At 48.3% G+C, this 72,089-nt stretch overlaps 1 protein-coding gene across 1 annotated transcript; it reads right to left on the reverse strand.

Moving 5' to 3' along the window:
- Positions 1-16,078: 16,078 nt before the first annotated feature.
- LOC119444783 (transcriptional repressor scratch 1) lies at positions 16,079-56,988 on the reverse strand. Its single transcript, XM_037709159.2, has 2 exons — positions 56,737-56,988; positions 16,079-23,736 (listed from the first exon to the last, which is right to left on the reverse strand). Exons 1-2 carry the CDS (start codon positions 56,903-56,905, stop codon positions 22,970-22,972), a joined length of 936 nt encoding a protein of 311 aa, XP_037565087.1. The 5' UTR covers positions 56,906-56,988; the 3' UTR covers positions 16,079-22,969.
- Between the last annotated feature and the right edge of the window lie 15,101 nt (positions 56,989-72,089).

The following is a 72,089-nucleotide window of genomic DNA, read 5'->3' on the forward strand; positions in this document are numbered from 1 at the left end:
TTTTCAATGCCATTCAATACGATTTACATTCTATTGCAAAATTAACAATTTTAAAGGGGTGAACATTGTTTTCTGTTTGAATGTAAGTGATAGCAACACTCACTGAAGTCTACAGGGAGAAAGACAGATTCACATGAATGTTCAGAATGATGCTGCTGCAGAAGATCGGCGGTTATGGCGTACAGGCACCAGTTGCTGTGAAGGCACATAGAGTAGCTTGTTTGTGCTCAATAATTGAAGGTCAGTCAATGAGCATGCCGCTTTATGCAGCTTACAATTTCTCGGCTTGGGCAGAACAATTTATTATTGAATAATCTCACCATATTTGCATCCCTTTAAAACGAAATGTGCGGTACTGTAGTATAACCCTTTGCTCCTTCAACGAACTGTACGTCAAAAAAACCCTTCAGTAAGGCAACAAGATGATATGAGTAATATAAAACATGGTTAACCTTATTCAGGCGTGCCCAATACAACATTACCTCTTCTCCCCAACCTACCTGTGGGCGTGTAACACTTAATAAGAAGCAATCATCAGCGCAGAATTACTTTAAATAACAATATAATAGACAACAGTAGGATTTCTATGCACGACGTTCAAGGTACGCACCGGAGGAGTAGAAGGCACACGCCTTTTGGTTGACAGTGTGTAGTACAACCAAACCGTTTGCAGTGACTTTAGTGTCAAATATTGCACGCTTGTAAGACCTGTATTTGTAGCAAAGGAATGAATTGATCAGGGAATGCAAGTTTCACGTTCCGTGTTTGTCGTTAGACACACGTTAGCTAACGACATACATTAGCGTACGTCGTTGGTGTGCCTCCATGACCTGTTTATTCGAGCTGTAAATATTGGGCTTTCCTTCACACTCTCTCGAATCCTCTGGGTCTCTGGCGTCTCACGCGGACGCGTTTCAACGACCGGTCACGTGCACATGACAACAAGTATAAAGATGAAAACTTGTAGGGATCGAGTAAGAGCTTGTGTAGACACTATGGGGCTCACTGCCCTTGGTGTTGTTTGCGCATGTGCTCTAGAACCAAGCTGGGCATACTCACGCGCAGGGCGCGCACACAGGGTGCGTGCGATGGGAAACGCGTACGGCTGCACCTGAGAGCTGGATTGCGCACGCCTTGCATGCTCCTCGCACGAAGCGCCCTGAGCATGCGTGTGAGTGTGACGTTATAACTGATAAGTTCCTAACAAGCGCGTTCTGGGAGAGGTCGGAGATACTGGCGATCCTGGCCCCGACTGTGTGGGCGTCCTGGCATCCTCATGCATGCGGCTATATTGTGCACTCGGCGGCCCGTATTGGACATCTACGATGGACGCACTGGGACGTGTCCAGAAGAGGCGTCCAACTCCGGCATCGCAGCGAGATTACCTCGGTCGCGCACATTAGGCCATTGTTTCTTTCTAAGAGCGTCGGTATAAGATAGAACTCCATTCTTCGGGCCGACAGCGCCATCAAGAAGATTTGCGAGTGGTAGCTGTTCATGGCGTGCCGGGGACGAAGCTTGCTGGTTGAGTCCACCGCGCGACAGTTATGCCGCTGAGACCTGTGGCGTGACCGCTTCTTTGGCTGGCTATTTTTTCTTTCTTTTTGCGCGAACGGTTACCCGTTCGTGAAGTCTCGTCATTTTAGTGTTCTTGGAACTACATGCGTGGCGCGCATTTGACAGCCGCACTTGGTGCGCGTCTTGACTGTTATGTCCCGCGAATGTGTTCGCACACTGTTACCGTGGTTGAGACGGCCGAGGCATTTCTCCGTGGTGTTGCTGGGTAGAGCACCGCAGTTGCTACGCGAGGGCCGCTTGACTCCCGCACGCCCATTTGATGTGTGCTTTCTTCGTCAAATAACTCACTTTCGTGTGTTCACGACTCGGCCCGTTTCTCGTCGGGTTGTATCGGGCTCACGGACTCCCCTGAGAAGAAGCTGTGGCCCGCTTAGTACTGTTGAGAGCCATGAAGAATGCTTGGTAAAATCCTAAAACCCCGTGATTAATTACTAAATGAGCAATAAACGGCGGTAGCAGGAGCCTCCGAGCAATCGCCACATGCGGACGAGAAGACGCACCGAGCTGAAACTGCGCTGAGTAGACCGGGCATATTATTATGGTGAAAGCCATAAAGATGATGTGGTGGAATCCTAAAGTTTGTTATTAATTACTAAAGCTGCATTGAACTTTGATAGAGCAGAAAGGCGGGGTGGCAGCCTGCGGAGAGCCTTCTCAATTTTTCCAACGGCATTTACGTAAACTTCTGCAGATTTGAGCGAGCTCTGTGAAGAGTGCAGCATCTGCGAAAGGTTGAGCTTAGAAATTCCGATTTAGGGGTTTGCTCTCATATGACGCTGTTTTTTATGTATAAGAGTTTGCGTAGCCCTGATACAGTTACTTTTGTCTGCATTTCTGGCCAGTGTGCCTGTCGGCGCGCCCAATCTTCACAGCTGCATCGACAAACTTGCGAACGGCGGTTGTCATTTTCGATGACGCGTCTCTCTGCGCCCTGACACATATATGTACCGAAGAAACTATGCGTTGCACTGACACGCAAGAAAGGGTGAACAGGAGTGCTACATTACCTCTCTAATGGGGGGCCAGACCTTCAGCACACGGGGGTTTTTGCATTTCGCCTTCATCCGAACTTCGAATCAGGACCAACAACCTTATCCGCGATGTCCTGCACAGCGGAACGCCATATAGTCACAAACATGGCGTCCTGGGGATGACGACAGGAAGTTTAGATGAGACAGTCTGCTGTTCCTGTCTTCGTTTTTTTTTTTCGTCAAGACAACCTCTGTTGCACCTTAATAAACACTGCGGTCGACCCTCTTGCGTTATCCGACGTTATGGATCTGTTCCACTATTACGGAATGAATGTTGGTTTTATTTCCGAGAAGTCCAACTTGGATGAATGGAAGCACATTTCTTTAGGTGACTAGTGCTTATTCACTTTTGCATTTCACGTTTAAACTTATTAAACAGGAGCATCGGTGCGTTGCGTACAGATTCTTTATTCGTCGATGCTGCAGTTGTGTTAAGCAAGAGATCATGTTCGGAATAAGGACGAGCACGATGTTTATACACCACATCTCCCCAAAACAGCAGCCTTTGTACGGAAGAATGCCGCTAATGAGGGACCGCCCATTGCCCATTTCAATTTATTTCACCACTTGCGAGTGATTGTCGCGTCCTTTCCGACTGGCTCGGTTAAAGTGCTTTCAATTGACGACCAGCGGGCCGACGCTCTGGAATAACTCATTAACTTAAGATCTGCAATGAACCTGCGAGACTATGTACAGCTTCACGCGACGCCAAGTCGTACCGCTGTGAACAGTGTATCTGGCTTCGCACAGTTACGTAGCCTATATACTCGAGTGAATGCACTAAGCAATGCAATAATATTCCAAAGCCAACACCGATGACATATCGTGTTACCATTGCATCCACAAGGAGATATAGTAAAAATACTTTAAGCATGTAGCGGAGCGAGTGACAAATGGAGAGTACGCCTTCGCACTAAGCAACCTTTCGGCATCATTACTTTTCTCTCGGCCAAATACTTCCCAGCCATTCTTCCGTAGAATTTCAACCACCATTTTCTGCTTGACCAGTGTATACAGGGTGTTCTACATATAACAGCCGTAATCAACATGAACACAAAGAAAGCGCTACTTGTGCAATAAGCCCAGTTTTAGCTGATGACTTATTTTCAATATCACGGGCTGACCACGGGGATTTCTGCAAGTGTCCTTTCTGTAAGTTTCCTGTAAGTGGATTTCTGTAGGCTGTCCATTTTGGCCGCCGCTGATTGGCTGGATATGTGCCAGTGAGAAGGAGACTGGCTGCGGGCCCCTGCCTCCTTCTCACTGGTACCCCAGCACAGACAATCAGCACTTCAGCAGCAACGGAGACGGACAGTCCATTAGGTAGAGACTTACCGAATACCCCCCAGCACTTCCACAAGTGCTATAGACTTCGAGTGAAAGACTTCACCCATCACGTTCGGTGGAGGAACTTCACAGATCTTATATCTTCGCTTCACTATTGAACCATAATGTGGGTATGGCTTTTGCCACTCAGTTGTTACACTGAAACTTCTTTACATTGTAATCTAAAAATCACCTTCCGCAAATGCTGTTGACGAGCTTGCTTAATGCTTCTTCTTTTGCACTCATGTCAGATGACACAACCATTGGAATGGATCACCCCAGTGGCATAAATAATAATCTTTAAATTTCGCGTACCACAAGAAGAAAATGGAGCGCAGTAAAAATTATTTTGGTAGACTAACTCGCGCACATGGCGTTGGCTCTCTTGTAAAACGTTTATTCGTACCAGATATAAACGCGGGATATCTACTGCTGAATTATTCGTAGTAAATTTCTCCCTCCCATTACACTGAAACGCGCCAAGACTCTGGAAACTTCAAGCGTTTTATGGTAAATGACTTATTCTGTAGCTACAAATATTCAAGCTTGAAGAAAACTTGAAGGAAAACTTTATTTTCTAATGAAAGTATGAATTCGCATTATACGACTGGTGGTGATTAATAAGATATCAGTCGTGCAATGTTACAGCGAAGATAATGCAGGAACGCGGTCGGCTGCTCGGCAAGTAGTGCGGCTCCCCAATGCCTCCCTCCAAGTAGCGATCACCAAAACAATTTGGGCCAGCTCTGCCTTCTATAGGATGGGTGGCCTGAGAACAGATATCTTGCGTTTATTGCTCGCATAACTCCTGTGGACATGAAGCTTGAAAGCATGTGCTGATTAAGTTAAGAATGGGGTTTTACGTGCCAGAACCACGATCTGATTATGAGGCACGCCGTAATGTAGGACTCCGAAAATTGGGACCACCTGGGGTTCTTTAACGTGCACCTAAATCTAAGTACACGGGTGTTTTCGCATTTCTCCCCCATCGAAATGCGGCCGCCGTGGCCTGGATTCGATCCCGCGACCTCGTGCTCAGCAGCCCAATTCACCATAGCCACTGAGCAACCACGGCGGGTGCATGTGCTGATGATGGCGACGACAGTGATTATGTGGATGCTCCTAACTACGCTTCATGCACGCAAGCACAAAACTTGCTCGTGTTCTGGATGCTTTGCTGTAATTTGCTCTGTCGAGGCGACGCGCTTTGTGTGGCGTCGACAATATTGAAGGCCATAATCACGGCTGTTTTTCGAGACAGCGATGTACATAAGGTGCTTGATGAAGCTGCTTGTCACTTAGTCGTCGAAACAAGATGAAAAAGAAAGTTGTCGCAGTTTCACCTGAAAGGCGAAGCATCAATTGCGATAGCAAATTTGTAGAGAGCTATACGGAGTAATGATAGTAGCTGTATCAGCTGTAGAAACTTCGACATGCAGCAGCACCGGCAACACGCAGAACTGTTGTCGACGCCGTCGGCGTTTTGCCCGCGTTCGCACAAAATGCGTGCGGCGTTGGTGACTGTTGCCGGAGCCTCTGGTATAAATAGGCACTTGGCGCCGCAGCCAAACGTCGCCTTCCTCCCCCCCCCCCCCCCCCCCCCGCCCTAGGGCCTTTCGTGCGTCAGAAGAAGGCGCGTTTGCTCTTCATATATGGTGATTGTAAAGAAGGAAAGAGACGCCTACTTCTGCAGCTGTTCAGGGAGCACGGCGCAGAACGCGCGTTTGTTCGCCGTGCGTTCACTCCCCGTGAAAGCGCGCGTCCCTTGCGCCCTTTCACTCGCACATACAGCGTTCGGCGCGCGGCGAAGTTTTCATCTCTATTGACGTCATACGGAACCTCACGGCGACGGCGACGCCGACGGCAGAAATCTGCTTTTGAGTGTCCATATAATTGCTATCGCAATAAAACGAAAATAGCGGCATTCCTCAGAAACAAAGGTAGGTGACGTGATGAAGATGTAGCACTGATTAGTATGTATGTATGTATGTATGTATGTATGTATGTATGTATGTATGTATGTATGTATGTATGTATGTATGTATGTATGTATGTATGTATGTATGTATGTATGTATGTATGTATGTATGTATGTATGTATGTATGTATGTATGTATGTATGTATGTATGTATGTATGTATGTATGTATGTATGTATTGAAAGGGGGATTTATTGAAACTCGTCCGAGGGATCGCAAGTGGCTTTTTAGGCACAGTCCTAGCTGTTGGCATCCGCAGCTCGAGCTCGGGTCTCGCGCCTAAGCGATGGCAGTGCCCACGGCGCCTACATGCATATTCACCACTACAATTGCCCCCGCTGCAAAGGTGAGCCATCCTGGCAACCTAAGGTGATGACACGACCAGGGGGTCGTGGTACGGCTTCAGGCGGCTGATGTCAACCGTCTCGCGGCCACGGCGGCAGCTTGTCCGAAAATGGTGTCACCGGTTCGACCACATAGTTGACAGGCGATGTACATTCGACGATCCGGTACGGACCCTGATATTTTGGAGCAAGCTTTGGGCTAAGGCCTGGAGATTGGAATGGCAGCCGAAGCCAGACGTGAGAATCCACGGCGAAGGACTGTGTTGGCTGATCGTGGCCGCGGCGATCTTTTTGGATGCCTTGGTTATACGACGTGAATGAGCGAGCCAGTTGACGGCACTCTTCAGCATGTCGAGCAACTTCGGAAAGCGGGGTGAATTCAAAGGCGTCCGGGTGATACGGAAGTACGGTGTCAAGGGTAGATGATGGTTCACGTCCGTAAAGAAGAAAAAATGGTGAGAAGCCTGTGGTAGCCTGAGTGGCGGTATTGTACGCGTAAGTCACAAAAGGGAAGACGTCGTCCCAATTGGAAGTGATCGGACGCAACGTACATTGTGAGCATGTCACCAAGGGTGCGGTTGAACCGTTCCTTTAGACCATTAGTCTGTGGGTGATACGCCGTAGTGGTGCGGTGAATAGTGCGGCACGCTGCTAGTAGCTCATTAATAACGTCCGACAAGAAGACGCGGCCTCGGTCGCTGAGCAGCTCTCGCGGTGTGCCGTGCCGTAAGATGAAATGCCGCAAGAGGAACGCTGCCACATCGCGAGCAGCAGCCGAAACAAGTTCAGCAGTTTCGGCATATCTTGTTAGATGGTCTACTGCGACAATTATCCAATGATTTCCGTTAGCAGTGCATGGAAGGGGCCCATAAAGGTCGATCCCGACTCGGTCAAAAGGACGTGCAGGACACTGGTAAAGGTTGCAGTGGGCCTGTCGTATGAGGAGCTGTCTTGCGTCGCTGACAGGCTGCACATGACCGAATGAATTTGCGCATATAAGAATACATGCCTCGCCAGTAGTACCGCTGGCGGAGCCGCTCGTACGTTTTCAGGACGCCAGCCTGTGCTTGTTGTGGGTCGGCGTGGAAATACGTGCATATGTCGGAACGCAACTGGCGAGGGATGACGATCAGCCATTTGCGACCGTCCGGCTGATAGTTCCGGCGGTACAAGATGGTGTTCCGCAGCACAAAACGGGTGGCTTGGCGACGAAGGGCTCGAGGGCATGTATCCGTTGAAGAAGTAGTTAGAATGTCAATGAGAGACGCAATCCACGGATCCTTTCTCTGTTCAGAAGGCATGTCAGAAACAGTAAGCGCAGCAACCGGGCAGTCCCTGGATGTGGGTGGCGTGTCGTCGGATCGCGTGGGTGACCGGGAGAGGGCATCCGCGTCAGAATGTTGACGCCTGGAGTGATAGATGACGCGAATGTCAAATTCCTGGAGTCGAAGAGCCCAACGTCCAAGACGCCCCGACGGGTCTTTCAGTGACGCAAGCCAGCACAGTGCGTGGTGGTCTGTCACAACGTCAAAGGGATGGCCATACAAGTAAGGGCGAAATTTGCTTAAACCCCAAACTATAGCCAAACACTCTTTTTCTGTTACAGAAGAATTGGTTTCTGCCTTTGTGAGGGCACGACTAGCGTAGGCAACCACATATTCCAGGAAGCCAGGCTTGCGTTGCGCAAGGACGGCTCCAAGACCAACGCCGCTGGCGTCCGTGTGAACTTCGGTCGGAGCACTCGGGTCGTAGTGACAGAGAATGGGCGGTGAGGTAAGTAGACGACGCAGATTGATGAAGGCTTGTTCACATGCCGGAGTCCAATCACGAAGGTCACCAGGCCCAGCCAGGAGCTTCGTCAGAGGTGCGACGATGCAGGCAAAATTGTGCACAAAGCGACGAAAATAAGAGCAGAGACCGACAAAACTTCTGAGCTCTTTCACTGTAGTCGGCCGCGGAAATTCCGCGACAGCACGAAGCTTGTCAGGGTCGGGACAGACGCCGTCTTTGGAAACGACCTGACCAAGTATGGTCAACTGGCGGGCTGCGGAGCGACACTTTTTCAAGTTAAGTTGAAGGCCGGCGGTGGCAAGGCAAGTAAGAACTTTCCGTAGACGAGTGAGGTGAGTGGTGAAATCAGGGGAGAAAACTACTACGTCGTCTAAGTAACACAAACACGTCTTCCATTTGAGGTCTCGCAAAAGATTGTCCATCATTCTTTCGAATGTCGCGGGTGCATTGCATAGACCGAATGACATCACCGTAAATTCATACAGGCCGTCAGGCGTAATGAAAGCTGTCTTTGAGCGGTCGGACTCATCCATCGGGACTTGCCAATAACCCGATCGCAAGTCCAAAGAAGAAAAGAATTCGGCACCATTTAGACAATCCAGGGCGTCATCTGTATGCGGTAGAGGGTAGACATCTTTTCGTGTAATCTTGTTAAGGCGACGATAGTCCACACAGAAACGATTCGAGCCATTTTTTTCTTAACTAGTACCACGGGAGACGACCAAGGACTAGAGCACTGCACGGGCCGATTTTTGCGGCCCGGGCCCGGCCCGGGCCCGTTTTTACATTGGGCGGCCCGCCCGAGCCCGATCAAAACTTTTATGGCGAGGCCCGGGCCCGGCCCGGGCCCGGAAATAATCTGCGTTACCCGCCCGGCCCGGCCCGCCACCCCTTTACCTTAAGCCCGAGCCCGGCCCGAGCCCGGCTCGAAACCGGCCCGAACCCGGCCCGAGACCGAAAAATACATGTTTTTCAGAGTTGAGAAGCCCGAGAATAACTCGCAGAAAGCCCGAGCCCGGCCCGGGCCCGCGTCAAAAAACCCGAGCCCGGCCCGGGCGCGGGTCAAAAAGCACACGCCGTGCCCGAGCCCGGCCCGAGCCCGTGAAAAAACTGCTCTACCCGGCACGGCCCGGCCCGTGGGCCGGGCCGGGCCGGGCCCGGGCTTTTGGGTAAGCCCGAGCCCGTGCAGTGCTCTACCAAGGACTACATGAAGGTCTGATAACACCACGTTCAAGCATGTCCACAACTTGCTCAGTAATGACACGACGCTCGGTGGATGACACGCGGTACGGTCGCTGGCGTAATGGTGCGTGTCGCACCGTATCAATGCCGTGAGAAACGGTACTTGTGCGGCCTAATGACGCTTGGTTCAAGTCAAAAGAGGCGTGAATGTCAGTTAAAAGGGTAAGTAGGCGCTCACGTTGTGTCGGCTCGAGGTCATCGGCAACAGAGCGACAAAAAACATCTGGTGAGATCCGGTCAGATGGCACATGGGGCGTCAGTGCTGTTACCTTAGTTGTAGCCTGGTCGTCGGCAGCAGGGAAAGGCACAATAACGTCAGCGTCCACAGTCTGAATTGTTCCAATAGTCTCGCCACAGCGCAAAGCCAAAGTGTGCGAATTTGGGTTAGAAACCAGTATTTCCGCAGCACCATGGTGAACCGTGAGGAGGGCGAAAGGCAACGATATAGGGTGGCGGCGACTGAAGACGGCAGCGGGTGTGAACAAGACCGTCGCGTCGGCAAGCGATGAGCATGAAAGAGGGACAAATACAGCACTGTGTGGAGGAAGGTCAGTATCTGAAGCTACACAGATCCTGCTAACATCAGGAACTTGCAAGTCGTGAGATGGCAAATTGAACCGAACGGAAAACTGAACCTCAGCACGTGCACAGTCAATGACGGCACGATGGCGCGACAGAAAATCCCAGCCGAGAATCACTTCGTGGGAGCAACAGGTTAGCACAAAGAATTCAATAGAGTACAAAATGTCTCGAATCAGCACCCTGGCAGTGCACATAGCGACGGGCTGAACTTGTTGAGCGGTGGCTATTCGAAGCGATAGTACCGAAGGCGTCATGGTCCCTTTCCGTAATAAACGACAAAGCTTTTCACTAATCACGGATATGGCGGCACCTGTATCGACGAGCGCAAAAGATTTGATGCCATCCACTGACACTTTAATAACGTTAGCGGGAGAGAAGCGAGGACTTCGATTTGCCGACGACGACGCAGTTCGTGCCTCATGAACTGCGGAAATCAGTTTTCCGCCTCAGTACTGGCACTGGGCCGACGACGCATAGGTGAGAGGGAGCGGCGGCGAGGGGAATGCGAGCGACGAGCACCAAGGTACTGGTACTCCGGAGCTGGTACGTCATCAGCAACGTAGACTTCAGGTGGCGGCTGTTGTGGCATACGAAATTGTTGGAATCCGTAGTTGGGGGCTCGCGTGGTGCCCATGAAGGCCGGGAAACGCCGGCGGCAGAAGCGCGCTACATGTCCCGGGGTGCCGCAGGCGTAGCATATTGGGCGGTTATCAGCAGTGCGCCAAGGATTTGTATCTGCTGTTGTGCACCGAAGAAGTGAGCCGCCGCTGCCGAGGCAAGGCTCAGGAGAGAACAGCGGCGGGCGAGGCGCTGAGGGCGAGGAGAGAACACCGGTAGGCGAGGAGCCCGTGCAGCCGCCTCAGCATACGTCAGAGGTGCGGCCACGGGAGCCGGCTGACACGGAGATGGAAGAGCTTCGGTCACTTGCTCTTGTATCATCTGCCGGATCGCTGGAGCCAAAGAGTGAGAAGGCTTCTCCGTGGTCGGCAAAATGGAGAGCTGTCGCGCAACCTCCTCCCGCACAAATTCTTTTATCTGAGTCAGCAAAGTTGTCTGGTTGTCGCCAATAACCAATGCTGCTAGCGAATCTTCCGTGGGTAGTGGACGTCGAGCTAGGACTGCGTTGTTTCCGTAGCTCGTCAAAACTTTGGCAAAAGTTGATGACGTCAGCCACGGTACGCGGATCCTTCGCTAACAACATTTGAAAGGCGTCCTCATCAATGCCTTTCATAATGTGTTTTATCTTGTCCTGTTCTGCCATTGATGAATTCACCCGCCTACACAGGTCAATGACATCTTCGATATAGCTGGTGAACGTTTCACCGTGATGTTGTGCGCGTCCACGTAGGCGTTGTTCAGCGCGAAGCTTGCGCACAGCGGGGCGCCCGTACACTTCTGCAAAACTGGTCTTGAATGCAGTTCATGTGGTGAAATCGTGTTCGTGGTTTCGGAACCAGAGGTTCGCGACGCCGGTAAGGGAAAACAACACGTTGTGCAACTTGGTGGCGTCGTCCCACTTATTGTGCCGGCTTACCAGCTCGTACGATGACAACCAATCCTCCACGTCATGATCATCGGTGCCGCTAAAGACGGCAGATCTCCATTTTGCCGACCACGGAGAAGCCTTCTCACTCTTTGGCTCCAGCGATCCGGCAGATGATTCAAGAGCAAGTGACCGAAGCTCTTCCATCTCCATGTCAGCGGGCTCCCGTGGCCGCACCTCTGACGTATGCTGAGGCGGCTGCACGGGCTCCTCGCCTACCGGTGTTCTCTCCTCCGCCCTCAGCGCCTCGCCCGCCGCTGTTCTCTGCTGAGCATTTGCCTCGGCAGCCGGCGGCTCACTTTTTCGGTGCACAACAGCAGGATACAAATCCTTGGCGCACTGCTGATAACCGCCCCATATGCTACGCCTGCGGCACCCCGGGACATGTAGCGCGCTTCTGCCGCCGGCGTTTCCCGGCCTTCGTGGGCACCACGCGAGCCCCCAACTACGGATTCCGACAATTTCGTATGCCACAACAGCCGCCACCGGAAGTCTACGTTGCTGATGACGTACCAGCTCCGGAGTACCAGTACCTTGGTGCTCGTCGCTTGCCTTCCCCTCGCCGCCGCTCCCTCTCACCTATGCGTCGTCGGCCCAGTGCCAATACTGAGGCGGAAAACTGATTTCCGCAGTTCCTGAGGCACGAACTGCGTCGTCGTCGGAAAATCGAAGTCCTCGCTTCTCTCCCGCTAACGTTATTGAAGTGTCAGTGGATGGCATCAAATCTTTTGCGCTCGTCGATACAGGTGCCGCCATATCCGTGATTAGTGAAAAGCTTTGTCGTTTATTACGGAAAAGGCACCATGACGCCTTCGGTGCTATCTCTTCGAACCGCCACCGCTCAACAAGTTCAGCCCGTCGCTATGTGCACTGCCAGGGTGCTGATTCGAGACATTTTGTACTCTGTTGAATTCTTTGTGCTAACCTGTTGCTCCCACGAAGTGATTCTCGGCTGGGATTTTCTGTCGCGCCATCGTGCCGTCATTGACTGTGCACGTGCTGAGGTTCAGTTCTCCGTTCTGTGCGATTTGCCATCTCACGACTTGCAAGTTCCTGATGTTAGCAGGATCTGTGTAGCTTCAGATACTGACCTTCCTCCACACAGTGCTGTATTTGTCCCTCTTTCATGCTCATCGCTTGCCGACGCGACGGTCTTGTTCACACCCGCTGCCGTCTTCATTCGCCGCCACCCAATATCGTTGCCTTTCGCCGTCCTCACGGTTCACCATGGTGCTGCGGAAATACTGGTTTCTAACCCACATTCGCATACTTTGGCTTTGCACTGTGGCGAGACTATTGGAACAATTCATACTGTGGACGCTGACATTATTGTGCCTTTCCCTGCTGCCGACGACCAGAGCAGCATGTATGTATGTATGTATGTATGTATGTATGTATGTATGTATGTATGTATGTATGTATGTATGTATGTATGTATGTATGTATGTATGTATGTATGTATGTATGTATGTATGTATGTATGTATGTATGTATGTATGTATGTATGTATGTATGTATGTATGTATGTATGCATGCATGTATGTATGCATGTATGTATGTATGCATGCATGCATGCATGTATGCATGTATGTATGCATGTATGTATGTATGTATGTATGTATGTATGTATGTATGTATGTATGTATGTATGTATGTATGTATGTATGTATGTATGTATGTATGTATGTATGTATGTATGTATGTATGTATGTATGTATGTATGTATATGTATGTATTCGTTAAGTGTACCCTTCAGTTTCAAGCCCCTCGTTTTAATTATTGAATGCAGAGTGTAACAAAAAACTGCATGAGCTCACGCGTCTCACTCTGTCAGTTACTCCATCTGTCGCTCGTTATACGAGACGAAAACGAACAAGCAAGAAAGCAAATCTAACCCGGCATGTTATCAATTTCAAGAGGACACGACTGGTACAGAAAGCATTGGCCCTGCACGAAGCGTTTGTAACGTTCCCCGTTACGGCGACAGCGGGCAGACAGCGTTGCTAGTGAACCGATCCGAGACCAGTTGCAGGGTGCGTCAGGCGAGCGCTGCGAGTGACTCCTCCTGGGCGTCTCGCGTTCCGTTCCCCTACTCCGGTGGCAGCGTGTTGCGAAGCGCGCAGCGCGCTTAATAAGCGCAGCGGCGGCGGCAGCGGCGGCGGCGGCGACAACCAGGGATGCAAGGCGTCCCTCGCCGGCAGACAGCGGCGCTGGAGGGCAGCAGGGCCGGTCATTACAAAGCGGCCCGACCATCCATCATTCCCACCGCTGTGAGTGGCACAGCGACCGAAAAGGAGCAAGAGATTTGAGCCGGCCGCGATTTCCCTACAGCCCGAGCTCCATCTCTGGTCGCTCGAGGTCCCCGCGACACCGCGCGCGCCCGCGCTGGCTAATAAATAGATAACATCGGGAGACTCCTCTCTGGGCCGGCTTCTTGGGGCGCCCCAAAGAAGTATAAATGGTCAATCATTAAACACACCGGCAGCCGGGCGCCCTCCCGCGTTGACCGCTTTCTCTTTGCTGGCGTCGCATCCATCAAGCGACATATGCTTTCGCGGCGCACGCGCGTGCCTCTGAGCAGCGGCACAGCGCGGGCCAACCATTTGTTGTGGCGGCCCTCCAAGCCCAGGCGCTCCCCGGCGTCTTATTTATGCCCCGCGCAGTGAGCCGCGCTTCTTGGCTTTCTTTCGCTGCCTCTTGCGTCATCGCAGCGACGGAGTGGATCAAGGGGAAAATGCGAAATGCTCCTAAATTTCACAATTCCGTGGACTCGACCAGCCCTGATGATGTTGCCAGTTGCAGAGTGGCAAGAAACAATAGCAAGCAGGCGGAGTCGCCTTAGAGCGCGTTTTCTGTTTTTGTTTTTTCTTCACTCTTAGAGAAGGCGCTTGTTGCACAACCGGTCCTGACGTTTGTACACAAGCGAGCGTTCACGATAAATGAAAAATGACAAACGCGTTCTTAAACGAGTTCAGCTTCTTCAATATTTTTACTTGCTAGCTGAGCTGCTACAGGCTTTCTTAAACCAAGACGCAAAGCTGATGGAAACTTCACTTAGAATGTTTGTCATCGTTGTTCCAGAATTACGACCGCAGTCAACCTTCTTAGCCGAGTTGCATTTAATGTGGCCCGCACCGCCCATTTTTAGGTTGTACACGGCCCCAATGAATATTTACAGAGGGCGGAAGGGCATACTAGACTTTTTGTGAGCAGCGAACCTGTTAACTAGCTCGTTTAGCGAAAATTTGTTGATGCGTTATTCACACGTGGCCCAGGTTCAGAAATGATCTTGTTGCAATCCTAAATCGGACCTTACCCTTTCAAGAGTTTCCTATCACTTTACGTATTTCAGGATCACACGTCAATCATGCTGCCAGATGTTTGCCGCTAACAGTGTCTCTTATAATATGTAAATGCTGCGGAAGAGTCACCTGTAGCTTGCTTGAGCAACAGGCACGCCCTTTTACACCTTATGAGTAGCAGTTCAGCTCGTATAATGACAAGGCTAACAAAAGTTTGGAAACCACAGAAGACAACTGTGATGTTCTCTGCATGGAGTCATTATACCACTTTTTACGACCGACCTTAAGAGCTCATGATGTTTGTATTATGTCCTTTATGTTTACACCAAAACATTATCGCCATTTGACTGTTTCTGCGCTAGCATCTCCAAGTCGTCTAATGTATTTGCTCACCTGATATCAGTGAGTCACGCATTGTAATTTTGTAGCGTTCAACTCAAAATTTCATTGAGTACACATATTCAGTGATATACTTCAGTTTTGATAGGTTGTACTGCGTACTGGTTTGTGTTTGCATTTTCGTTGGAAGCACAGCAATAGAAGCGTTTTTGACCAAGCCTCCCAAAACACTTCCTGTCAAAATTTCCCAAAACATTTCCTCTCAGAATTCACGTCAAAGCTGGCAAGCATTTGTATCATTTTGCTCTTTTATGTTGGCACTCATTACCTCCAAGTCTCATGAAAGTTCATTTAACACACATATTCTTTGTTGACCCCCGTAAATAAATTTCGAAAACACAGCCACACTCTTTCTCTTTTCTGTGAGCGACAGGTTATCATTGTTAATGGTCACTTCGGACGCTTATCCCCGGCATAAGTGTTGCAGCCTTACGCGGGAGCTGCTTCTGAGTGTAATTACACGGGCTCATGAGTGACACAGCTGCTTTCATAAAGGGTTATCTTTAGTACAATATTTATCTAAACAGTATCCATACATATATTCTAGTATTTGCGCAATGGAATACCTTATATACCAAAGAAGCAACTTCATGTAAAGCTGACTCCTTAGATAGAAAGATAAAGAACTCAGTCATAGCCTCTATTGTTGTCAAAATAAGACCGCCAGTAAGCAGTTATGTGCTCGCCGTATATCTTTTCACATGTACATGGGACTGACTAACAGGCGGAGTACTCAATGACGAGCAATCGCTTGTGAGTAAAGCAACACGAAACGTTAAAGAGTGAATGATGTATGCTTCCTTCTTACGTTCAAGCAATGGAGTTGCTGAGTGGTCGATACCAAACGCTTGCAGTTTCATAACTTAAAATCGAAGTGATCAGTCGTGAAACTACAAGCAATTTTTCTTGTTGTGGGTCACTTTGTGTAAATATTTTCAAGAACACAGTACTCAAAATGCATGTTCGTAAAAAATAGGGACATTTATTGCTCAAGATGCAAACTCTAGCACAGGAGAAACTTCGAAACAGATGCATAGAAAGGGGAAAGTGACTATGTATAAGATCGAGTTGAACAGCATGTTTTGTTTCCCCCAATTTAGAACAGCATTGTTCAAATCTTTATTTTTTGTATTAATGAGAAATCTTACCGCAGAGAGCATCGAGGAAAAAAAAATAAACCAACATGCTAGTTGCAAAATCTATACAGGTGAGTCTACAGAGCTTTCCACTCTACAGACAGTACAGGCAACTTTCGCTACAAAGCTAGAGAAGCCAGCAGGCATACAATTGTAAATAGCAGAGACATTGGCGGTCGCTATCGAAAATGAACAAATAAAGTAGCCCGTAACAGACTGAAGTCACGCCAGAGTCCAAACTTTTTTAGGCTCAAGCAGGTTCCCTGCACAAGAGTTATGGAACGCTTTAATCGTAAGAAGCGTTTACAGAAACTGTTTAATTGATTAATGATGAGTTCATAAGGGGAAAAATAGAGCTGTATTTTTGTAACAACTTTCTGCAATCGAGGCGAATTTCGCCTCCACCATTTGACGCAGCTGTGTTGAAAACTGTATTGCCGCTACATTTTGACATATTTTACAAGGTAGAGCAGAACTGGCTCGTTTTCAGATTAAGCGCAGCACAGCGTTTTGAGCAATACACTTATAAAGCTTTTGCATGAGAAGCCGAAAACAGTGGCGCCCACAGCTCCGATTTTAAATGGTCTACACTACTGCAGACGCCGGTTAGGAAGAAAGTACCTCAGCTGCATTCTGCAATTCTGTGGATGTGTGACAGATTCAACTGGCAGTTAAAATTATTGCTCAGCCTGTTACTTTTACAACAGTTCCTTTCAAGCCGCGGAGACGCGCTAGGAGCTATTGACGACAGGGGAAGCCTGCTGCGCCTTAAAAGTGCGGCGTCGAATTCCGCACTTTCATAGAAGCACAATTTGCTTCTATCCAGCAATCACATGCCAACAGAAATGGTTGCAAGACCAACGGTATGTGTACATTTGGCTCGTGCATGGACTCCTTGAAATATACAAATAGTCAGCATTCACATATTTTTCAAACAAATGAGTACGTGCTCGACCTGCAATAAAATACACATAAATTATATCTGACGAGCAGCAGCGTTGTGATAGGTGCTTCTATACTGACGCACTTGGAAGCAGACTAGTACCATAAAAGACAAAGCACATTCTACGACTTCCACTGCGACGTATTTATTGCTATAAAACAGGGTTAAACTCCTGCAAACACGTCATGCATGACGTCGTTCATCAGGCAGCGTTCGGATGACGGACATCGGGTAAGGTGCAATGCATTTTTGAGTGTTTACACTGAGTGTTTACAGCGTCCAGAAGGGACGCTTTCATTGAAAGAAAGGGCTTGGCAAGATGAAAAAGAGGACGTTGCTCGTAACGTGCTTCGGTGTAGAATTTTTTAAAGGCCATGATGGCCCTGCTGCCCAAATATGTCACCAAGGAAGTCACAGCATACTTTGTTCGCATTTCAGTAAATTTTCACAAAAGCGAATGGTGTAGTCATCTAAATATGAAAGGTGCCGAAAGTGGCACAGTTGGCTGTACCTAAAGCTGCGTCATTGCTTGAATAGGCTAGAAAGTACATTTGTATATTCGGTCATGAATATAGCAAGGATGGCACTCCACAGCTTTGGATAATGGCTTACATGTTTTTTTATTTAGTAGTAGCCGACTCATGCTGAGAAGTAGCACAACAGTAGCACAGTTGCATTTAGTACAACAGAACCAGTTCACCAAAAGACATGTTACCCGCATCAATCTTTTGTTTCCTTGACTACAGCTACAAAATGTGGGCGGCCTTGGATCTTACACCTCTGTACGACAGCACCAATATTTTCGCATTTTTCAAGATTAACAGAGCACCTATATGCAGGAGAGAGAGCAAGCATTGAAACATACGTCAGGTTTTTGTGTAATGATTTGGTACCATGTCGCCACAGATATTCACCTCAAGTTTTGTGGCAGCCTTTACTAAAACTGAACACTTCAAGGGATACCAGGAATTTCACATAACACATATGAATATTACTCACTGCAGAACCATTTCTTGCAATAATGGAACTGAAAATACCACGTTTTTAAATTCCCAGTTTCAGACATCACAACACAGGATGCAGGAAAGAATTTCTTTTTGTAGTCGTTTTCTGAAGTTATTATCAGAAAAAGTGTGCGTTGTCTGTCTACGACATGATAATGTTTCTTTTAATTACTTGTGGCGTCTTGCTAACGAGGTATCTTTGTTTCCACCCGTTATTGTTCCAGATCCAGGCCTATTACAAGTGATAATGTACAAAACCTCCTTTTTTTTTTAGGCGCTGCCATCATTCATTACTCTACACAATAAAATGTAATAACATCAGCATGTGCGAACACGTTCAAGCATCAGTTTCCAATAATTAAACAGTTACAATGCATAGCAAATCGTTTTCGTTGTATAAGGTCCTAAAGGAGAGTCGCGTAGTATATGCAATGAACTTGCTGCTGGCAAGATAAATCTAACATGCGCAGATTGCTTATTTTTTCAAACCTGACTGATGTCATTGATTGAAGAACACAGTAGTAACGTCCAGATACTGCTTCAAAAATTGACTTTTTAATAGCGTTTAGTTCTGCGTCATAGGCGTGCCACCTTTCTTTGCGGGTATGACTGTCCCCAAGATGCGCAATGTATTGTCATTTAGTGTTAAAACGAACCTTTGCTGGTATCAACGTATCTTTTGATTGGCTAGTACTGTTTTGGACCTACTACAGTAGGGTTACAAATATTCGAATCCAAATACAAATTTATTAGATGAGTATCTGCGACAGGGAAACAAATAGGCGCCACCAAGAGAGATACCGCACACAATACGCGATGAACATTTGTAAGTTTTATGGAATTTTCAAGAATCGCCAGTGGCAGATATCATAATTGTTGTTATTGAGCTGGTATATTCAAAGCGGCGGACATTACTAGCACGAGAAATCGAAACACATATTCATCTAATTAAAAATTGGCTAATTAACTTTTAAATAAATTACCTGATGGCACTTATTGCAATCTCCGTATTTTAGCCAGTGAGTTTGCAAGACGTCTTCATTTGAAATTAATTTCCAGGATGACACCACTTTCGAGATAATATTTCCCAAAGTGCGGGGCGAAATACATCGGCATTCCAGTTTCTTTTGTGCTTCAATGCATAACAGAACGTTGTGTTAAAAAAAGTAAGTGGAGCAATAGTGCATCTTTACGGAGAGTTTGATGGCGCATGTCTCCAAATTGGTGTCATTCCGGAAATTTATTACGAGCAGATATGCCGCGCAAACTCATCTGCTACAATTCGTAAATTACAATATGTGCCGTAAAGCTATTACTGAAAAAGTTATTTAGGGAATTTTTGTTAATTATATGAATATGGGTTTCGCTTTTTCGCGAAAGTGATGTCCACCTCTCCGAATAATCCAGGTAGATGACTAGATATATGTTATCTGCATCAGGCGATTTTTTTAAATTCCCGGAAGCTTACAAATGTTCACCCCATATATTGAAAGACCTCGATCCCGCTAGAAAGGGGGTCATTTTTAGCAACTAGAATAATAAAAAAGCACGGATATTAAGTTACAAAGGGGCTTATGATAAGTAGAATGACAGTGACAATGGGACACCTAGATCATTGACGTTCAGAAGACAGGGCAGGTTAACCATAGAGCACGGTTTCAACACAAGGCATAAAGAGTGAGACACATTTGTAGTCATTCATATTGACACGGTTCTTCTTAAAAGATTGCAACATCAGGGCGCAGACCTAAGTCAAGAATTATCTTGGTGCTGAACGCAACTATGTTCAACGATTAAGTATCCAGCTGGAACCTCGGAGAGCTGGTGCAATGATAAACATATTCACGCCGAGTCTTCGTTTGGCACTTTCAACGTTAGCGTATCCCGCACGGAAACAAAATTGGACGAAGTTTGGGAAAATTCAGTGGGGAGTCGTAGTGCCATGCGTTCTTTCGCCACTATCTGCTAGCTCTGCCAGCTGATTTGTCCTTGCTAAATAATGCACGAGGTGCCTGAAATACGGCGGCGAAACGAGCTTTTAGCTTGATTGTGCTGGCCAAATTGGTTGCACCTATTCATCTTTTTTTTCCCCACGCGAATAGAGCACCATAGAGTATTTCATTTTTCCTGCTGTAAATATTGCTTTAAGGATTATTTCTTCGCACGTCATGACGTATCACCACAACAGGGAAGATTGTCATTTCCTATACACGAAAGGAGTTATTGCTTATAGGATTGGCGCGAACGCGACATCCTGTAATTCTCAATGGATTGTTCACGCTTGCATTCATAAGCAACTGCCTCTTTAAAAGGAGTCACACATATTGGTGCGGACATGCACTTCGCCGATCTATGCGTTCTCAGCCGAGAACACGCAAAATGATTATTATTACGTCTCGAAGTATCTGTACTCCTCAGCATATTTGGGAAGTTACTGTTTCTGTGCAGCTCGTGGCTGCGAATGTCTAAGGTTGGACTCGTTGGAGTGCCTGGTATTCTCCCGCAATTGTTTTACTTTCAATAATGATCTCGTTCTCAGAAATGCTTGTGACAAGAACACATCAATTGTCTGGAACTTTTACCACATCACCTTTTCTTGTTAGCCGATAAGCCGTTACGCATTTAGAATTTATGGACGTGTGGGTGCGGTTTTAATTTATAAGCTACCGATGCATAACGGTCAGATTAGCGTTTTGTATATCGATGAATAAGCTAATCAGTACAGACACGGTTGTCGCTATCTGTGAACATAATTGCTAAGACGTTCTTTTCCAACCCGACGGGTGAACACGAATGCTCCTAGGTCCAGCTTGTACAAAGCCGTTTACTCACCTGCGCACTTTGTAGTCATAACAGTAACGTACTTAACTGCTAAGAAGCCGAAAGTCTAATGTATGACGCTCACGTATTGAAAACGTACGTGATCGATGATGAGGAAAAGAACCTCGAGTGAAAGTTTGACTGGCATCTAGCAACATGGACTATCACAAAACTGCTAAGTCGATGGTCATAGAATTAGGAGGAGGGAAAGAAATGTTCAGCTGCAAGTGAAACGGACGCACGCACGCAAGAAGCAGTCGTGATACATGCCCATGGAAGCTTTTCTCCACGCTCACGAGACTCGTAGCTGACGGGAGCTTTCTTGTAGTCGTGTGTGTCTGTGTGTGTGTTTGTGCGTGCGTGCGCGCGCGTGTGTGTCCGATGCCAGTTGCTTCGGCCACGAGCAGTCCGCCAGGCTATTCTGTCATTGTCTTGAGAAGCACGTCCCTCACGTACGACGCCGGCCTTTTATCACGCGTACGTTTTCGTGGTCTAAATATACTTTGAGACCTTGCAATAATATACTCTACGTGTCTAGTGAGTAGTCTTCGTACTTGCGCTAAATCTGACTAGCACAGATCTATGTCATTGTTGCAAATAAATGAGTATATACAGTGAAACGTGCAATATTAAGTCAGCGTGTATATAAACAAACACCTATTTGGCTAAATAAATACAATGAGCTCAATAAATATCACTTCTATGTGCACCATTCTTCTAGAGCTATCGCAGTTTTCGCACAAGCGCGCGCAAGCCTTTATCGATTCTTGCTTCGACGCGACAGGTTCCCTGCCAGGCTCGCGATCCTTAGCGGATTCTGACTAGACGCATCAATTCATTTTCCCTCGGATTCAGGCGCCGTAGTTCGCCGAGATTATTCGTATTGCTTTTGGTCCGGGTGCTCCGGGAAGCATGCGCGCCCACGGTTATTGCTGGAGCGATTTTCAAAATGAGCGTTCTTTCAAATGCGAGCATGTGGGTTACATTTATCCTGGCAAAATAAAAGAAAGGTGTAATTACCATTGCATAGACGCTTACGGTGGTCGAGGTTATTGCTTCATTTGGCTGCGTCGTGCAACTTGCTATAGCCGATTTCTCCGTTCTTTTCTTTTTCCGGCACAGGCGTCGCTTGGTGCCGGTTACTATGGAGGGCATCGACGACAGCACAACGCGTGAATAAGTGCCCGGCGGTGCCACTTTTGATGGAATGTGCATTAAAACAAACAGCATCACCGTGGCGATCGATGCAATGCAAACTGCGGATGTTGTTGTTTGCGCCGCTACGCCGCAGTGATAAGTGTATGCCGTCTCGTAATGGGCGAAACTACGCGCCCTCTTTACCTTCTGCACTACTCCCAGCCGTGGCACTTGCGATTTGATCAGAGGGTCCCGGATAACTACGTGAACGCTAGTGCAGGCAGACAAATATAAATCGAAGGTTGCTGTTACTATAGACTCGTAACAACAAGCAAAACAAGAACTTGAGACCTTTCAAACTGTAACACATACAATCATTTCTTGTTTCGTGGCTACCGCCCAACAACAGAGGAATGGGATGAAGAACCCAGCGGTGGTACTTTGACTTTTATATGTTTTGTTATGAATGATGAAATGTTTGCCTTGTTGTACAATGTACTGGAATGACTATCCTTTGGAGGCCACACTTCAAGCGTTTTTGCGGCAATGGTCCGCCCGTATACCTAGACTGTGGTTTGGGTCGAAACCCACATTGCAAACCTTGGCACCAGCGTGCCTAGCGTTTTCGTGCTTTGCGTGAGCTGCGGCCGAGTATCAGACAAGAGAATTAACAACAGTGACGAGGACTGCACCCCATCGAGCAGATTCGTTGATTGGGAGGGCGCTGTTTAACCTGCAAGTACACAAGAATCGCGATGTCCCTCATGGGCCCACTCAGCGCGGCCGGGTCTCTTCCGATGGGAAGGCCGCAGCTTACAGCGGCTGCAGGGCGTCCAGCGAGTCGTCCACGGACCAGGAGACGCAGCCGTCCTCTTTGAAGCAGGCCGACTCGAGGTGCTTGTTGAGGTAGGACTTGAGCGCGAACGACTTGTGGCAGCGCGCGCAGCGGAAGTGCTTGAGGCCCGAGTGCGTCTGCATGTGTGCGCGCAGGTTGGAGCGGTCGGCGAACGCCTTTCCGCAGTGGGCGCAGCCGAACGGCTTCTCGCCGGTGTGCGAGCGCATGTGGCCCTGCAGGAGCCAGGGCCGCGAGAACGCCTTGCCGCACACGGGGCACTTGTGGCTCAGGTTGTGCGTCAGCACGTGCATGGCCAGCGCCGGCATGGACACGTACACCTTGGCGCACGTCGGGCACTTCTTGGCCAGCTGCGAGTCCGGGCTGCGGTGCGTCTGCTTGTGGCGCGACAGGTTCGACGAGGTCGCGTAGTGTTTGCCGCACTCGCCGCACGTGTAGCGCGGCCGCTCTGGACTGCGCTTGGCGCGGGGCGAGCTGTCGCGGCCCTTGCGCCGGCTGCGACCATCGGCCAGGGGAGGCTTATTTTCGCTCTGGCTCTGCGGGGGGCTCGGCTCGGACACCACGTCCACATTGCTCGCCACGTCCTCGTTGGCGTCGAAGTGGAAGGCCGGTGACAACTCGTGGTACTCCTTGACCTCGGCGTCAGCAGGGCTCGGGGTGCCCCCAGGTAGCACCGTCACGGGTGCCAGGCCGGTACTTCCGCTTTCGTACGCCGGGCTCGAGTAGTCTGCATGTAAGAGACAGGACATAAGTCTGTTTCAGCTCTGCCCTGCACACACGTACAAAGAGACTGTCTCACTGGCTTGTCGACTTTACCGGCTTTCCGCCACCAACCCTTCAGTTAGTTTCAGTTCCATTCCACTGTGCCACTCGGCGAACTGCAAGAGACGCACGAGGTTTAAGCCCCCCCCCCCCCCCCCCCCCCCCGCGAACAAATCCCCGAGGACAATTTATTTTTCCTCCTGCGGCTAATTTATTCCCTAAAATTATGTGTAACTTAATGTGTGACAAATTACCCGCGACTTAGCTGAATAAAATATCACAACGGCACTGCTGCAGCTCAAGGAGTAAACAGTACGTCAGTTAGACCATTGTGGTCACGTGGTTTCTACAGGAATCGTAATGGTTAAAAGCTGTTAATTCAGCCTTTTTTTTACCTACCTCCCCCATCACATTGATAGAAGTAAACTTTTTATTGTTATATAAAAAACGAGAACCATGTTCACCTACGCAACGTTCCCGTTACGTGTGCTAGTGTTGAACTCTGTAGTTGAATTCTAAATTCCGAAAATACGTACACTTGCAAGAACCCCAGCCTCGCCTACTTAATGGGCATGTGCCGTGGGTATCATCGTACCCTAACGCTAAGTCGTTGCGTTTGCTCCTATAAGCTATACTAAGCCTCTCTGGTGTGGACTACGCTCACAGTGTTTCTGGCGCTTTGAGTTGTAGCATGACTGTTTTCAACGCAGGTGTTATGGCTTCAACGGACATTCTGTGTCTCATGTCATGGTCGAACACGAATCTAATTGCTGCAATCACGGCTACAATGCCATTATAAATGGAAGCGGTCACACGCGAGCATGGCAAGCCGGAACTACATACATAAAGAAGGAAAAAAGGTGAACCCACACTGCCTGGTATTTTCAATCCTACCCAGTAAAATCTCATTCAGCTCTAGCCCTTCATCCTTTCTAACACACGATGCGTTGCTGCTCACTTCTCGGGGACAAAGCTTCTCCCCTCAGCCTTTCTTTCATTGTGGCATCGACCATTTTTTTCTTGCGAACATAGCTTTCTAGGTTAGCGGTCCGGGAACAGCCCCGAATGTTTCTACGGTGGCTTTAATGTAGTATGTTTGCGACTCAGCGTGTAGTATTGTAGGAAAAGCCTTTTCATTTGGCACAATCGTTTGCACTGACGTGTTTTCGAGCTGGCAGTTTCGGACCCTGATTTTTGTGCTTCCACATTATCCGTGAAGCGTGCGGGTAGCGGAAGACGGCAACTCAAAGGAAAAAGAAAGAATTAAATCAAATCGATGTCCTGGCAGAGCCGCCCAATTCGCGGCGCTCAGCTATCTAGGTACTGAACGAGGGAAGCGTCGGGACAAACGCACTCTTCCAACGAGGCACACCCCACCTAGAAACGCAAAAAAGAGGGGGGGGGGGGGGGGGGCAGAAGAGAAAATAAAATGGAATCATTGGAAACGAGGAAAGTCCTGCAAACGATCGTATAGATCTCTAACGGTTTCAGCGAGAGAAAACAACCAAATAGGAACCGCAGTAACAAAGAATTTGGGGCTATAGTGCTGCTTCTGTGCAAAAAGAAATGATGAACGGTGAGAACTTGCAGCCGAAGTATATGCTAACAGGAGACGTACTAGCTTGTTCAGATGGGGCTCACTGCTAAATTGGTTTTTGGTATAAGAAAAAAGAAAACAGCTATGACACTTGACGGTGAAAACGCAATGGCACTATTTATACCGGGTGATCACATTTAAGTTTTCCGGCATTTTTAAAAATCATCTGTCGCAGATAAGATAGCTCTAGTCCTTGAGTTGGAATATTCAGGGAAGCGGGTAATACTTGCACGAGAAATCGAAACACTTAATCAACGAATTAAAAAAAAATCCCAAATTAATTTCTGAACTAATTACTTTCGGCATATATTGCAATTTACAAATTGTGGCCGGTGAATTGCAAGACGCACCTACATTTAATGAATTTCCATAATGACACCACTTTGGAGATTTGCACGATCAAACTCGCCGTAAAAATGCACAGTTGTTCCACTTATTTTTTCAACAAAATAGTCTTTTCTGCATCGAAGCATTAAAGTAACCAGAACGCCTATATATTTCGTCCCATACTTTGGGAAAGAATATCTTGAAACTGGTGACATGCTGGAGATTCAGTTCAAGTGGATCCGTCTTGCAATCTCACCGGTTACATTAATACGTAAATTGCAATATGCGCCTTAAAATAATTAACTAAGTTATTAGTGTTTTTTTCGTAATTAGCTGCATATGTGTTTGGATATTTGTCGACACACGTCTCGAAGCGGCTGCCTGACTTTAGGAGACTCTTTATTTGGATGAACAGTGGCAGAACAAGGCATCATCTACTCTGACCACTGTTGATGTCTCCACCTTCCTGTGTACCGCATCAAGACGGCAAGTTGGGCCAATTCATCGTAAGGTTCGTAACGGCGCAACACAAGACACGGACACGGATCAGTTGAGAGTCAGCGCCGTGTTGTCGGTTTTTATTCCTATTGTACGTATCTTGTGTTCCGCTGTTACGAACCTTCCTGTGTCCCCCTGTCTTGTTTGTACTTTCTTTTGATGTGTCATACCTGCCACCCTAGCGCTCTTCTTTTTTTTTTGCGTGTAAGTTGCGACAGACGTATTTATGTAAGTAAAACGATGCAAAAATGTACATGGTACAGTTGTTACAGGAAGCTGTTTTACAGTAAATCTACCATGACTACTTTCTTCACATTCGTATTGCTGGTAAACATTGTGAGGCAGATCGGTGGAGAGAAAGAAAAATATATTGAAGTGTAAATGAAGGACGGAACATTTCTTTCGTCTTGAGAATGAAACGTGGTAAAAAAAAAAAAGGCAAGCTTGAGTACTACAAAAAGAGGTTCAACACGTCACAAGAAGGCATAGGATAAGAGCGCTTATTTCGATTAACCATGTTAGATAAGAGATCATCAGTGTAAGTAACACATTTTACAGCTTACGAAGTTAAATGTAAAAGGCAAGAAGTTTCAGTGCGAACGATGTTACCTTCAGAGTACTTTGAAATAAGGTTGGTGTTGTTGGGGTGGAGGGGGGGGGGGGGTCAGCAGAGGGAGCATGGCTTTTCGAAATATGGTAGTAACTCCCGAACCCGACTTTTGAACTTTCCTTGATGTAATTCAACTAAAGTTTCAGCACTTTCAAATGATATTGCTCTAAAAATCACACTTCGTTACTATCTGCAAGATGTTAAGCAGGTATATAAATGATTAAAATATTAGAATTAAGATAATTCTCAATGTATGCAAGTCATTAAAATACTAGGATTATGAAGATTATTGTAATAAGTACGGAGTCACTGTCGCTACAATGCTGTGCACACACGGTTGCAGCCTCAAATTGACAAATTGACTATCCGGCGTTACGCTTTCTCTCTCTAAAAAAAAAAAAAAAAAAAAAAAAAAAGTTGTTTTCCCCGCACGATAGACGATGAACAAGAAAACACTGCTATGCGATTACACTGTCCGACAAGTAGTAGCCTTCAGTTAGTTGTCCAATTTTTGTTTAATTTTTTTTCGAAGTATAAGAAACCAATCCTGTCGCTTGGGAGCCAGATACAGACTTACAACGAATGGTGTAGCACAACAATAAATCCTTCTTGACAAATGAATAAGGGGGTCAGAGATGCCAGCAGAAAAGCAAGCGTCGTAATTGGTACTACTTGCCTCGCTTTTCAGTAGCCAAACTTCCAATTTTGCTGCGGTCAATAAATAATCACAGCATTCGTAAAAAGCCCTTCGCATGAGCACACTTGAGCGCGTGTGCTGCACTGAACGTGTCTGCGATAACTGCATTGGTACAGTGAACACGGCAGCCCCCTTATGTACACTATACTCATATATACCCTATACAGTGTGCTTGTTTTTATACTATACAGATATATATATATATATATATATATATATATATATATATATATATATATATATATATATATATATATATATATATAAAGGCCCTGAGAATAGCAAACGTGGCGTTCTTGCAGAAGAGTGATAAGTAAAACCGGTTCTTGGTTGTGCTTGGTTCTGGTGGTCGGACTACTCAGTGGGTCATGATGGCCTTGTTTATCTTCTGGCAGTATTAAGTGACAAGCATTCAACTTTTGGCGGCTCTCGAAAATTTATGGCACGTTTTACCTCCGACAAATGAAAGGACGCCGCTCGGGCAGAGTGATCGTCGGTACGACTATGCAAGGCTGCGACCATCTGTACCTACCAACTTCCTGCTCGTTTTTGTAGTAACAGCAGTCTCTTATGTCGCAATGGCCCATACCTACTCTGGGGAGATTGACCTCTGAAGTTCATCGAGGACTTGCTTAACTCTTATTTTTCAGACGCTCAGGACCTAACACAAGAATGTCTACATATAAGTTTGGCTCAGCATTGTATTGTAATGAGGGCAACTTGCGTTCGTAGTGAACTTACAAAAACGTCGCAAGTCTCGCCGCCATCATTCTGCGAATAATATTGGCATGACCGGCATACCAAGGCGCACATTGTTGCTGCTGAGCGCTTTAATGTTCTTTTCGTGAAATACGACTCCGACGACGCAAACAGAATCCTGCAGCTCCTCCATCACTCCACAAGCGAGGCTGCGCGTTTCAATCCTGTCAAAAAGTTATTTTTATGGCTGTGGAGTCGCTGTCGCCACCCGTTTCTGGGTTGGGGTGCGCGAAATGGCGAGGAAATTCTCTGCCCACATGCGCTTCCAACAGTTTCCAATGTCATCCGACTGGCATTTAGGGCTTTAATTTACGACCTTCAGGCTCTATTGACCAGACACTCTAGATGACATCAGCTCAGATCAAGATCGATCCCGGGAACGCCTTTTACGACCGCATTATAATCTCAACGCAGCCGGAAAACGCGTCGCTTCTCCTTCCTTTTCTTTTTGATCTCGTCGCACATGATTTGTTTACTTCAGCCTCGTCCGAGCGAAAGCGTAGTCTTTCCATAGGCTGCCCGTAAAGCTGGCGAGCGAGCGCCGGCGTTTTGACTCCGGTCGCTCGCATGCTCAGTTAAACCAACAAACATCCAGTAATGCGTTCGCAAACACTGGCCCCCTCTTTTCCCATCTTCCCCACATTGCACCGTTCTGTTTGTTTCGTCTGTCGCGCCGTGTATAAACGCTCCAAAGGTGTCCCAGCTTCGCTCGCCTGTAGCTTTTTTCGCCATTGCTTGGTTTTGCCTACGCGTTCTTTTAGTTCGCTCTTCCGTTCCAGCCGCCATCGTCGTATTTTTACTCTATTTGTATCTCGGGCGTACACCTCCCGACGATGTACTCCCTCCGCTTTCGCCGCAGCCTTTCGCGTGTTCCGCGATAAGCGACACGGGCATTAGAGAGATGAAGCTTTTAGCCTCGCGCTCGCCCTCGGCGGCCGTTTCCTCATTGGCCTCCCTCCTTATCTGCCGCTCTTCCCGGCGTCCCGCGAGGCGCGCGGGCACGCGACGCCGCCGAGCACAGCGCGGCCCGCAATCGATGGCGCTGCTCTGCCGCCACGGTGCGCGCAGCGGCCAGGATTTATTCCAGCCCCCCTCCCCCCTTCTTTCCCGCTCGTACGAGTCCGATCAACAAGTGACCTTTTGTTTGTTCGCCGGGCCCTTTACGGCGCAGCGTCGAATATGGCTCAGGGCAGACAGAAGCCGGTCGGGCGCGCAACAAGCGCTTCCAAGCTGTGGATCGCGGAGAGGCCATCTCAGTGACAGCGTTGCTGAAGGCATTGCCTCGCGAGGGCCGAACGAGGCACGCGAAAAGCATGTACGCAGCCCACCCGACAATGAACTAGTTGAGACTGGGCGCCCAGGGTCCAGCTTGCTGGGATCGTCTGTTTACACACGCTGTGAATTCCGCCATCTCCTATTGGAAGACCTCATGCTATTTGATCTTTCTGCCGGTGATAAAAAAAAAAAAAAGAAAGAAAGAATGCTGCGCCTGAAAATAGAGAGGCCGCACGTGGTGGACCATTGGCGTCTAGTGGCATACCAAGCTGGCTGTGTCGACACTCTGCACGCGCGTCCTTTGTCGCTCGATTTACAATGCCGCTACCGACGCCGCTATTGAATTGGACTCTCCGCGAGCCACAGCTTGGAAGCGATTGTATAGGCTTCTACTTGGTTACTGTTCACCCAGAGCCATATTTATTAGCTTCGATTTGTTACTTTCCCCAGCGAGCCACAATAGGCAGTTGCCGAACACCAGTCGTGCGTGGTAACACTTCAGGGCCGGTATTTTGTAGCGATGCCTTTCCGATGCTAATGCCTTTTCGCGCTTGGTGAGTGGTCAGAGCGACGGTCCACTCACGTTATCAACGGGATCAGCTGGCCGTGAGCGGTGGATGATAAGACTAGCATAGAATAACGCATGGCTACAAAATGCCGGCCCAGACAAAGCATTCGGACGAAAGGTTGGTTTTCTAATAAACAGGAAGCACCTGCGGCATGAAAGCACTGAACGACCCATCTAAATGAATTCGCTGCTTGAAGCAGTCATGTACACCTGTGAGCAAAAATATACGGATCACAGGCTTGCCGAAAAAACTGAGTTTATTCGTAATTGAGGCACACACACTAAAATTGACGAGTGCTCTGGAAACCTCGAAATGCCAAGTTTGTATTGCACTTCCAAATTTCAAGTTACAATCACAGGCGGAGAAGAAAATCAGTTTTATCGCGGAATCCCTGGTCCGCATACTTTTGCTCAAGGGAGTATCTTTTCTTGTACTGAATTAATTGACATTTATGAAGATACTGCACTATACACTAGCCCTTAGACTCAGATACCTAAACGCTCTCCTGCTCAATGCGTTCTTTGATATAGATTTCGTGTGCGCTGCACTTTCTTATCTGTTGCGCCAGCCTAGCAGACACGCTCAGAGAGTGCCAGTGAGGCTGGTTGGATGAAGACGATGACCTAGAGGCTGGTGCTCTTTGTTTTCGGCACGGAGAAGTCACATGGCCGCGAAAAAAAAAGTTAATCTCTAATTGTGTATAGCGTATCCCAGATGGGTTATGAAATGGTTTATTGCTATCCGTTTATTGAAACTACTACTTTCTGTAACTTTTTATAGAATAGCCTCATGCAATAAGTTCGGAGGAGGGGCACGAAACATTCTGTAACAGAAAAAGAAAAGAAAAAAAAAGTGCGCAGGTTTTGGGGTACAGCTTGACACTTATCACTCTCGTGTGTGATGAGACACGCTTTTCCTTCGCGTTTCTTTTACTTCTGGTGGAATAGAGGCTTGATGGAGTGTGCGCCGCGCCTGTCTCTTCTTTCGGCGCGAGAAAACACAAAAGCGCGGTGAGAAAAAGCCACGGCGCGGTAAAAGGGAAGTTTAGCGCGCAGTCCAGTGTTCGGAGGCCAGCGATCGGGTCCTGCGAACATCTCCATCTGGCGAGCCTCGGCCGAGCGGCCAACATCAACAAGTAGTGGCCGCTACTAGCGCTTTTCTGTTCGTCTGTCGCCGCTCAGGGCGGCCCCGCACATACAAAGCAGTCGGCTGCCAGCGGCTGACCCAACTTTTGCGCCGAGCTCTTTGAGATGCTTCCGGCACCGCGCTCGCCCCTCGGCACAATGGACTCGGCAGCGGACGTGTTTCGCCCAGCGCGCGGCGCCACCTCCTCGGCTATGCAGTTGCTTCCGCGGATTCTCCGCTCTTTTCCCTTGTTCGCCGTGCCTTTAGTCTGGCCTCTCTTTTTCCTGCTGGATTTCCTGGGCATAGTCTGCGCCCTACGACCGCGGGCGCACTGGCGACTGTAATATAGGCGCTCTCCCGGTGACAATACCCGTGGCAGTGTCCGCACGGTCGATGCGTCGTGCCTCGGAAGAAGCATTCAGCGCATCTGCTTCAAGACATCCTCCGTTAGGAGGCGAGGACCACGCGGAGCTTCGAGGTACGCGGTAACAAAACGCAGCTAACTGATGCTGCGCGGATATACAAAGCAGCGATAAAAGCGCCGCTCATGTTATCAAACACATCGCCCTGAGAACGTCCAAATACGTTTATCATCGAAGCATAGGTTAGAAATCAGGATTACTGGTTTTACTCTATCGGCTTCTACTCTTGGTCTCCCCGCTGCGTTACGGTTGTGCGAAAAAAAAATGTGTTTAATTTTCTTTTGTTTTAACACTGATCATTAGATTTTTCTTCTCAATGCTGATTACGACCTTCAGAACCTCTAGAGCAGACTACTTGCCGATTTTATGTCGGCAGCTATGTGTGGCCTTGTACCATGCTTTCTGTGTGCAGATGGCCTTTTGTGGAAGGCGAGAGGTAGAGGTTGTTTTTTTTTTTATTGAGATAGAGGTGGGGAATTAGGGAGAAAAAGCTGGTTGTACGGGCTAATAATGTGTGCAGGAGCAAGGTGTATAGGGAGAAAAAAAAGGGGAAGCGAGGCGGGGAGTTATGCATGCTGTATTAGCACATGGAAAGCATTGTTAGGCCATTCGCGCACACAAATCTAAGGAGCAGTCTTGTTTCGTAGCGGGCTACAAGTTGCACTTAAATAGCCCAGATCCGGGGACCTTGCACGAAGAAAAGAAAAAAAAAAAGATTGACTTGACTACATTACAAACTATTGGCACGAGTACCAGCTAAATAAAAAGAAAAACAGGGTACACGGAACAACCTGCACTCATCTGACGTTCTTTTCATCTTAGACTGTTCGACAGTAAAACCACGCACATCAGGTTTGCAGAGCTGATAAACATGTTTTGTTCATGACAGGAAGCTTCAAGGTCTCTCAGAGCTAAGGCGACATGCACCTACATAAACAATAATAAAAAAAAATCACATATGAAACAAGCCACTAGTTATAACGAAAAGAGTATACAGACGCAGCGATGGCAAGAATTTATTTGGTATTGAGGCTAAGCGGATAACTGAGCACTGCAGTCGTGACTGCATAACCGAGGAGCTCGACTTTTATTAACAATCGTATGAAGTCAACAGAAAATCTGCCTCTCGGCTTCGTAAGACAGGAAAACAGGTAGCAGGAGGATCCCTCAGAAACAAGCGACGTTCAAAGGAGCACCAAGAGCGCACGCACGTATACTGCCCGGTCACAGGAAGGAACACTGCGCGCTGTTGTTTCGGCTCCAGACAGATCAGAATAAAACATGCAGTTGCCAGAGGATTTACTCGCCGCGCACCTCGTTTTTGCTAGCTGGGACACGGCTGGTTTCACTGTTGTTTCAGCTCTTTGTTTCATTTGTGTGCCGCGAGTCGCGCCGCAGAGGAGGAGAGCTCGCGGCAGCGGCGGGCCAGCTGTTGTTGGGCGGGACGAAACGGGAAGGGGCGCTAAGAGGATTCCGCGCTCGGGATACACCGCTGAAAGCCGCGGCACGCGCGGGGAGGGAGCGCGGCACGCGCGCGTGAGAAGAGCGTTTCGTAATGCGCCGTGGTTAGCCTGCCGCCCGCGACGTGTTAAGGGGGAAGGCAGCTGACGCGCTCGGCACCGAGCCCATGTACAGAGGGGAGCAGATCCCAGGTGGGCGGCGACTTTCATTGAGATGCGTGGCTCCCCTGCGGCTGACCAGGTGTTCGCTCCCCAGGCCCCGGACGCGCGCCCGCCACTCGTCCTGCAGTGCCCGCCGCTGCTGACGTCGAGAGAGAAAATGGCGGCGCAAATTGTCGACCTCGCTCCGAGCATATATACGACCATGGAAAGAGTAAAGAGAAATACAGCTCGTCGTGAACCAGCGCTACGTTGATTTGCTCTCCGGGACGTTCTCGACGTCCGCGCCCAGGTCGTCTCACGACTGTTCCTCCAGAAGCACCATCAGGTTACCACGCATTATTGCTGTATTGTTAATCATTAATGCGTGCCACTTGTCGGTGATCTTGCTGGTCACCATGCTGAGGCACGACCGACCTCTTATGGGGCAGGTCCTGTCTTCTGAAAGGTAACGGATGCATCCCGCAGTCTCGTGCCGCATACACAGGCCGCAACCGTTTGACTGGAGCAATCACGAATGACCTCGAATGACCTCGATCCCTCTAGCTGGCCGAGCTAGGCGCACCGCAACAGGTGGTTCAGGCAAAATATGGCAGTTGTTAGGGATAGCGGGAGCCTCCACAAACGCAGCGTAAGCGTGGTTTAATATGCCGAGCATTTCTGCGTGAGCTCCATCAAACTACGCCTTGAGCGCAATTCAGAAAACGAACAAGTTTGAACATATGCTGGACACGAACCATGCAAAACAGGACATTCGATTTCGTTGTCAAATTAAAACGGACATACCCTAGCAGAATCCACACTAAAATTTGCAGCTAGTCGAATACATGAAGTCAATGAACTCATATAGTATGTTGATTACAGCCACAAGATAAAAACTTCGGTGCCGAGACCTAGTAAAGCTAATTCGAGGTCAGGAAGTTCGGACAATGCCTTCCCAAAGTACACCGCTCAGCACGAGAGCCAGAAATAAAATGAATTGAGTAGTGGAGACAGAGAAGCAAATACTGGTCACCGTTCGGCGAAATGGTACCACAGGTGCCGCAAAACGGGGTGCTTTATACCGTGTGCCCCAGCTAACGTTAACCAAGCTGTTAAAAAAAAAAAACACGGTGCAAGATTCAATTAAAAGACTTACGGTGTTCGGTCGTCAGAGGTCTGACAAGCGAACACTGTATAGGTCTTAAAATCATGTCTTGCTCCACGTATTTTAAATAATTTTTTTTCTTTGAAGAGCTTAGCTAACGTTAGCTGAGACACCCTATATACATGCGCTGAAGGGTCGGGACATAAAAAACAATGTCCTGAAGCTTCTACTTTTTACATTTGTTTGGCCGAATGCTACTGAGCGCTCATGGCAACGTGCTGAAACTTACACTCATTTAATAGTTTCGTAGCAGCTAACCGAACAAACTTCTCTTTCACGAAAAGAACGGAAACTTCTGTTCCAGGAACAAACTATTGTTTTTAAATCCGACGAACTTAAAATCGAGAACAGTTTAAATTGTTGCAAAGATATTTTCACAACCATTTCTCATCAGCACTAAAAAAGTATATGAATAAGAGTTCAACAAAGATGCAATACTTCAGTTGCGGAACAAAAATACATATAAAAATATTCACACGACCACGTAGATTGTAGTGTCAAATAAAAAAAAAATTGTTTATATAAGACTCCGGTTAAACGCATTTTGCGCATTAAAATGCTAAGGTTGCGTGATCCAAGTCATGATATAGAAAACATGTCGCAGTTTCACCCGAAAGGCGAAGCATCAATTGCGATAGCAAATTAGTAGAGAGCTATACGGAGTAAGGATAGTAGTTTTATCAGCTGTATAAAATTGTACATGCAGCATGCAGCACCGGCAACGCGCAGAACTGTTGTCGACGCCGTCGGCGTTTTGCCCGCGTTCGCTCTGAACGCGCGCGGCGTTGGTGACTGTTGCCGGTGCCTCTGGGGGCGGCTCGGAGGTTTTCGACGTGATCAGAACGGGAAACGCGTCGAGCAGCGTCGGAAGTCTTTACCACCTTCTCGCCTTGCAACGTTTTTAAATAAATACGCATTTGGTGCTGCAGCTAAATGTCGCCTCCCCTCCCGTCCCCCCACGGCCTTTCGCGCGACGGAAGATGTCGCGTTTGCTCTCTATATATGGTGATTGTAAAGGAGGAAAGAGACGCTTAATTCTGCAGCCCTTCACGGAGCACGGCACAGAACGCGCGTTTGCTCTCCGCCGTGCGTTCGCTCCCCGTGAAAGCGCGCGTCCCTCGCGCGCTTTCCCTCGAACATACAGCGTCCGGCGCGCGGCGACAATTTCATCGCCGTTTGGCGTCATACGGAACCTCACAGCGACGGCGACGACGACGGCAGAAATCCGCTTTGAGTGTCCATATTGTTGCTATAGCAATAAAACAAGTACGAAGGTTAGGTTTTTGCATGACCCAAAGTTATGTAGATTTTTAGACAGAAACACATGGTCTCGATACTTGTCGACGTCGAGAATGTGCCATTTTGAGAACTTGCAAAATGTGTTCATAACTGCAATAGCACTTAGAACCGCCTACCTCCCCCCTTCCTCCCCCCTTCCCCCCCCCCCCCCCTTTAAAAAAGAACACAGCGCAAAAGTAAAATCACCGTCGAGCATGGCCAATGTCATTTTTACATTGTTTGAGACAATAGAACAGCAATCTAGATTAAACATGACACAAAAACAGCAAAAAAAAAAAAAATCTCATTTATAGTTTTAAAGTTTTCTTGTCTGTGGCACCCAATACTCTATTAGATGTGCTCAAAATGTAGGAAATGTGTTTATAAAAGCCAATCAAGAGTACACGAGGACATGAAGATCACGAGTACCGATTGATCTATTTAAAGACAAGTTGTCTAAAAGGGACACATTCTCTAGTGAATGAAACAAGTGTTTTGCCCAGATTACTACGTTGAGTATTTTTAGCACACTAAGCAATCACCGAATCAACTTCGTCCTGAAGCAGCTCGCAGTGCCATTCGGTTTTAACAACCCCCCCCCTTCCCCCCCTCAAGAAAAAAACAAAAAACACGTGATGTCAGCATACCGCAAAATGTTATGGTCATATACAAATTTTCAAGGTCATTTATAAAGATATTAAAGAGCAGGGGACACATTATACTCTTGAGATTATACTCTGGAGGGGGCACACCAGACGTAGATTCATATACAGGGACCAACTTAACTGCTATCGCGAACATATTTTCAGCATGAAGAAACTTTTATCAAGTCGCATACATTTGTGCCGATGCTATATATAGAGGGTGTCCCAGCTATCAGGCAGCACGATTTAAAAAAAAAGGAACGGCGTTACGCGAAGCAAACTTAGTGCGTATTGTTTCCAGTTCAGTGGAGTAGCCGCCAGTAATTTTTTTGGTTACTGAAATTCAATTAGGTAATTGTAATTAATTATCTAACTCGAGAAGTACTGTCCTAATTATCAAAGTGTCAATGAGAAGATTGTATAGCAACATGAAAAACTCCCGAATCAACTTTCTGTTGCTCAATACGTGCTACATGTGTTTTTCAGAGAGTGAAAGAAGCCTGCGAATACACACAAAATGCCTCGAGCGGCCAGTCACGCGGCAATTCTGCGTGTATTCGCGGCACTTGTTCAGTACTTGTTGATAAATTATCTCTTGCACAGCCCCAGGGCTGCTTGATCAGATGCCCTGGGGTGCAGAAGCAGGCAATGAGAACTTTTTAAACGGTTGCCAATAAAGCAAACGTAGGCATCTATATGGCGATGCATTATGCCTTTTACCTGGCTGCGCAGGTCACTGAACTCTGTGTAACACAAGCTGGAGTTTATGTCGTGTTTTCTGTGATAACTTAGCTTTTAAGTTAGGCAGGCAGTTCTTTACAAAAACGATACGGGATAACGTCTCGCGTAACGAGTAATGAAACCGTCCATAACGCCTCTTGTAACTTCATCGAGCACCGCAACGGCTTGTTTAAATCGTTTGGTACGGAGAGAGTCGAACTGTGGTATGGCGGAGGCTGAACACTGTTCTCTAATTCTGACTGAAATGTGTCATTAGTTATGTCACATAACTTGCTGCTGCAAGTAAAAGCAGAAGTTGAAGTCACACTGTGTGAACACAGACTCATTTATTTAAATGACGGGGTTAAATGTGGCAAAACTACACAGTGGTTTATGAAGGACGCCTTTGTGGAAGGCTCACGATTAATTTTGACCACCTGAGGGTCTTTAAAGTGCACCCAAAGCACGCGATTCTATTCTTAAAGACATACAAATTGTAAGGGAATGTGCGATTTGTCAGTACGCAGCAGACGTTCGTTCGTAACACAAAGTGGACCAATGGGAAGATTAGCAAGAGTAAGATGCAGCCCCCATTTTGTGCTACATGATGTGCATAGATTTATTGCATTATCCCAAGTAACTTCACAAGCGGGCATGATAAATTTAGCCAGTATTCAGTAATGATCTTGTTAGTAGGACATAGAAGCTGGTCTTAAGCGGAAGAACCTTTAACTGGATAAGGACATGAAAAAGACCGACATATATGCGGTTCGTATGTCTGCCTTTTTTCTGTCCTTGTCTCAATGTTTTTGCACTGAACAGCAGTATTTAGGCATTATTAGACACACACACACACCCACACACACACACACACACACACACACACACACACACACACACACACACACACACACACACACACACACACACACACACACACACACACACACACGCACACGCACGCACGCACGCACACGCACAGACACACAAATAGAGAGAGACAAAATGAAAGAAAAATCTAAAGTTGGATTCCTAAGAAAAAACGCTTCATTGCTAATAAAATCGTTCTCATTCGGGGATCGAACCCGGGCCCAGAACCTTTCCGGGGGCCACCACTCCACCACTCTACCATCTGAACTAACCAGGAAGGTAGCTGTAAGTAGCATGAGCCCAAATATATTATGGAATTGAAGTGAGGGACCTTGAATGGAGCAAGTTGTCGCGCACTTTCGGATGGATGAAATTTTTTCCTATCACAAAGCTTCCTGCACTTTGCGTGTTTCCACAAACTCATTCGCAAATCTTGTCGTCGACGCAGCTGGTTCCTTGTTTTTTCATCTCATTTTTTCAGTGAAAGTGCTTGATGCAGCACATGCAACAGCCGCTATACTGCGATATGGTGAGAAACCAAATGGTCAGATTTTCTTGTCTCATTTTTTTTTTTGCCGACGCGCCTATGCAAGTTCTCTGTTCCCCCAAACAAGAACACCTGCCAAATGGTGGCTTCTATCTTAAACGAAATAATTGCGTGCATTGCGGCGTGATAGTTGCGCGAAAGTTCAGGAAGAATTCAAACGGAAGAAGAGGCGAACGTGGTTGTTATAGGGCCTTTCGACTCCAGCAAATCCGACTGCCAGATTCGAATCTGTCCACACAAGGCCTGCGTTCATCCTAGTTATACATTGTACTTCGGTCTGGAAGCATCTCTGCGGGTAAGCAGTTCGCCACACGGTACCAGCACCGGTCGGCTGGAAGGCGCTTGCGCCCTCTTCAGACGCGGGCTCAACTCTCGAGATCATCGCAGCGTTGTAGCACGGCATGAATCAAGCCTCTGTGTGTGCGTCTGACAGTTTGGCTGATCCAAGGTTAGCGCGAATGCGTATGAGAACGCACCCGGCCGGTCACGGGCTCGTGATTAGTCTGTGCCCCGTGACCAGCCGGCTGGCGCGCCATGGTGGCAGCAGGATCCGGCGGATTTGGACGGCCCCCGCTAGGATTGCATCGAAGCTGGCGTGCTATACGGCAGAGGCTGGGGCCGTATTGACTTTCGGATCGAACACAGGGTTATCTGTGAGTACTCGGGCCGTGCGATCGTTTTCCGGAAGCATTTGCCACCGAGAGCGGCGGAAAGGGGGAGAACAAAGCGGCAGCCGCTGCCGCCGCGGCTCGTCCAGCAGGCACACGAGAGCTGGGCTTCCCGGATGCCTAAACAGGGTTCGGTCGCAGCTTCTTTGACGCTTTCGAATCAATGCCGGCGCCACGCGAGCCGATAGCCGCAGCCTGCTGCGCGTCCTGCACGTGCCCGCCGCACCAAGGCGCTACATTCCGCTGCGGAAAGCCGGCAAAGCTGCGTGCTTTCCGATGTGCTTCTTACTGGTACGCAGCGCCACGATATGAGCGACCGCCAGAAGTGAGAGTTGCGAAGCAGGACTCCACCATTATAAGAAACCACTGCTGACAACTTTTTCCTGACGTGAACTGAGCTAGGTCGTTACTATGTATTTCTTATAAGTGCAGTCGTGTGAAATGACAGCGAAAAATTTCGTTTATGGAAGGTATCTCGTGGTTCGGGGTATCGTAAATGGACCATTTGTTGATCCGACCGCCTATTTCACACAGAGCCAGCTGAGTGAACACAATGTTCAGACCTGCACACCTTTAACCATAGAGTTTCATACAATAATTATTGTAGAAAACTCGCTGCTTTTTAGCAACACAATATATAGACATGAAAGTGCAAAGACGACTATTTTTCTAACAAATATGTATTTCTTCTCTGGTATTCAATTCGCACTATACTTATACTATGGACATACAATGTGATAGCGACAAAAGAGCTGCACTCCCGGACGCACCCATGGTCTGTAACTGACCTAAAACTTATGTGCTGTACATATGTATTGTACTTGAGAGCTTAGCAGTAAGAAAGAAGTGGGCGGGAAAAAAAAAGATCATAACGTGCGGTCGCAAAGAATTCGCAGAAGCAAACAATGGTGTTTACCAATACTTCTCCTTGTTTGCCATTGGCTTCCAGGTGCGTCTACGTGCTGATTTATTTATCAATAATGCTTGGCGTATACGTACTTCAAACTGTTGTTGACGCTATTCGTTTGCCGTGTACAGACCTCATAGTAAGTTAGATAGGAGTGACGACTCGTCTGATAAGACAGTCGTGACGAATTCGTGCCAGTTCTATAGCTTTGTAGAGAAATACGTAGGCGGCATTGAAATCTCCCGCTCAGGTCTATAGAAGCCGTGGGGCGCAGTTCTACACAATGTGCCGATCCCGCCTTATTCCACTGCTGACAACTAGCAAAGAGCACACGTGAAATGCACGCGTTCCGTGGGAAGGTCGCCACATTTCGCGTTCCTCCTCACGCGCCCTTCGTTTTCGCTTCCTGCATTTTTCGCGCGGCGACGTGAACTTAAGTGCTATAGCTATAGGGTGTCTCGATTCCCCGGTATTAATTAAGGCACCCGGCCTATAGCTAACAGGAAGAAAGCGAATAGAACATGCGGCAGAGGCGTGACTGTGGAACGCCAAGGGGAACCATGCAGCGCTGGCAAGGAGGCGCTACGGCAGTTTGAGTGTGCAACTAAAATATGCGGACAGCTTCCGGTAGGGAGGTCAGGGAGGCCACAAAAATGGCACGACATTTTGAACGATAACAGACGCACGCCTGTATCGGCGTTTGTTTTTGCCCGAAGCGTCCAGCCAAGCTTGGTCCGCGGCCATGCACGCTGCGAGGCGCGGATGCGCTTCTACATTCTAGCACTCCGGTTCCCAGTGAAGTAAGAGACTGGACACGTGCGGCTCAAGATGAGCGGTGAATTTGCTGACGCAAAAATGCAGCATGTGCTACTGAAAACTGTTTCCTCCGCTGACTTGTTTGTGCGTTATGGCGCTGCTGTCGGTACGCGAAATTTCTGACTGGGGCGCTATAACGTAAAATGATTCCAAACTGTTTTGATTCCAATTTCTGCAATCAGCCTCCACGATTTGTCAAAACATTTTCGGGCCACTCCCAACTTCCCCTGTCTGTCACGCGACGTCACGAAAACCGCGATAGCTCCCCATCTGATATAACGTGTACACACTGATTATGCATGATTAAACTGCACAAAAGAAAAATAATCATTCCTGATTCGACGCGTTTTCACCGTTAGCCCTCTACTATTGGTCCTATGTTTTCTGGGTACGCCCACTTCGCCTGTCTGTCACGCGACATCACAAAACCGCGAAAACTCACCACGTCAAAGTGAGGTGTACGCGAAAAAAATGCATTAATATGCCGAACAAAACTGGATTTTTTTCTGGGCCGCGATTTTGTAGCGAGGCATTATGACTTATTCTACTCTAGTCTTATCATCCACCGCTCACGGCCGGCGGATCCCGTTGATAACGCGAGTGGACCGTCGCTCCGACCACTGACAAAGCGCGATAAGCGCGAAGAGGCATTATTACTTTGAAGGCATCACTACAAAATACCGGCCCTGGGCCGCTATTTTGTAGCAATGCTTTTAAAGTAATAATGCCTTTTCGCGCTTATCGCGCTTGTCAGTGGTCAGAGCGACGGTCCGCTTACGATATCAACGTTGATAATGCGAGCAGACCGTCGCTCTGACCACTGACAAAGCGCGATAAGCGCGAAAAGGCATTATTACTTTAAAGGCATCGCTACAAAATACCGGCCCTGAATAGCCACAGACTGCCCCGTTCCGAAAGGAATAGAAGATGGCTGCCCGCCGATCGCTCAGGCCCTCGCTACTCGCACCTGCCGGTGAGCATGTATTTATTGGCGCATGATAAACCTTTTGCATGGCAGTAAAACGTTAGCGAGCCTTTTCGGCATGCATTCGACAGCGCTCTGCCAACTCTTCCTTGCTGAGGATCCGTTTTAGCAGCATTCTTATCCTTCCGTTGCACGCCGCCGCGATTTTCGACCAGCCACCGCAAGCTAAGCAAGGCGAAGCGGACCAATCGGAGAAGCCGGCACCACCCTCTTCATGCGGTTATCTATTTTGACTGTGGTGGCTCGGCCCCATCGAAACCCTCTCCACTAGAGCGTGCTCTTCGCCTCTTGTCAGCCAATTAGATAAGAAAAACCGCTGAGTGTAGACAATGTTATTGGTTTTGAATGCGAACAAAGGTGACTTCCTATAAACGAGGAGAGTGTTTGATTGGGTTGTTCAGACAACGCTGCAGGTCACCGCCCGATGCTTGCGTCGGTGGTTGCGTAAATTTGACGTCAGGAGTTTGGAATCAAAACAGTTTGGAATCATTTTACGTTATAGCGCCCCTGGTTGCCCATACAGGCGTGCCACCTCGCCGACACATTAGTTGGATGAGCTAAGTGAATGGAACAGTTAGACGTCTCTCTTCCTCCGTGGTACAGTCCCACTGCGAAATGATAGGTAACAGCACTCGAGATTTAAAATACTAAAACAAAAATATGTGCTGATAAAATCTCCGTGCAGTCATGATTCCGTAAATTTTCAGTATTATTCGTCATCATCATCATCATCAGCCTATATTTTATGTCCACTGCAGGACGAAGGCCTCTCCCTGCGATCTCCAATTACCCCTGTCTTGCGCTAGCGTATTCCAACTTGCGCCTGCAAATTTCCTAACTTCATCATCCCATCTGGTTTTCTGCCGACCTCGACTGCGCTTCCCTTCTCTTGGTATCCATTCTGTAACCCTAATGGTCCACCGGTTATCCATCCTACGCATTACATGGCCTGCCCAGCTCCATTTCTTCCGCTTAATGTCAACTAAAATATCGGCTATCCCTATTCAGCAACAATGGAGACGAATTACAACAAATGATTGAGGACCTTAATCGAGAAAGTGTAAGAATTGGGTTGAAGATGAATATGCAGAAGACAAAGATAATGTTCAATAGCCTGGCAAGAGAATAAGAATTCAGGATCGCCAGTCAGCCTCTAGAGTCTGTAAAGGAGTACGTTTATCTAGGTCAATTACTCACAGGGGACCCTGATCACGAGAAAGAAATTTACAGAAGAATAAAATTGGGTTGGAGTGCATACGGCAGGCATTACCAAATCCTGACTGGGAGCTTACCACTGTCGTTGAAAAGAAAAGTGTACAATCATTGCATTCTACCGGTGCTAACATATGGGGCAGAAACTTGGAGGTTAACAAAGAAGCTCGAGAACAAGTTAAGGACCGCACAAAGAGCGATGGAACGAAAAATCTTAGGACTAACGTTAAGAGACAGGAAGAGAGCGGTGTGGATCAGAGAACAAACGGGGATAGCCGATATTCTAGTATTATTCGTACGGAAAGCCAATGCGGGGTTGATGCAACGGTTCGTATGTTTTACGAAAAAATAACGCGGTAAAAAAAGAATTCTCCGAATGTGTGTCGCACCTATCTAGTTGGGTATAGCACGACATGTCCGAAACGCAAATGAAGCGTTTAGGGGAAAGCCATGGATGTCCTCATTACTCGTTTAAACTATATAGGCAGACTGTTTCTATAGGACCGATTACACCCACAAGTGCCGATTGATGACTGAGAATTACCCGCCGAACCACACCTGATTCGCGAGAGATGCCGAAGCAATGCATAAAGAAAAGGCTAACGGGCGTCAAAGAATGGACTTCTGTTTAATGAATTACTAATAAATAATTAATTAGTCTGATATCCATGTCATCAATCAGGTAATCGAGAAATCTGCGGAATACAATCAACCTCTCTATATGGCTTTCATAGATTATGAAAAGGCATTTGATTCGGTAGAGATCCCAGCAGTCATAGAGGCATTGCGTAATCAAGGAGTACACGAGGCATACGTGAATATCTTAGCAAACATCTACAAGGATTCCACAGCTACCTTGGTTCTCCACAAGAAAAGTAGAAAGTTACCTATCAAGAAAGGGGTCAGGCAAGGAGACACAATCTCTTCAATGCTATTCACTGCATGCCTAGAAGAAGTACTCAAGCTCTTAGACTGGGAAAGCTTAGGAGTGAGGATCAACGGTGAATATCTCAGCAACCTCCGATTTGCTGATGACATTGTCCTATTCAGCAACAATGGAGACGAATTACAGCAAATGACTGAGGACCTTAACCGAGAAAGTGTAAGAGTGGGGTTGAAGATTAATATGCAGAAGACAAAGAAAATGTTCAATAGCCTGGCAAGGGAACAAGAATTCAGGATCGCCAGTCAGCCTCTAGAGTCTATGAAGGAGTACGTTTATCTAGGTAAATTACTCACAGGGGACCCTGATCACGTGAAAGTAATTTACACAAGAATAAAATTGGGTTGGAGTGCATACGGCAGGCACTGCCAAATCCTAACTGGGAGCTTACCGCTGTCGTTGAAAAGAAAAGTGTATAATCATTGCATTCTACCGGTGCTAACATATGGGGCAGAAACTTGGAGGTTAACAAAGAAGCTCGAGAACAAGTTAAGGACCGCACAAAGAGCGATGGAACGAAAAATCTTAGGACTAACGTTAAGAGACAGGAAGAGAGAGATGTGGATCAGAGAAGAAACGGGGATAGCCGATATTCTAGTTGACATTAAGCGGAAGAAATGGAGCTTGGCAGGCCATGTAATGCGTAGGATGGATAACCGGTGGACCATTAGGGTTACAGAATGGATACCAAGAGAAGGGAAGCGCAGTCGAGGTCGGCAGAAAACCAGATGGGATGATGAAGTTAGGAAATTTGCAGGCGCAAGTTCGAATACGCTAGCCCAAGTCAGGGGTAATTGGAGACCGCAGGGAGAGGCCTTCGTCCTGCAGTGGACATAAAATAGGCTGCTGATGATGATGATGAATTAATTAGTCTTATAAAATTTGACAAATTTTAAAATTTTGCGTCGGTATCTCGGCTCACGGTTGTTGCGTTTCGCATCTCTGGATATGTTGCTCCCGCGGCTGAAATCAAACACACGGCATGGTGCCCAGCGCCACAACGTCCTAACGCTGATAAAACGCCACCGATGCACACCAGCGTAAACTGTGGTCCAAACTAATGCGGACCAGTTACGCGAAGGCTATAATACAAGAAGAAGACCGGAGTTAAATTTTCGTCCTCGAATATGGCGACACCCATAATCACGTTACAGAATAACGTGACTGCAGTCCGTTGAACACCATATACTTGGAGCTATTTTTCTTCTTTCCTTTTTTTGTCCCCCACCACACCCACCGTCCCTAGAGCATACATGGAATATACTCCTTGATGGGTTCAATCGATATATTTCCGCGACATTTTTGTGCACTTTGCCGGCTGCAGCAAAGGAAACTAATGCTTTTGTCAGGTTTTAGAATTTAGGGAGCGTTGGTGGCAAGGATTAGAGAGAACGATTTAATTTTATACTTCGTGTGTACTGCTATCCGGACAGAAAATAAACCTAAGCAGTAAATGAAATAGTATCTGAAAAGCAACTTCGTCTTGATTCGTATTATATAGCTTGTGCGAATCATGCGACGCCGCGCATCTTACGTATTTAGGAAAACTGCAGCAGATCAAAGGAGCAAAATTTTAGCGCTGAAGTGATTTCCTCATGTTCTCGGTTTATTAATACTTGCATTGGTCGCCTTCCTCAGCAGTTACTCTACTTTTTCGTTTGAACAAACAAGATTAGGTGTGTACTATACCTTAACTCCGCTGCCTATGCGCGCGCAGCGATGCAGAGTACCTCGACGGCACATAAGCTTTCAGCTTACAGAGCTTCTCGCGTGGTCTGCCCAATGTATCCATTCGTTAGGCAAAAGCAGACAGGCGATTCCGAGTGGCGAACGCCTTAAAGCCTCGCAGATCACGCGTCTCTCCTTCCCGGCGGATTCGACCATTACACCTGTGACCTAACGGCTGCGAACTGAGCAACACGCTCGCGTGCGCGACGAGCGTGCATAATCCCTTTAATCCGGAGCCCGGCGGTTCTCTCTCGAGAATGCGTGCACGCGCGGCCCGGGCGACAGATGGCCTGTCGCCGAGGGTTCGCTGATGGCTTCGCAGATGAGCAGCTCGCACGTGGTGGGCGCCCTTATCGAAGCCGAGATCTGGAGCAACACGGCGCGTTGAAACCGAGTCCTTCGCGAAGGCTAATGATCGCGTGGCCGCTTCTCGGCGTTCCTTCGATCACTCCGCAAATGAGACTGCACCGCGGCGGGATCCTATCGTGGCCAGCGCGGGCACGAACAAATGCGGGCGCTTAGTGGCTGGCGTGCGAGGAGCACTATCTCGGGACCAGGTACCACCCCTCCTCTCTCTCCTCCTATTCAGGGGGTGGTGGTGGTGGTGGTGGTGGGGGGGGGGGGGGGGGGGGAGTTATAGTACCTGCCTCGCCGCCGCCGCACCGTTTTCAAGCGTGGCCCTCGTCTGCGGGCGAAACGACGCTGCAGCAGAGCCTCGCGAAGCGTTGCTGCGCTACGGTGCAGGCGTGGCTCTTTGTCACCTTGGCGTGACTCAGGGAAACGTCTCGGGAAATATTTATAGGCACAAGTCACGCTAGCTGTTAAAGGATTACGTGGGTGCCTCAGTGCGGGCGAGCGCAGAACGCGATGCGCCGCACGGAATCGTCTCCGCAGGTGCCGCGTCCAACAAGTCGGCTTCTCATCGCAGCCACATAGCCGCGCACGCAGAGGACGCGCACTCTGCTGGCAACGGTAAACAAAGATGCGTTCTGATGATCACGAGCGCGACGTGGCGACGCTTGGGCCTTCGTTTTTTCTTTGGTGCACGGCGCGCCTCGCATCTGCCCGTTATTAAAGCGAGAAAGGAGCGGGCACGGCAAGATCATCCGTTTGCACGCGAACCGACCGAGCTGCAATGTGGGCGTTGGGCGAATGGCATTATTGTTGGAGCTAGTAGAAGCGACCCGTGTGGCCTTGAAAATTGGCGCCAGGGTAGTTCTTTTACAAATATTTCTGAAACAGACAGCCAATCACTGATAACACTAAGCTAGTTTCATAGGCACCTATACTTAGGAGGCTTATTGACTTGCGAATTTCCTTTCCTAAGCCTTGATCACTGGAAACAGCACAAAGAAACAAATTTTGCATTTACATGTCTGATGTAGTGCGAGAATATAGCGTCCATAGTGATATCTGAAAGTGTCTTAGGAGTAAAACAAGTAACGGCCCCGAGCACATGCCAATTAACTCGTACTTTGCATGGATGAGAGTTGTTTTCCTTACGTTTATAAACGGGGGAGGGGTCAAACCGTGTCACTGCTTATTTTACTGCTCCTCGCTTAATACTTCCGACTAATTGCAAAGTCAGCGAAGGAAAGGCAATGTCATAGAAGCACAGTTATTGACGCGCATTATGCTCTTTCCATTTACAACACACCTGGAAATATCCTTGTAGTCCGCGGTAATGTGTTTTTTACTGTGCCTTTGTGTCCTGGTCTGTCTTATTATTACCTATATATATATATATATATATATATATATATATATATATCTGTAATTGTAATTATGAAATTACTATCCGAATCAATGTTCATCAAATGAGTTTGCAAAATTGGAATTGACAGAAATCCCCAACACAATTTTATATAACATTACCGTACCTACGATAGACTGATGTCAGGGTCGGCAGCACATCGAGAGCAAGAGCGACGAGTTGCCGCGGTATCCCCCGGCAAAATACGTAGCCGCGTGCGCGTACGGACAGCGACTACCTAAGCAGCGCCATTGCCGGTATACAGGCCGTGCTGTGCAGAAAATTAGAGGGAGGGCTTCTCATTAGTGGCCTCCCGCGACCGTAAACAACGAGCGCCGCCGTCGTTCATGCCGCGCGCACAGCCCCTCCATATCACCGACCGAGGGAAGCGTCGTTGACAGAAGGGGAATTGCCGTTTGCGGCAACTGCCGCTTTCTTTTCGCTTCCATCCCTGCGTAAGCGGCCGCACGCCCAGTGTGGTCGCACGGTGTGATCGATCCTGGAGCGGTTATTTTGGCGTCCGCGAGACTCAGCAACCGCGGCACACGTTGTAGCGGGGAGGGTGGGGGTGGGGGGGCTATATAGCTTCGCAGGTGAAAAGGACGACGCGGACTTGATTGCCGCTATCCGGCTTACTCTGCTGGCCACAGGGTGCCGCCGACGATATGACAAACGACGCTGTGTGGATGGCATGCCTGCAGCGTCGTCGTAATGAGCATGCGTCCGCCGAGGCCGCTGGCGTTATCGCGGAGTGAAAGTGGCGACAAAAAAGGTGCCGCCGTTAATTGCCCGCATTATGGTGTTAAGATGGCCAGGCGAGTTTTGAGGACAAGGTCTTCTTTGGCGACTTCGCACGGGTTTGCAGCACGTCGGAATAGGTTGTCTATCCGGCTTATTGGTCAAAAAATGGCCCTTTCGCGCCTCCAGAGCGTCTTAGCGAATCGAAAAAGGTATCAAAATGAGGCATCAACAAGGCAAGAAGCGAATATTAGTCGCGGAGTAGGTAAAATGAACGGTATGGACGTAATTAGCATCAATATAGTCGACAATTAACCAAAGTGCACCATAGACTGCACTATCTCCGGAGCCGGCCCACCTGGCCTCTCGGGCAGAAAGAAAGATAAAAATAGAAAATAATGTCAGCAAAAGACGACGCGAAACAAGGCAACGTCGACCTACATGCGTTATATAAAACAAAAAATGAAAGCGAAAGCTCGACATGAATAATACAAATAGAGGGTCCGGAAAAAAATGTAAGGTCTGATAATGAAATTAAGAACGTAGTGCAAATAATGGAAAAATATCATGATGCAGCATGTCATCATTATTAATGCATCAATTTCAGTCCGTATAAATACATATACCATGTACCTCGACCTTGTATTTCTTCACGTTAACGTCGGTTGACACACCTTTTTACACTCGTCGTGTGAGACAGGGGTTAGCAGTCAGCAACAAATTGTTGCGTCATGCATGCAAACGTAATCAGTGAAAAATGATCCCTGCAAAAGCACCGATACATTCAATGATCGCAGCGATTATTTTTTGTGCATATGTATAAGATGGTACAGAAGGATACATATATACGAAAGAGACTGAGCGGCGAGCAAGCTTTTTTACAACACGCACTCACGCACGCACGCACACACACACACGCACACGCACGCACGCACGCACGCACACATGCATATATATATATATATATATATATATATATATATATATATATATATATCCACTTCGTCTTTGTCGAAGTGGAAGCACGACGCTGTACCGCCAACAACAACCGACACCCTTGTTCTCCTGGCTTGCCTAAATCGCTGCAGACGCCAGGCTTTTCAGCGTCGCGTCCAGGAATGAAAATTGTGCTGTCTGATACGCTCACACTATAAGCAAACCGTGTCACTGCTCATGTGCACGCCATACTTCGTGTATTACGTTAAGCATAAAAGCTTGATTTTCTTGGCGCAGGGTCGAAATTAAGGGTCGAAATTCCAGGACGCACTGAATAATAACGTGTTCGCCAACCATGGGTGTGTCGGATTGTCACAAGAAAGGCGTTAGTGGGCGTTTGGAGAACGAGACAAGTGGCAGCCAAAAATTCCACGAACCCATGATATGCGTAAATATACCAATGTGATCGTCAGATAGAGTGACGCAATGAGCGAACCGAGGACCATTTTCTGCTGTCGCATTCAGTGTCGCATGCGAGTATCGCATGAGCTGGGAACGTGCATGGGACTTCAATTTTCTTTTTCTCGCCATAGCTTCAGGTTGGAGCCTGCTCGCAGCCCTCGTGGGAACAGTAACCAACTGCTGTGCGTCAACATAACGGGAGCGCTGCACTCGACTGCTTTTAAAACTAGTGCCCTTATGTAATACCGCCAAAGTATTTGAGGAAACAAAGTGAAAGTGGAAACAGAGCTGACTTCTATATAAGGATATTCAAAGTCCCGCGGCGGCCTCAAGTCCCTTTCCCTACAAAACTGTCGCGCGACCTCGTTGAATGCCGCAGGGCGACTTCCGTACATCCTGCACTAATGCATTTGTCAAGGATGGCTTCCCGCCATCATCGTTCATGGGCGTTCACGCGACTTCCAGTGCAAATGCACCTGCCTACGGGTGCGCCGAAAGAAGCGAAACCGACGTGGGGACGCCCGTGTCAACAAGAACGCACGCAGTCTAGCCTTTTCATATGACGCCGATGAAACATTCCCCTCAGCAGAACGGAATGAGGCGGAATAGATGCGTTAAAACCTAGTCAGAAAACATGTATACATAGAAGGAAAGGAAAACAGAGACCACGCGCAAGTTATGTTAAACACGAGAAGGCGTTGGCGTGCTGTCTCGCAAGCGATTGTGAGCTTGCAACAAACAAGGTAGGCTTTGTCTCCTCACCTGCCGTTTGTGATGGATGATCGCCTGTAGTGCTCTTTATTTCATCATTTTCCTTAGAAAAGCGGGAAAGCAGATTACAAAAGAAAAAAAAAAGCGCGTCATTGCCAGAGCTTATGCTACCGTCCTATTCTTTTATTCTCTCTCTCGAAGTAAAATAGTTCGTGACCGAGGGAAAAAAATAACGTCGATATTTTTTTTTTTACGTCGACAGGTTCTTTCCCGTTGCTCGCTTATCGATGGCTCCACATTCAATCATGCCTGCAAAAAGAGTGGAGCAGTGCTCGCGGCATTTACCATATTACGCACAAGCTTGAGCTCAGTGGCTAATTTCTAGTGAACAGATTTATAAATTTTTTGTAGTGCCTTCTCTTTTTCATTTTTAATATTTAAAGTTACTTTCACTGCTTGCGTGCGGAAGCGTTGGTATTGAGCTTTTCATTACCGTTGATAATTTAGGATAAATGAATAAACTTGCGTGACAACAAGCAGGTGGGCGTGTGAAACAGGAAGACACGTGAAAGTTGCCGTTAAATTGCTGTTCATTTGTTTTTGTTGAGTTTTTTTTTGCGCCTGCAGAGATATTATAAAACACGCCTGCATTTTCTTTCTTGTTTTGTTTTTGCACCACGCGATGGAACTTGGTCCACTCATTAGGGCTCTTTTTTAAGAGGAAGTTTTATTTCAAAAGCTGCTTTCTAAACACGCGAGAAGAGATAAATCACTTTTTTTTTTCAATTTTGGTGAAGCTTGCTGTATTAACAAAAATCGAATATCCTGACTGTCAGGAGCACTTTTCTTCTAATTTACACCATCAATATTTTGAAAAGAAATTCCCAAAATCAATTAAAAAGAAAAATGAAGTACGAAGTTGACAGCCCTCTGACCGAGCAAAACAAACCTATATCACAATTCTCTGAACTGCATCTATTGGGTCCCCTAAGGTACAGTGATATATCATATATGGCTCTGAAATATCGCTGACTTGTAAGTAGGACGTTTGCAGAACTCTCGTATATTTAATACTTTGTTTGTGAGCTGGAAACTATTACATCGTATTTATCCGCTTTGGATAATCTAACTGATAGAGTTTGAAAAAAAGTGTTTTGATATCGTTTGTTGTCCAAAGGTACGGCTGTAAACTCATGCTGCTTCATATATATATATATATATATATATATATATATATCTTATTTGTGATTTTTTTTACAAGAATTGAGGCCCGGGTTCAAATTTCGGCTTCGAACAGTCAATATAATAGAGCTGTTCCTCTTCAATGACCATATTTTCTTCAAATCACGCGAGCGATTGCTCAATGAAAGCATTTTAGTGTTTCACATGTATTCAACGGGAAGATGGCAGTTGGCTTGGCGCTTAAACTTGGTGTCGAAGTGATTCACTGATTGAGGCAGACGGTGGCCTGTTCAGTATCTGGTTACTCTTGATTCTTCACAGTGGCTTAAGCCGCTTCCTACAGGTGTGGCCGGTTAACTGATGCTGCTGTTTCTCGTGACCCTCGTGATGTATATGTTTCTGAAATTCGAAGGTACAGCTTGTCACCGGAAATTCGGATAGCGTTGTTGCCTGCTCTTGTGTCCCAATCCCCAACTTCAACTCTGCGCGATCGTTCTTTCATTCAGAACAAACAATGACCCCATGGGAACACGCGGTAAAACACAACGTCCCTGGCAGACATGGTTGTCTGCCGTGTCGACGTCCCCTGCGAGTGTGCATAACGCTTGAACGCAAGCTCACAAGTTGCGCGGGCACTCGGCTATTGTCGAGCGGGTTAGCGTCGACTGTTGTTCTAGCGGGAGGGGAAAAAAAGAAACACAGCGCGTAAAAGGGGTGTGGGCAGCAGCGTACATATAGTGGGGTGACGCTTCATGACACAGGAGCAGGGTCCGCGGGCATGAACCAACGGTGGCACTAATTCGGAAAGCCGTTCTAGTGTATACGCAATTAGCGTTTCCGGCCTAACAGACGGGCCACGAGCACCGTCAGCCTGGCGCCGTAATGAAGCGGCCGCGTACGCGAGCCGCGGTGCCCAGCGGCCAGCGGCCGTGGGCAGCCAGCAAAAGAAAGTGCTCGGCGAAAAGAAAGAAAGAGAAAAAAACAGGAAAAAAAGAAAAAGAAAACGCGCTGGGGGAGAGGCGCTAGGCGAGGCAAAATGGCCCGTATATATATTGAAGTCTTCTAATTGCGCGCGCTCGTGGCTGAACAGGTAATTATTGCGAGAACTACGTGACGCCCCCGGCTCACGTGATCGGCCGCGGCCAATGACGACGGGCACAACAGATGTCCTCCTCCCCCTTTCCGTGGTTCTTTGCGCGTACAGTGATCGCGACCCTCCCGCCTTTTTTCTTCCCCTTCGTTTTTTTTTTTTTTTTTTCCTCCTTTTGCGTACGCCTGCGTTGCCATTTCTCTCTGTTTTCTGCCAAGCCAGCGTGAGCCGGCGACTTTTGGACCAAGCTGTTCGATAGGCTGTGTCACGTACGGCGCTTCATTTCCTAATGGCCGAGCGCCCGGGCCCCGCTGCCATGGTCGACCGCCTCGAGGCTTCCGGCCACGCTTCCCGCGACGCTCCTATGGCTCGCGCGCGCGCGACAAGCGCCTCTGCCACCGGGCTGCTTCGTGCGGTACACGAAGCGTCGGGCGAACACACTCGTACAAAGCGGTTGGCCAAAAAGGACAGCGAAGCCTTCGCTCTACGCGCGTTGGAGTACACGTGCGCCGCAAAGGCGTGAATCAGCCAAACGAGCCCTATTTTTCCAGTTCAAGCTTGCTATGCAGCTAAACACGCAAACAGCAAACACAAGCTTGCTCTGCAGCAACGCATGACCGCTCGAAGTTTTAGCGGTCATGCTTTCGTGCTGTGCTGCATCGCGAGCTTGAACTGGAAAAATCGGGCTCGTATCGTCTGGTTAAAGTCTGCTGTCGCAATATTTCCTCCATATCATTAACATTACTGGCGCCCAGGATTGCCGTTCCTGCTATGCTTAGTCGCGCCGTCTGCGCGAAAAGCAAAAGGAGCGATGTGCAACTTGTTGATTGCTGTAAGATACGAAGTGAATGCTGGAGAATCCTATCAAATAAATTATTCCGCGTTTCTGAATGTATCAAGAAAAAAAAAAGCAACACGAAAATAGACTACAATTGAATGGAGACATCATAATCTACCAAGACTCGAATAACAAAAAAAAAAAAAAAATATTGGCCTATAAACTGTACTGCAAGTGCGAGTGGGCTTAGTTGGGTAGTGCGTCGCCAGGCAACATCTGTGATGGATGCCGTAGAGGAGGGATGTTAGGACGAATTCCGACCGCAGCTGAGGATCTTCGACCTGTACTGCAGTCAGTAGACGGCTTTTCCGTCATTGAACCCCACTAGAGCCCCAAGAGGCTTCTTACTTCGTCTGTTATTCAGCATTTTTGCAAACCCTATAGCGTTGAATTTGAGGCAAGTGGTGGTACATACTTCAACATGGCCGGTACACACAAGTGCAAGGAATTTCGAAAGCTTAAACTCTGGCTTATGAGTTGGTGTTTCGCGCATAAAACAGCCATTGAGAAAATTTGGAAGCTTTGTTTTCTAGGAATACCACTTTAGTAAACCCTGTCTAAGTAATAAAATTGGGAAGAAGCTCGTAAAATTTGCAGCAGAACGTAACAGTCCAAGAACTGTAGTATCACGTTTCATCAACTGCGTACTACAGGCGTGTTTGTGCATAGATGCCTTTTATACGTCGTGGACCACAATCGGAGAAGAAATCCACTTGGCATCCAAGTGAAAGCTGTGAATGCGATGGTGTATTATGTCGTTTGCTAGGGCACGCGTATTTGTTCAACGGGCAATGTCAATGATAGCTGTGCTTTGAAAGACTGACCATGAGTCTGTCAAAAAAAAAAAAAAAAAAAAAAAACTGTTTGCCAAGTAAGTTTTTCTGCGCGATGCTGTCTCCTTCAACATGGCGGATATGCATGTTCAGTGAAGAGCAGGCGGGCTAACCCGCGGCCGCTGCATCTGAGAGTGCCGTATGCGTTTTCTTGTTGCAAAAAAAAAAAAAAAAAAAAAAAAAAAACACCATCATTGCATCTGCATCGCGGCTCAAGGTCTGATGTCAGAGTCTTGATTCTGAAAAGGAAGGTTGGCACTGAGCCCAGTAGTTGTTTTGGAAGCCATCTTGAACGAGGTTTCTAACGTCGACAATCAGACCGAAGAAAAATTTATGGAAAATTCAGCTGCCTCGCCGGTGCATTCAGGCGTGATTGAGATGCTCTGGAAGAAAGCCGAGTGTGATTACATCCTGAGGCCACAGTGGCTATTCCTCGCACGTGTGTTATCAAAAGGAGCACCACCCAGTGAAGCCGCCTCCGCCATACGCCAAACATATCCGAGACGATAATATGGACCAAGTGTGTGGAGGTCGACTCCTATCACTGTCAACGACGCGCAACAGCAGTATTTTAATCAAACTCCGTGTTTTCTACGTGTATGCAGCTTTGAGACATGCTGCCGATTCCTTGAATGAATGTTCATCTAGGGAACTTCGACGTTATATAAAACTGCGGTACATGTTATTCACTTTTGATTACGATTTAGGACTGTTCTTTTACATTGCTTCGAGGCGCAATTTGGCCATCACCGGCCCTTGCTGCATAAAACTCCATATATCCTCAAGTTGCCCCGAAAGAAAATAAACTTGTTCAAAACCGAGGGAAAAAAGAACAACACACAGAGAAGAATATATTTCAGGGCTGTATTCGTTTAGAAGCCTTGAGCTCCAATTATTTTATATCGGTGACTCATACGAAACGTGGACCACCGTACCGCAGACCGGCACATACTTAGACTGAATTTCTCTGTCAGATGAATTTAGAATTATTTTTAGTAGTTTTAGTAATACAGGGTGATATGAGAACCCCTCGTGAAAAGTAGAAACGCCTGTGCTCTAAGGAAAGCCAGCTCTGCAATCTTGCGTAAACGGTATTTGCATTAATACGTTTTCTGCAACAGGTTTTGTAAGGTTCCAGAGTATAAGATAATATGTTGACAGCCCTCCCCCCTCCGAGAAACCTAAGCTGCGCTCTCGCTCGTGCAAGTCGTTTTCGACCAGAAAACCACCTTTCTCGTCGCAAACGGCTGCAGCGCGAAGATGCTTATATGTATAAAACAACCCACGCTATGGACGCCAGGCATAGAAAACACAATAGGTAACACATAACGCACCAGACTCTTACATCGCGGCTGCATGACCCTGGAATCGTTTCTGGTGCAAAGCAATACACAGAAGAAAAGGTTTGAAAAAGAAGCAAAAGTGGTGTAAGATACGTTATGATGCTACTCTTCTCGTTGAAATAGTAGGGCTGCTGCAAATTTAAGGCCCTATTGATGATTACGCATTAAATTCGACAATAAGACTGCCTCAGCGTCCCGCCGCGCGAAGGAGTCGCACATAAAGAGGGCTGTTGCGTCTCTATCGCCGCTCGTGCCAGAGCGCCAGTGCCAGAGCGCGCGCACTTCATCGTTGTTGTCTTCTGGTGACATATCAACGGTGTTGGATACATTGCATTCATCGCAGATAATTTTCTGTTTGTCTTGAATCTGACGATCTGATTGGGTACCAGCTAATGGCTGTCGGGACAGTATATCCAAAAATAAAGTACGTGCCACACGCCAGCGCGTGTCCGAAGCTGTCGATAAGGCGTGTCGTTGGTTTTGTGTCCCCCTTCTGGTGCTGCAAAGCTCTACAGAAAGGGTGAAGGTCTGGCCTTCGCACTGTCTACATCTTTGCAATACCAAGATTATAAGCAGACTCCCCGGGGTGGCGATAGCTTCGGGCTCACGCGGCGTGGTTTGCATAAGTCTTGCAATACCGCAACTCCAAGAACGTGACTGTCCATTCCGTAGACTGTCCGTTCAATCTGCCCTGCTCAAAAGCCTACGCAGACTCCGCGTATCGTGCCTCTTGGGCAGTTTCGGTTGGTGAGGAGATTTAAATTGGCATATTGTTACCGCTATACAGTATAGATGACAAGCGGCGGCTAGCCACCCTTCAAATGGACCGAGAATCGTTGGGTGGCTCAGCGCTTGGCAAGAGCGCGTGGTTGAGACGTGGCGGCGCCGAGATGCGTTCGTGTACGCGCGAGACCATGCCAGCTGATCGCGGCTGCCTGTGTCGTGAGGAACCGTGGACCTGTTGCGCCTATTCCTGCGGCGCGTCTACGTGCAGCGTGGGCGCCTATCGAGCGAGCGGGGCATAATTCGGCGCGGACACGCGACCCAGGGCGGGCCCGTGCACTTGTGGCGCCGTGGCTTTAGCGCCGCGGCGCGCACACGAACGGCACGACTCACCGTAGGCCGGCAGGGCGACGGCGCCGCCGCGGCTGGGCGAGCTGGGCTGCGGGCTCGGCACCGGCGCCGCCTCCGTTGGGCTGGACGGCTGTCGGTACCAGCGGGGCCCGCTGGCATGGTGGTTGGACACCGGGTACTTGACCTTCTTGACAAGAAAGGAGCGTGGCATCTTGGTCGTTCTTTATCCAGCCAGAACGCGATCGGTCGCTTCGTTTTCTTCCTCGTTGGGAGCCGCGCTCGCGGGCTACCAACTTTCGCTCTTCATTTTCCCCCGGCCAGCCGACGGGTCGCGAGCGCAACAACTACCCCATGGTTGCCAGGAAGAAGGAGCGCGATCCCGCCGCCGGTGCTGCCACCGCGGCCCTGCGGGCGAGGGGGCGGCGCATTGCGCCTGCGCACTCGGGAGAATCTGCACGCGTCACGGATGATCGCTTTGCGTCTTTTTGCATCGTCGGGGGCTCTCTCCCTATCCGCGCCGGCGCCCTCGCCGCTTCCCCTTTTCCCTATTCAACATGTGATGTTCTCCGGCGCACGCTGGCTACGAGGGACGTTACGGGAGTCTCGCGCCGTGTCCCGAACGGGGACCAACTTTGTTTGCAGAACAAGCGCCGATCCGCTCCGATGCCGCCGGCCTTTCTCCCCCCTGGGCGACGTTTCTATGGCGTGGCGCTGTGGCCGGCCGCCTTTGTTCCCGTCAGCCCCTCCATTGAGCGCTGGGGACGATTCCCGCTGCTTCCAGGCCGCTGGGTTCGGTGTCCTCGTTTCTCTAGCGCCTAGCTTTGTGTTTGCTTGTCCTACGATTTGTCGTTAACTTCGCTATACTACAAGGAAATTCGGAAGCTACCCATTTTCCCCATCATCATCACAGGCACCGTAAGAACAAAATGTGATCGAATTGGAGAGCGCTTCTTACAAGTATGGATAATGGTCCGCCGCAAGGTTTTTTCCTCATTACGATTGATAACTAAACTATTATGGCCGTATGATTCCAAAAAAATAACAACACACCACTAATAAAATATGACAATATACCCGCGCAATACACTTTTCTAAATATTCTCTTAGTCTAACATACACTTTATTTTAATTAAGATGTTAACGCCGATATCATCATATTTGAAACCGCACGATCCTTGGCGTATCTGCCGTAGTGGGCACGTGTTATTGTTGAGGATAATCATTATCTCGTAACCATCATTTCAGTTATTCTTCTGTTTATTTTGTCGGCTTGGGGATGTCCATCGGAAGGCATTTGTGTTGCTGTTACTTGAGTCAATCTAGTTGATTAAGAAATTAGCGACATTTTTCTTCGGGATTCACGTCAAGATTTCTGTTTCAATGTTATTATTTTTATTTTCTCTATTATCGTATTGAAAATATTACGGGTCTTTATGGTCAGTACTTTTGCTACGAGTCGGTGTCACATCTTTAGAAGGCCAGGAAGAAGAGGAAGAAGATGAAATCCATGCATCTAGCCCACAGAGTTTCTTACAACATGTACCGCCGCCAGATTCTTGGCGTATCCCCCTCAGTGGGTACGAGCCATGATAGACGTTCATCATCATCATCATCATCATAATCTAAGAAACTATCCCTACCCCAATGCTGAGTGATCAATCAGAACTTTGATTCAAGCCGACCACTTAGCTTTTCTGTCATAATAATTGTCTCTCTCTCTCTCTCTCTATACAAGGCCAAGAAGAAGAGGAAGAAGTTGAAATCTGTGCATCCAACCCACAGAGTTTCTTACAACATGTACTGCCGCCAGATTCTTGGCCTATCCCCGTCAGTGGGTACGAGCCATGATAGAGGTTCATCATCATCATCATCATCATCATCATATAAGAAACTATTCCTACCCCAATGCTGAGTGATCAGTCAGAACTTTGATTCGAGCCGATCTCCTAGCTTTTCTGTCACAATAATTGTCTCTCTCTTTATAAGAAACTATGATCTTTCCCTTCAGTCATCATTTGCAACAACAACAAAAAGAACAACAACAACAACGGTGGGAATAGCGTACGACAGACCCAGACGAACGTACACAGGGCGTCCTGGACAAGGCCGGTTGGTACCTGTTGCTCTCCCACTTTACTCTGCTGCCTTCCGTCGTGCGATATTTCTGTGTAACGACCTGAAAGTCTACCTATATCTACAAGATGATCGCTTTCGTTCCTGCTGCAGAGCGCCACTATTATTTTTACTGTAGAAGCTGTTCGCCAGCCGACTAGAGAGATAATAAAACATTTATTGGTGAAAAATTAATAGTCATTTTGTGGTTGGACCTCCTAGTCCGGAGGACCATTGGCTTTTGCCGCCGTCCGGGCTCGGTTGACCAGGGCTTTGCTGTTCTGGGTCCGAGCTGGACAGGGTCGCCTCCCACTCGACTATCGTCGGATTATGCTTGGCCAATATTTTCGGATTCTGTTGGCACGCCCAGACCATGTGGTATAACGTGGCCGCCAGAGGACATAATTTACATTGCGGATTGTATGTCGTAGGATCTATCTTTGATAACACATAAGGATTCGGAAAGGAAAATGTCTCCTGCGTTGCTTTATCTAATTTGTGATCAGGCGGGGGTAAAGTGCGTCTACTCAGCCGGAGGTGTTGCAGGATCTCAGAATATGAAAGGAGGGGCGGGGGACCGTCCTGGTCAGCGAGAAGTTGTGCTTTGTAGGAATCGGCGGAGTCCTGGTGTAAAAGTTCTCGGGCGGAACCATGAGCAATATCATTTCCTCGAACTCCCCCGTGCCCTAGTACCCACAGCAGCTGTTTCCACTGACCCTCTTGACGATTGGCCGCAGCCTGTTGCAGTATTGACTGTGCGAGGCGGCCGACTTGACCTCTTGCGAAGTTACGATAGGCCGCCTGGGAATCCGTGAGGACAAAGGCCTGTACGCGAGACGCAGTATGTCCGCTTCTTTAATGCCACGGTGTCGATTGGCAATTCTGGATATCATTAGGGAGATATTGGTGCAAGTAGTGCAGAGCTTTTGAATTGCTGCGTTGTTGTTGCCCTGATTATTATTGTGGGCTCCCAGGACGCGGATAGTGTCCACTTCCTTGAACGGGGATTGATGGATTTGATATTCAACGGAATTTGGTTGTCACGCTTCCTAAATAACAGGAGTTCTGATTTAGTAGGGGAGCATCGAAGCGCGGCCAATGCGCTCCACAGTATCCACTGCCCGTTGGAGTGCTTCTTCCATCTGTCCCATGCTGCCGGTGTTGGTCCATATAGTAATATCATCTGCGTATAAAGCGTATTTGATTCCGGGTATCTCGTTGAGTGCCCTGGGTAGGTCCGGCAGTGCTATATTAAACAGCAGTGGCGAGATTACTGCCCCTTGCGGTTTGCCAGAGTCGCCATTGTGATGGAGCAGATTTGGCGTCGCCAGCTCGTATGGTCAGGTGATGGTTGTGCAAGAAGTCGCGTACGTAGTCGTATGTACGCTGTTCGATTCCGATTCTAGATAAGTTGGTCAGGATGACCGAGTGCCGGACATTATCAAAGGCTCCCCGAAAGTCCATTGCCAGAATGGCGCGCTACTGTTGCGTGGCTCCGCTGGTGCGATCGATTATGTCATACTTGAGTTGGAATAGAACGTCCTGTGCTGATAAATGCGCTCTAAAGCCAAATATTGCATGTGAGAAGTGGTCGTTAGCTTCCATGTATTCATTGATCCTGATTTGAAGTGCCTTCTCCATGACCTTGCCTGCACAGGAGGTGAGGGATATGGGACGAAGGTTGTCAACATTGATGGACTTTCCGGGTTTGGGAATAAAGACAATTTCGGCCGATTTCCATTCCTGAGGAAGCATACCTTCTTGCCAATATACATATTAGTTTGGTCGGTAAAGAGCTCGAGCATGTCGTCACTTAAGTTGGCCATAGGGGTGGTAGTAATTTGGTCTGGACCTGGAGCCGTGCCTCGACGCATCCTGTCAATTGCCGCTCTGATCTCTGCAGTCGTGAAGTCACGGGTTTGCGGTTCCGTTGTATGCGGAAATGTGGTCAGCGCTCACAGAGGTATTGATGTATTTGTCCTCCAGATCTTGAAAGAGTTGAGCCGTGTCCCCTGCATTAGCATGGATTGCCTGCTGAAGATTTTCACGGGCGGCTCCACGTGATTGTTCCGGGTCTATTAGATACCTGAGTAGGTGCCAGGCTGATTTAGTGTGTAATGTGCCCGTAAGTGCGTCACACTTGGCGAACCAATTTTCTTTTCTTAGCCGCCAGCCGACTAAAGTCGATTAGCGACGACGCGTGAATACTGATTGAAGTTGGTATGACAAAAGTGGACATTTAAATGACGATGATGATATGCATACAATAACCAGTGCTGACCCTTTGGTACGATCATAGAAAGTTTTAAACCTTCAAGTTGAACCTTGAAACATGTTTCAACAAAAATATTGCCACATAGTGACGTGGGATATTGTGCGATGGACGCCACAGGTGGTAAAAACATCGGCATCTCTTCAAGCAGAAATTTGGCTGAAAATGAATAAAGTAAGAACCTAGATAGTGAAAAGGTTCATGCGTTCTCCGTGGCAGCCACTTCAATCTCAGTTGTTGACAAGAGAACTTGACAACAGACATACTACCTGATGGAGCTTGTAGTAGAACTATGACTGAAAGAACGTTAAGACGCAGCGATACATATAGCGTTAGGCGTGCCAGCTAACACGATATCAAAAAAATTGAAAGGTGGTGCAAGCATACTGGGTTAGTTTTATTACTAGCGTGCTTGCAGGAGGTTGCACGCTTGTGGGCTCTAAAGTCATGCAACACCGAGACGAAAGCTGCGTCACACCGCCAAAACACGCTAAAAGCTGACGCAGGACACACGTACTAGGTGTTTCATGTAACTTGAACAAATTTAAGGTATTGTGAAGACGAAGTGAACTTGGCCTCGGACGCTCCCAAGGCGAGCGCTGGAAGAGCAGACCACGAAGTGGAGATAGAAATACTATTATTTTTCGTGTGAGGCCAACAATATCATCATCATCATCATCATCATCATCATCATCATCATCAGCATCATCATCATCATCATCATCATCATCATCACCATCACCATCATCATCATCATCATCACCACCACCACCACCACCACCACCACCACCACCACCACCACCACCACCACCACCACTACCACAGCCAGCTCAGTGAACGAGTCTGTGGTCTCCCCTTTACAAATTGCGCAGTCTACAACGAACCTGTCTTAATGTGTTCCAGCCATCCTTGCGGTTCTTCGGCGTGCCGTGGGTCCCTCTTGCCAAGGAACGCCGAACACGCTTCCTCGGTTATGGAGCCGGCCACCCTACCACCGTCGCAAGTACCCAGCGCACCGTACGGGCCCGGCGTCCAAGCCTCCTTGGTGGCTCCAGCGCAGAACTCTACCGGTGATCTCGTCCAAGCCATCGCCAAGCTGACACAGCAGCTCGCGGTTATGACGAACGCTTTCGCAACCATCCGCGGTTGAGCCGTTGCACCTCCCACTGAGACAGGGCTTCGGCCGCTTCTCTTGGACCCGTCCTGCCTGGGAACGCCGTCAACGCTTCCCTTGGCGAGAATATCATCCGAGGCACTACTTCGACCCCCCAGCCACCAAGGAGGTTGAACTGGCGGCCGCGACTACCTCAACGACCGCACCGTTCGTGGACACCGTCCCTGGTTTCTCGGGCAGCTGGACAGGCAGACTGGTGGAGAAGAGGCGCTACGACTTCCAGCAGCCGGATTTCGTACAAATACCGCCGTTTCGCGGCTTTCAAGATGACGCCATCCTTTGGGTTCATGCTATCAATGCCTTTAGTGATCGTCATGCTTGGCCAGACCAAAAAAGATGGCTGGTTGCAGCACAACGACATTGCGGTACCGCCAAGGCTTGGGACAACTACGCAGGCATCAAGCAGGGGCCCTGGCCTGAATGGAGTGCAGCTCTGATAGCTGCTTTCGGCCAGCTTCCTCATGCTTGCGTGGCCCCTACATCCCAGAGCATCAGCTGCGGCTCGTCGTCGTCTAAGATCGCGGCCGAGAACCAATGCTTCAGCAACAGCGGCAGCGAGTCGAGCCCTCAGCCGCCACCGCATCAGTCACAGGTCTCCGGTTCGAGCTCCACGTCGGTGTCCTGCGCCATCCATAGCGAAGCCGGCTGCAAGGTCTCCAAGACAGCGGATGAAGCTGCATCAGCAGCGGCGTCAGCAGCAGAGACATACGGTGACGACACGACGCGGGCGATGTGTAGTACTGCGACCCTTGGGACACATTCCCAGCCGCCGTGACTCTACGGCTGCTGAGGGCCGAAGATCATCACAACAAGAGCCCCACTCCAGCACACGCCACCCCTGCCGCAGGGGGGGGGGGGGGGAGGCGCCGTCCGCCGACGAGGTGACCTTCCAGCGACACATCTACGAGACGGCATTCGACTTGCGTGTCAAGCAGCGAGATCTGGACCAGGGCCCAGGTCCCTGTACTCCTCCATCCTGGGCTGCAGCAGCAGCCACGTGCAGGCCCCCTCTACCCGGTGCCGTCGTCGTCCTCGTTTTCGGGAGTTTCAGGTATAACAGGTCGCAAGGGAGGCATCACAAGACAGCATTCACTGCAGGATGCCTGTTGCCCGAAACCACCATCGCAGCAGGGGAGCAATAGCAGCACTTCGGCATCTTTTAGTGCTCAGCAGCAACCAGCACCAACACCTCGTGGTTCCAGCAGCAGTGGCTGTGGCAATAATTCAGTTCCTATTCTTGCTACCAGAGCGCAGGGTTTGGCATTCAAACAAGTGTCAGCGGCCGACAAGGCCATTTACCAGAACCATCCATTACCACGGTACCCTATTTCCGAGAACCACTCTGCTGCACATCTCGGCCTTGTCGCCGTTTAGCGCAGCATACACGCAGGTGTCAAAGTGCGCCCTTCAAAGTCAATGCGGCGCCCAATGCATGGTGGTCACCTCAACGAAGGGGAGCCGATGGCCCTGGGACCCGTGCTGCTCAATAAGTTCCGGTCTACATCCTCATAAAATGTGTCGTCATCCTCTTTTCCCTGCAGGCCTGACGAGAAGCGAGGCCGGCATGTTCCGCTACAGCCAGTTGCTGCTAATTTCAGCCATGTGGCAAGCACGGCAGCGCCGCTTCAGAATGGCTCCGACTGTGCCCTCCAGTCATTCAGAGCATCACCATCGATGGACAGACGGTATACAGATACGTCATATGAATTTAGTGAGACTTCGATTACGTCGAGTGCAGAGGCTCGAGGAGAACACACCTACCCACACACACACACGCACTCACTCACGTCTTTCAGTCGCTTCGTGCGATGTTCTTTCCATCCTTTCCTCTTCTCACTAAGAAAGCATTCATAGGCGTATGAGAATTCAGCGCAAGAACTTTCTTCCAGTCGAAGACTGTCTCACGGTGCTCCGCGCCTGATGCGCAGTACTGATTGAACACGACGGCATGAAAAAAACTGCCCGCAGTGGCCTGGTGTTGCGAAGTTGACAATATGAAGCGTGCGCGACGCTTAGCGTAGCCACTGAAACGCGCCGTATTAGCAAGATCAGCATTTGCGTCGCTCGAATTATGCTGTCTTTTGTGCTCTCCCGCCGGCGCACAGTTCGATCACTTGGTTCAGTGCGTTTGGACGAAGCTAACACATTTGTGTGTATTTAGCTGTGTAAGTGCATATCTTATGGATTGTACTGAAGGACTGGACAAACGTCACATCAATGCCGTGGTGCTTGCAGCCATTCGGCTGACAACTCAAAAATTATTTCATTTATCTCGAACTGCCATATTTGTGTTCAGCCACAGCGCACGTATCCGCAACTCCTCAGACTCACTTCGACGCTTCCTCAGTGATAGTTCCGAAAAGAAAAGTAGAAAAATACTTATCAAGAAAGGGGTAAGGCAAGGATACTATTCATTGCATGTTTAGGAGTATTCAAGCTATTAGACTAGGTAGGATCAGGAGTGAGAAAGAGAGAGAGGGAGATAAAACTTTATTAAAACATGATGGGCTCCGGGGGTGGCGGGGGTTGGGAGAGTAACCCCCTGTCCTCCCCTTTCTCAGACGGCGACCAGTCCTTGCTTTCTGGCGGCGTCTTCTGACATCCGGACGGCCCAAAGCTGATCTTCTGGGTCGAAGCTGAGCAGCAGTCTACCACTGCTCGGTCGTAGTTATGATGCGTGTAGTGTTAGTGCGCGGGTGTTGGTGGGTGAAGCTTTGGGGCATGCCCAGATGATGTGATCGTGGTCAGCGCGGGCCTCGTAGTCTTTGCAGAGTGGGGAGTATGCATCGGCGTAAATGCGTGGTATATAAAAGGGTTTGGGAAGTGCGATGGGGGGGGGGGGGGGGGGTAACCGCTCTCTGTAGTAGTGGAGGAGGATTTCTCTGAAAGTGATCATTCGGTCCCACGCGTAACCGCGATTTAGAACAGAGGGCTCGTCAGGATCGGACGACGCATGAGAAGGATGATGCGCCCGGTGTGCGAGAGCTCGGGCGGAATCGTTGGCGGCTTCGTTTTCAGCCAAACCCGAGTGACCAGGGGCTCAGATGATCTGGACGCGGCGTTTCCTTGAGGGGGGAGTGCCGGAGAGTATCTTCTGTACTTGGAGTGCTATCAGTCCTCTTGTGTAGATGTGAATGGTCGTTTTGGAATCGCTAATGATGCAGTGTGCATTGGTAGAAGCGTAGGCCAAAGCGATGGCCGTTTCCTCTCCTTCTTCGGGTTTAGTCGCGAGTTTTGATGCGGCCGAGGCGAGGCGGTACTGCGAGCCCGCGACTACGGCTACCGCCATGGCGTTCTGGTGGGGGTATACCGCGGTGTCCACGTAGGCTACGTCTGCGGCTTGGCCGTAGTGCTTTTGTAGCTGTTTATAGCTTTGTCTGCACGTCGCTCCTGATTGTGTTCTGGGTGCATATTACGAGTTACGGGCGGGATAACTAGCTGATCACGAATGTTCGGAGGGACGGGTACTTTTGGTCCGAATTGGGTGGTGAAGGTTATGTCTATAATGTGCGTAGAATGAGCCTGCCCTTGGTGGAATTGGCGAGTCGTTCGTATTGGGTAATACACTGAGCTTTAATAAGTTCGTCTTTGGTGTTGTGAATGCCGAGGGCTTCCAGTTTCTCGTTATAGGTGGAAATGGGAAGATGTAGGGCTAGCTTATAGGCCCTCTTGATCATGGTATTGAGTTTCAGCTTGTCAGTCGCACTGAGGCGAAGGTACGGGGCGACACAGGTGATCCTGCTCAGGGCGTAGGTGGTTACCAGACGAATCAGGTTGTTTTCTTTCTTGCCGTGATGTCGATTTGCGATGCGTGCAATGAGGCGAGTTTTTGATGTACATGATTATCTAACTGCTTGAGCATCTCCGTGGTTCTGCCGTTTTGTTGGATGCGTACGCCACGGATACTGATGCTAGCCACTGTAGGTATGAGTTGCTGATGCACGGGGAGTTGTATCTCTGGGGGGGGGGGGGGGGATGAGGGTCTGGGCATCGAACTCCCCATGTAGGCTTGTAAAGAAGGAGCTCCGATTTTTGTGGGGAGCAACCAATACCGCGGGGTTCTACGTATGCAGCAACCTCATTGATGGCTTGCTGCAGCGTGTCTTGGATGTCCCCGTCGCTGCCCCCGGTGACCCACAGGGTGATGTCGTCTGCGTAGAGGCTATGCTTGAGGTTGGGGATGCTATCTAATGCAGGCGGTAGTCCGAGCGGGGCCACGTTAAACAGAAAAGGGACAGAACCGATCCTTGCGGCGTGCCTTTGCTGCCGAAGTGAATAACTGGCGACTGCAGCCCTCTGGTGGTGATGGTGGTCGTGCCACCTGTAAGGCAATCCTTGACGTAGTTATATGTTCGGTGTCCAACCTGGAGTTGTGCCAGTTGAGTCAGTATGGCCTCATGCGTGACGTTATCGAAAGCCTTGGTTAGGTCTAGACCCAAGATGGCTCTGGTGTCCAGCCTGGAGCTTTTATCGCCATCGATAATTTGGTGCTTGAGCTGAATCATGATATCTTGAGTAGAAAATTTAGCGCGGAAGCAAGCCATGGTATTGGGAGAGAGATTGTTGTCGTTCATATCTTTGTGTAAGCGTGTGAGGATGACGTGTTCGAGGACCTTTTGGACACATGAAGTAAGAGAGATGGGGCGGAGGTTTTCGAGTAGGAGGTGCTTCCTGAGTATGGGAATCATAATGATTTTGGCTTCTTTCCATTTTGAGGGGAGTTTTCCAGCTTCCCAGTAAGCGTTAAAATAAGCCGTGAGGGCTATTAGAGAGTCCTCATCTAAGTTGAGATGCATTTTATCAGTAATGCCATCAGGTCCCGGGGCCGAGTTAGGGCGCAATGCAAGGGTGACTGCACGTACCTCTGCTGATTGTATGGGCGCGTCCAGATGGTCATTAGCGGTGCCAGTGTATGCTGGAACAGGTGTAGTAGTTTGAGGTCCTACGTAGCAGTCGATCAGCTCTTGAAGAAGCTGTGTGTCCGTGCCCAGATGAGTGTGAATAATCTTTTGCAAGTTGTGATGTTGTGTGTTGTTGCTGTTGGGATCGAGGAGGCAACGAAGGATATTCCATGTTTTGGGCAGGTTTGGTTGCCGCTCCAAGCTGTCGCATGTGCTGTGCCAATTTAGACGAGTAAGTTGTGCATAGTATTCGATATGAAGAGAGAGCGTGGCAATGCGTTTTCTGAGCAGTTCGGTTGAGCTTGTTGTGTTTGTATCTGCGTTGCAGACTGGCGAGGGCTTCCCAGATATGTAGTAACTTGCTATCTGCCTCCTGCAGATTGGCTTCCTCTTGCACCCATTTAGTGGCTTCGCTTGCGCCTTGCAGCAAGGATGCGACCCAATCTTCCAAACAGGGTTGGGTACCGGAGAGAGAGGTGATGCGTCCCAATTCGTGATGTGGAGTTGACGGCCCTTGGGCTTTCGCGGGCGCGCTCGAACTGTGGTTTGTATTGTATAGTGGTCGCTGCCCAAGTTATCTTGTATATTGATCCAGTCTGCCTGTGGTATTTATTTTGCGAATGTCAGGTCCGGAGTAGTGTCTCTGGTAACGCTGTTTTCCACACAAGTGGGACAAGTTGGATCACTGACAAGAGTAAGACCTAGGTTCTGTCCTTCAAGCCATAGTTGTATTCCCTTTCGGCATTCCCCATGCCACCGCAGGGGCGTTTAGGTCTCCTACAATAAGCAGGGGGCTCCTCTGGCTACTTGATATGCTTTGGTGAAGAGTCGTAGAAACCTATGTGCATGTTTGACGCTGCTGTATACATTGAGGATGAAGAGACTTTGTTGCTCGCGCCTTGCAGACGGGATGATCTCGAGAAGAATGTGGGCTGCTGCATCAATGCCTGTGTGATGCTGTATAACCGGAATGTTTCGCTTAACTAGTGTGGTTACTTGGGGGCCCGTCCATCATAGGAAACGGCGGTGTACGCCACGTATCTCGACAGCTTAGCTGGTTTACCGGTCTCTTGTAATGTGATAACATCGGGGGAGGTATGCGGTGCGATCAGGAGTGGGGATCAACAGCGAATATCTCAACAACCTTCAGCTTGCTGGTGACATTGTCCTCTTCAGCAACGCTGGGGACACATTGCAACAGTTCATTGAGGACCTTAACCGAGAATGTGTCCGAGCGGATTGAAGATTAATATGCAGAAGACAAAGGCAATGTTCAATAGGCTGTCAAGCGAAAAAGAATTCATGATCGGCAGTCAGCCTCTAGAGTGTGTGCAGGAGTAAGTTTATCTCAATTGCTCACAAGGGACTCTGATCATGAGGAGGAAACTTAAAGAAGAATGAAAACGAGTCGGAATGCATACGGCCGGCATTATCAAATCATGACTGGGGGCTCACCGCTGCCGGTGAAAATAAAAGGGTACAATATTTGCATACTATCAGTACTAGCATATGGGGCAGAAACTTGGTGGTTAACAAAGAAGCTTGATAATAAGTTAAGGACCGTGCAAACAAGGGAGTGAACGAAAAATGTTAGGCGTAACATTAAGAGACAGGAAGAGAGTGGTGTGGATCAAAGAGCAAAGCATGGTAGCAGTAGTTAACATTAAGAGAAAAAAAAATGCAGCTGGTCAGGCCACGCAATTCGTAGGCCAGATAAGCGGTGGTTCATTATAAATATAGAGCGGGTGCAAGGGAAAAAGGAAGCGCTGTCGAGGACGGCAGAAAGTTAGTTGGGCGGATGAAATTATCAAATTTGCAGGCACAGCTTGGAATCAGCTAGCGCAGGTGAGGGGTACTTAGCGATCGCTGGAAGAGGCTTTCCTCCTGCAGTGGACATAAAAATGCGCTGATGACGTTTTACGACATCAAACATTCGTCAGAATTGTTAATGTACTGCTGCTCTTGAACAGCAGTTCGCTTCGTACTGCGAGGCTGCATTTGCATGTTTACACAACAGCGTCTGCTGCGGCTTAGATACCACCAGCCCCACCTGATCCTTGTACTATATGCGCAGTGACTGCTCCGAACAAAGTGCAAGATCGATGACTTGAACCGATTAACCACTAGCTCGAATGTTGAATTGTTATGTGCGTCGCGTATGGTGTTGCGCAGTATTCTGACGTGCACTTGAACGTGTGTTCTTATGAAGCTGGTAAACTTATGGAAACGTTGGCATTGATTATCGTGGTGATGTTGACTGATTAGCCTTGAAATATATGAGGTACCACTTGGGATATGACAGACATCGTAGTTAGCGGCTCCAGGCCATGACGTCACCAACCTATGATTTATTACCTGGCTCCAAAATTGAAGTGTATGCGCCTTTGTGCATTTCGCCTCTGTAAGAATGCAGCCGCCTGAATCTGAAAAAAAGAACTCTTCACTTGGCGGGAGGCATCATCGTGTTTCATCAGCTGAGGAGATGCCAAGAAGAAGCGATGAACACTGATACGATGTCAAAGTGGGATAGGCAGCCAAACTTGCACGTGCGGATGTTACGTAACGAAGTTTTGTGTCATAGTTTTGGTAGTTTCGGTAGCCCTGGATTCTTTCTGCATTTCGCTTTCAGGGCTGCTTTCATAGCTCTCGGTGCCCTCAAAAGGGAGCCTATGCGAAGGGAGCGCGCGTTTTGATGCGGTTGGCGCTCGACGACATCGTCGACCAGCACCTTATAGACGGTACCGGCTGCCGAGGGTGCTGATATTGAGCCTATGCGCGGCATTAGAACCGCACCTGCAACCATGAACAGTGCGATCACGTACCATACCGATGAACGTATGGGTGATGGTGGCCTTGCCTTGGAGGCCATATGAACTATTTATTATGCAGCTTTCTTTATTTGCCCTTTCCCTAATTATTATCGCAATAAAGACACTTAGACGCTTTGTAATGTGGTGGTGATGGTGGCGGTTATGTTTCTACAATCTGGATTAGACTGGCAGAACTAGACCAATTGCTCCGCCTGAGTGTCTCTTACGGCGCCAAATATGTCATCATGTGTCCATCAGTCCTGTCTCTCGCAGAAATTTGAGAAGAATGCATAATACAATGCCATTCTTTTGAAGGCAGTGCGGAAATAGGCGAGCGCGCTAGCGCTTGTGAGCGCTGCAGCAGATGCCCGGAAAAGGAAGATGTCGGAAAGAGGCGTGCAGTGATTTGCCGTAAGAATATATATCCTCAACTATAGATGCATCAAGCCCGCTCTTGCTACCACTTGAGCGCACTTGTTTCATTCTTTGTCGTTTAATACAAGCTTTTCTTCCTCCGCGTTCTCATATGACGCCGTAAGTTAAATGCGTTGCCACTTCGGTTGCACCCTTATCTTAAACTAAGAACTTTTTGGCTAAGAAATTGCGTACGAACGGCGCAGCTTAGTGCATTCCGCCCCTGTACTGCGTCTTCACGGCATTATGACACACAATGCCGTGAAGACATAAAAAAACGCGTGGGTGAGGTATTAAGTTTGACATCACAGCCACCAGTTGTTCAAAGCTAAGGAAAGTTGGCTTGACATATCTGTTCGCAACATTCACACCTGCGCCACTTCGCAGAGGCTTGGGACTTTAGAGGCACACCGTTTAGCGCCGGGCGGATTCTCTTGGTCTTCGAATAACGATGGCTCCGGCACGGCTCGATTTGTAGTAGCGAGCGTGGTAGCGAGGAGCAACACGGCAGTGGATGCATCATATTCGACGAAAAAAGCCAGTGGTGTTGCTATTGTAGGAACAAAATAAAATGGGACAAAATAAAAGTGTTCGTTCACAGGCAAATGCGGATAACATGCTGTCCGGAGCACTTTCTGAAGTTCTGGCATGGCTCATAAAATCAGAACGCGGATTTGGCACGTGAAAGCCCAGCATTTAATTTGTTTCCCGAAGTTTTCCAGTTGTTTTATGTTTCCTGTATGTATAGGTCAGCAAGAGAGAGCATATTTCGTCAAAATGGGAAATGACCTAAGTGGCAACACGTTTTTTTACTGCTGAATGTTCCGGCTGGCTCGCCAGCCGACTCATTGGACAGTAAAGGACGGGCTGTCGCGTACGTCGTCTACCTTTTCTAAAAGTAAAGCTTTTCTTTGCAAACCTCGCCGGGTTTCGTGACTGTTGCTGCGGCATGGCTGTTCCCTTGCCGAATAGGCCAACCCATCAAAGCGGAGTACGCGCGCCGCGCGCGCCACTGGGTTCCTTTCAGCACCACCAGATGGCGCTCGCCGCAGCGCTTCATCTTCACAGAATGGAGGAAGAGGTCAAGGAAGTTGGCAACCAAGTACAGGATAATCGAAACTGTAAATAGACAACCAGGGGTCATCAGAAAGAAAGTGAGAGAAATAGAGACCGTGAATTGGATGCAAAGAATGGAAACAAAAAGGACAATGGAGATTTACAAGAATGAGAAGAAAGAAATTAGAAGGGAAAATCTGTACGATAACACAAAGGGCAGTGCCTTGCTATTTGAGGCTCGAGCCGGTTGCCTAAGGACGAAAACATATCGGAACAAATATTCGGAACTAGATGAGACATTTCACCGTAACACCTGCATTTTCTTGTGTAAACATATTAACCACCCCTTATGTAATACCCCGAACGGGGTCTTTAAGGTAATAAAAAAAAGTGAAATGAAACATGTGTATGCTGCAGTAAAGATCCAGAGACCACTCAGCACATCCTAATGGAATGCGACGGGATTCACTCAGCGAGAACCATAGGTAACGTGCAACTGCCAGAAGCGCTTGGGTTTAAAGTGGAAGGAAACATAAACAGATCAGCCGTAGAGATCAGCAAGAGACGATTAGAGTGCTGGTGGGAAAAAAGCAGAGAAACGATGGATACGACCTGATCTCTTAAAATCATAGGCAACGGTACAAGGTAAAGTTCTG

Source organism: Dermacentor silvarum, chromosome 1 (assembly GCF_013339745.2).
Source record: "Dermacentor silvarum isolate Dsil-2018 chromosome 1, BIME_Dsil_1.4, whole genome shotgun sequence".
Lineage (NCBI taxonomy): Eukaryota > Metazoa > Arthropoda > Arachnida > Ixodida > Ixodidae > Dermacentor > Dermacentor silvarum.

Bases quoted from the DNA above. Each gene is read 5' to 3' on its own strand.
- LOC119444783 (XM_037709159.2), bottom strand. From the start codon at position 56,905: ATGCCACGCTCCTTTCTTGTCAAGAAGGTCAAGTACCCGGTGTCCAAC. The intron at 23,737-56,736 runs GTGAGTCGTGCC...TCTTACATGCAG, and splicing joins CGTCGCCCTGCCGGCCTACG to ACTACTCGAGCCCGGCGTAC.